This window comes from Cenococcum geophilum (genome assembly GCF_001692895.1).
Source record: "Cenococcum geophilum 1.58 unplaced genomic scaffold K441scaffold_38, whole genome shotgun sequence".
NCBI lineage: Eukaryota > Fungi > Ascomycota > Dothideomycetes > Gloniales > Gloniaceae > Cenococcum > Cenococcum geophilum.
The window spans coordinates 961961-1031161 of NW_027137596.1; the positions used below are offsets into that span (position 1 = coordinate 961961).

At 40.7% G+C, this 69201-nt stretch overlaps 13 protein-coding genes across 13 annotated transcripts; 6 read left to right on the forward strand and 7 right to left on the reverse strand.

The window, feature by feature from the left end:
* Positions 1-16936: 16936 nt before the first annotated feature.
* On the reverse strand, positions 16937-21857 carry K441DRAFT_679558 (uncharacterized protein; the record flags this gene model as incomplete). The annotated part of the gene is made up of 13 exons (XM_067651276.1): positions 16937-17397; positions 17458-17566; positions 17630-17665; positions 17729-17824; positions 17877-18218; positions 18278-18683; positions 18732-18938; positions 19009-19247; positions 19287-19355; positions 19420-19494; positions 19549-19563; positions 19624-20200; positions 20293-21857. The coding sequence occupies 13 exons, from the start codon at positions 21855-21857 to the stop codon at positions 16937-16939; spliced, it is 4197 nt and encodes a 1398-aa protein (XP_067501078.1).
* Positions 21858-23091: 1234 nt separating this feature from the next.
* Positions 23092-23982, reverse strand: K441DRAFT_707151 (uncharacterized protein; the record flags this gene model as incomplete). The annotated part of the gene is made up of 4 exons (XM_067653711.1): positions 23915-23982; positions 23755-23865; positions 23413-23697; positions 23092-23360 (listed from the first exon to the last, which is right to left on the reverse strand). The coding sequence occupies exons 1-4, from the start codon at positions 23973-23975 to the stop codon at positions 23092-23094; spliced, it is 726 nt and encodes a 241-aa protein (XP_067501079.1). The 5' UTR covers positions 23976-23982.
* Positions 23983-24397: 415 nt separating this feature from the next.
* K441DRAFT_616059 (NAD(P)-binding protein) lies at positions 24398-25671 on the forward strand (the record flags this gene model as incomplete). The annotated part of the gene is made up of 3 exons (XM_067645733.1): positions 24398-24829; positions 24964-25308; positions 25358-25671. The coding sequence occupies 3 exons, from the start codon at positions 24398-24400 to the stop codon at positions 25364-25366; spliced, it is 786 nt and encodes a 261-aa protein (XP_067501080.1). The 3' UTR covers positions 25367-25671.
* A 228-nt stretch (positions 25672-25899) lies between these two features.
* On the reverse strand, positions 25900-27661 carry K441DRAFT_664539 (uncharacterized protein). Its single transcript, XM_067649366.1, has 5 exons — positions 27210-27661; positions 27148-27161; positions 27038-27090; positions 26883-26969; positions 25900-26820 (listed from the first exon to the last, which is right to left on the reverse strand). The coding sequence occupies exons 1-5, from the start codon at positions 27460-27462 to the stop codon at positions 26163-26165; spliced, it is 1065 nt and encodes a 354-aa protein (XP_067501081.1). The 5' UTR covers positions 27463-27661; the 3' UTR covers positions 25900-26162.
* Positions 27662-31620: 3959 nt separating this feature from the next.
* Positions 31621-32514, forward strand: K441DRAFT_679562 (uncharacterized protein; the record flags this gene model as incomplete). Its single annotated transcript, XM_067651277.1, has 2 exons — positions 31621-31881; positions 31933-32514. 2 exons carry the CDS (start codon positions 31621-31623, stop codon positions 32512-32514), a joined length of 843 nt encoding a protein of 280 aa, XP_067501082.1.
* A 425-nt stretch (positions 32515-32939) lies between these two features.
* On the forward strand, positions 32940-34295 carry K441DRAFT_664541 (NAD(P)-binding protein). Its single transcript, XM_067649367.1, has 3 exons — positions 32940-33133; positions 33199-33781; positions 33859-34295. Exons 1-3 carry the CDS (start codon positions 33092-33094, stop codon positions 34041-34043), a joined length of 810 nt encoding a protein of 269 aa, XP_067501083.1. The 5' UTR covers positions 32940-33091; the 3' UTR covers positions 34044-34295.
* K441DRAFT_204458 (NAD(P)-binding protein) lies at positions 34025-35464 on the reverse strand. Its single transcript, XM_067640502.1, has one exon. The coding sequence runs from the start codon at positions 35241-35243 to the stop codon at positions 34248-34250; it is 996 nt and encodes a 331-aa protein (XP_067501084.1). The 5' UTR covers positions 35244-35464; the 3' UTR covers positions 34025-34247.
* Positions 35465-35712: 248 nt separating this feature from the next.
* On the reverse strand, positions 35713-37070 carry K441DRAFT_641406 (uncharacterized protein). Its single transcript, XM_067646649.1, has 3 exons — positions 36659-37070; positions 36514-36603; positions 35713-36459 (listed from the first exon to the last, which is right to left on the reverse strand). Exons 1-3 carry the CDS (start codon positions 36703-36705, stop codon positions 36198-36200), a joined length of 399 nt encoding a protein of 132 aa, XP_067501085.1. The 5' UTR covers positions 36706-37070; the 3' UTR covers positions 35713-36197.
* Positions 37071-37217: 147 nt separating this feature from the next.
* K441DRAFT_664543 (uncharacterized protein) lies at positions 37218-40629 on the forward strand. Its single transcript, XM_067649368.1, has one exon. The coding sequence runs from the start codon at positions 37522-37524 to the stop codon at positions 40192-40194; it is 2673 nt and encodes an 890-aa protein (XP_067501086.1). The 5' UTR covers positions 37218-37521; the 3' UTR covers positions 40195-40629.
* Positions 40630-41700: 1071 nt separating this feature from the next.
* On the reverse strand, positions 41701-42950 carry K441DRAFT_204493 (uncharacterized protein). The gene is made up of 2 exons (XM_067640503.1): positions 42783-42950; positions 41701-42707 (listed from the first exon to the last, which is right to left on the reverse strand). The coding sequence occupies exons 1-2, from the start codon at positions 42844-42846 to the stop codon at positions 41713-41715; spliced, it is 1059 nt and encodes a 352-aa protein (XP_067501087.1). The 5' UTR covers positions 42847-42950; the 3' UTR covers positions 41701-41712.
* A 3425-nt stretch (positions 42951-46375) lies between these two features.
* On the forward strand, positions 46376-47901 carry K441DRAFT_664545 (FMN-linked oxidoreductase). Its single transcript, XM_067649369.1, has one exon. The coding sequence runs from the start codon at positions 46698-46700 to the stop codon at positions 47808-47810; it is 1113 nt and encodes a 370-aa protein (XP_067501088.1). The 5' UTR covers positions 46376-46697; the 3' UTR covers positions 47811-47901.
* Positions 47902-54480: 6579 nt separating this feature from the next.
* K441DRAFT_728909 (uncharacterized protein) lies at positions 54481-55004 on the forward strand. The gene has a single exon (XM_067654182.1). The coding sequence runs from the start codon at positions 54573-54575 to the stop codon at positions 54855-54857; it is 285 nt and encodes a 94-aa protein (XP_067501089.1). The 5' UTR covers positions 54481-54572; the 3' UTR covers positions 54858-55004.
* Positions 55005-58037: 3033 nt separating this feature from the next.
* Positions 58038-58310, reverse strand: K441DRAFT_641416 (ankyrin; the record flags this gene model as incomplete). Its single annotated transcript, XM_067646650.1, has 1 exon — positions 58038-58310. A coding segment is annotated over exon 1 (261 nt), but the record flags the coding sequence as incomplete, so codon positions are not given.
* Positions 58311-69201: the final 10891 nt, after the last annotated feature.

Here is a 69201-nt window from a genome sequence, read left to right on the forward strand (position 1 = left end):
ATTTAGTACGCGTTTATCGTTTAGTACGCGTTTATAACGTGTATTTGCAGTTATAGGGCTTAAAACCAGTTCTAGCCTTAAATCGCGAAGACTTATAAAGCGTATTATTCTGCGTAATAGACGTAAGAATCTATAATCTTAGAAAGGCTTAGGACTAGTTCTAGCCTTTAGATCCTTAGATTTGTAGAAGAGTTTTATTTAAGATTTAGGACTAGTTCTAACCTTAAAAGACAGCTTCCTTTAGCACAAGTAGCACTAGTATAGTAGCTTATCTCTTCTTAGTAATACCTAGCTATTCTATAATATAACAGTAAAGTTAACCACTAATTAGTGTTGGTTACATAAGGGGATATTACGTAGCTACGGTTCGTAGATAGTATAATAATTATTCTTATTTTCTTTTTAAAGAAAGGGGTAGGGAACTTAAGGTTCCTTACTATGCTAGTGCCGCGGCGGTATATAATGGCAACTTACTACACATGACGGCAATATGCCTTATATGGTGACTATTTGCCTTTATTCCTAATAGTAACTAAGGTTAGATAACATTATATATAGTATATGCAGTATATAAAGGGAATATATATATAATATATATAACACGTACCTTATATATAAAGGGGATTTCTTAAAAGTATAGTTGTATATTTAAAGGACTATAGTCTTTACCTAAATAGTTCTCTCCTTTATAGTAAATCTTAAAATATAATTAGAGTTAATCTATTAGGTAACTACTCTACTAATTATATTTATATTGTTGACTATTCTATACCTATATACCTAGCCCATTAACAAGTCTACCGTAGTACTTCCTATAAGGCTTTATTACACATTTTACCCTCTTTATTTATGCTTCTCCTTATATAAAATACTATAAAATAAAATAAAAGTAGTAAAAAAGAGAGAAGATTAAATTTAGTAACTTTTATTTATTTCTTATTATCCTCTAGTACTCCCACTACTACTATAATAGGCTAAAAATTCTTATTATATACTAAATATTAAACCCTATTATTTTACTACTTATAATTTCTATAGTATTTACTATAGAACCCTAGGAGACTTTAATACTTAGTAAAGGAATAAGGGCCTATTAAATAATATAGAGTTACTATATAGGCCTTATAGAGCTAGTATTAATTAGCTTTTTACCTTAAATAAGTAATATAGGTTATTTATAATTATATTTAGAAATCTATAGCTTTAAATTAGAATTATATTTATATATAAGGACCTCCCTATTTATATCTACCTCTCTAATACCTCCCCTACTTAAGCCTCTATATTAATTACTAGTAAAGCTTCTACCCTCTTCTATTTATATTAAGAGTAGTTAGTTATATAGGTATATTATATAGAGAGGAAAGTTTACCTATAGTATAGTAATATTACTAAAGAATCTCTTATTGTTAGGAATATAGGTAAGTTGCCGTCATGTGTCACCGCGGCACTAGTATAGCGAGGAGCCTTAAGCTCCTCGCCCCCCCTAATTAACAATATAGAATAATAATTATTATACTATCTACGAACCGTAGCTATGTAATATCCCCTTATATAACCAACACTAATTAGTGGTTAACTTTACTATTATACTATAAAGCAGCTAGGTATTCCACTAAGAAGAGATAAGCTACTATACTAGTGCTACTCGTGCTAAAGAAAGCTGTCTTTTAAGGTTAGAACTAGTTTTAAACCTTAAATAAAACTCTTCTATAAATCTAAGGATTTAAAGGCTAAAACTGGTCCTAAGCCTTTTTAAGATTATAGATTCTTGCGTCTATTACGCAGAATAATACGCTTTATAAGTCTTTGCGATTTAAGGCTAGAACTAGTCCTAAGCCCTATAATTGTAAATATATGTTATAAATGCGTACTAAATAACAAATAAATATTATAAACGCGTACTAAACAATAATCCCTACGCTAATAATACTTCCCTCCCTCTAAAAATATAGCTACGCCTACTTTAAATAACTAAGAAGACTCCTTACTACTAGGGGTAGCTTTATACGCGAAACTTATTAATAAAAATTAGGACAAATTTACCTTTAATATAATAACTTATACTATAAAATAAGTTAATAGCTTTCTCCTATACTATATTATATTCTACTAAAGTAAATACTATACCGATTTATAGCTATAGGAATATTTTAGGGAGGATTTTATAGGATGGACCGCTAATACCTAGGCACTTAGTAATATTAATATTATTTAGAATTTTTAAGACTTCCTCTATAGGAATAGGGTATATATTACTAAGAATAGTAACCTAATTACTAGTAATATTTAGGCCGTTATTACTAGTATAGAAAAACTAATATAGACGGAAGCTAAGATTATATATTAACTATAAAAACCTAAAACTAACCTATATTTTTTAAAAGGCAACTTTAATTTAAAATAAAACCTCTAGAACGCTACTCTCTTACCTAAAGGTACTTTCCCACCTAGAGGTACTCTTCCTCTACCTTCGCTATTTCTAACTCCTCTACTCTAGCTAACTAGTAAGCCTTTACTATAAAAAGTTACGAATCTAATAAAGGTATATTTAGATAAAGAGAAGAAGTTTAAAGGAGAATTATATAATATACTTAAAGTAAAACTATAGGTCTTCTATAACTGTTATAATAAGGTTAAAATTTAATGCTACTAGTACTACTACGCCTTCTCTATTATGTTAAAGGGATAGGCAGTAATATTCTATTACAACTATATTATAGGTAAAAACTATAACTTTAATATAATGCTTTAGCTTACTAGAGCCCACTTTAAGACTAATAANAATNNNTANCTTTATATATCNNAATAGCGNGAGACTANNTTNTANAGAGTTATNNCTTNTAACNNAATAAAGACTTATTTAGAGTGCCTTTAACTACTCTTTAATAAACTCTAGAAAATCTAATATAGCCTTACTAAAACTTATTAAAATAAGAACAGCTTAAGGGACTAGGTTATCTTAGTATACTATAGCGTTCCTAAATATAACTTAGCGTTATATAAACCTATAAATATATTTAAAGGAGTATATACTAAGCTGCGCTTTACTATAGATACTATAATATAAATATAAGAATCTTAATAGTTCTATACCAAAAACTTTACCTAACTAAGTATTCTTAACTAATACGATTATAACTAGACTAATTAAATATATAGTGGCCGTAGTAGGGAATATAAAAGAGGGTATAATTAATGTTAACTATAAGGTAATTATAGAGGTCCTTATAAAGGTTTATTTTAAAGTAATTACTAGAAGAAGTGCTATATTTATAAGAAGCTAAATTACTAGTTAACTAGACACTCCCTTAATAAGCAAAAAGAGGTATATAATAAGTTCCGTTAAAGTATAAGAAATATTAGAAATTATAAGATTACTATAGTCTACTTTTAAAGCTTTTTAGTTTAATATAAAGGCGTAAAAGATCTTAAGGGTAAGGTTAATAAGACTAAATAGCTCCTTATAGATATGGAAATTAAGAACTACTTACCTAACCAATACTTTACTAAGTATAGTGAGGTAAATAGTATATAAACTATCGCTATTCTTAATAACTAATCTACGCTCTACTCTATTATAAAGTTAGATATCTTTAATAAGCTAAAGAAGAGCTCTGTATTCTTCTTTAATAATAAATACTTAGTAAATATCTTTTATAGTATTATACCAAATACTAGAGCTATCCCTTAACCCGTTGAAATTGGTCCTCATGTTATCGATAAGAGTCCACCAATCAGATTGGCTGAATTTAATAGCCGTACTGAGAAATACAAAGCTTTTGATTTTATAGTAAATAAATATATAAGCTTAATCTTTGGAGTTAAGTCGCTCAATATAAGGTCTCCAGCAATTATTGTTCCTGCAGAATGGTATTTTGCAGATACTGCAGCCAAAATGAGTCCTTGGAGCACGCCTACGCCTCTCCCATTCCTTACTATCACGAGGCTTTATTGTAGTATTTGGTAATAGCTCCGATAGAGCTTTCCGACGGCCTATACACTACACCTAAGTATGTTTGCCAGCCTCTACGCAAGCTAAGTAGTTAACCTCCCTATTAAACAGCTTGATTAGCTCGTGCTGCGCCGTAGGAACCTATATTATATCGTCTATAGCGCGTTAAGGAGGGTGTTCTTGCGTGTATACCTTTCGCTTTTAAATTAAGCGTTTAAATAAGGCGTTGCGGAGGTCGATTTGGAACTGCTTATGGCTGTCTCTACGGAGCGCTTAACGATTGGTGGGAGTGTAGGAAGATAGAAGGAAATAATTGCTAATTATAGTATCCAATAGGAAATGCTATAGAGGCTTCCAGGTCTTCCTATGGATTCTCTGCGTCGTAAAATACGAGCGCAGTTGATCCGCAATATCCACACCGTATATATAGTAATTGTAGTAGAAAATGAAGGTAGGAATAGGCAATTCCTTCTTGTCTTTATCGCTAAAGACCTTCCGAGTCTGTCTGGCACCGCCAGCAGTAAGGGGAGGACGTTTCCGTATGGTAACTTTTACCTAACGACCTGGCGATGTATAACGTCATTAGATTTTAAGCCTATGGTTAAGGTGTTTAACTTACCGTCGTCAACAGTGCTTATAAAAAGCACCATATTGGCGTCCTTCTAAGCAAACTCTATCACCTGGCTATTTTCGGAAAGCTCGCCATACAATTCTCCCCATGGAATTTAAGCCGCGTAGGTTAATTTAAGCTCTGCAAGCTTTTGGTTAATTTGCTCAGAAGGCACCTTTTTCTTCTTTCCTTTTATAATTGTAACTGCTTTAATATCGTATTTAAGGTCCCCCTGCTCCTTACGCTTTGTTTTGGTTGTTTGAACGGTTCCTACGCCTCTAATACTAAGGCCTCGTAGTCTTGTAAGAAGCTTAACGCTTGTAAATAGGTTATTAAGCCATACAATATGCTTTCCAGGTGGGTAGAGGCGTTTGTTTGTTTTGGCGTCTTTTTAGAGAAGTAAATTAAGAACTACTGCCTGTGTCTTTGAAAAGCCTTTATTAATAAAAGACTCATCTAAATCAACTGGGCCCTTCTTATTACCTTTAGTATGCCACATAAAGTCTAATATATAGCCCTTATTTGCTAGAACCCATATTTTAAAGCCTTCTGGTATAGGCTTAGATGGAATATTAATAATTTCGGGTGCACGGCCTATAAAGCGTTAAATTGTCTCGTTAACGGCGAGGTGGGTTTTAGGCGTGTAGAGCTTCCTATAAGTAAGCCGAATATACTTAGCAAGCTCCTTAACCTTATCGAATGTAGGTTTAGGTGTTTTATTAGCTTTTAGACATGGTGGTGAGGCCCAAAAGTGGCGATTAAGCTGCTAAAATCGGACGACCGAAATGTACTTTTTGATAATATACTCCGTGCCATGCGTATTTAAATCCTTCTAGTAGTCCTTAATGCACGATTTTATGGTAATACCTATATAAATAAGCACTCCAAAGTACGCGTAAAGTTCCTCCTTGCATATTGGCTGCCATGGGCGTGGGTGTTCCTTTTCTTTATCTGACGGGTAAAGCTCTGCGTGCTTATTTGTCCACTCTACAAGCTTATTTATAACCTCCTCCGTAAAGAATAGACTGAATAACTTAAAAGGATTGTGTGGATTAATGTCGGATGGGAGGTTTAGTAAGCTATGGTCGTCCCAATCGTTAATATGAAGAGGCTTGAATTGAGGCAACGGCCAAGGCTTGGGGGGAGGGTTTTTGGCCGTCTTATTTGGGGGAACGTTATATTGAGTCTTCTGAACAAGGTCTGCATTAATTCTAGCACAATTGCGAGGCATGGTGGTGGTGTAATTAATGATTGAATTCTATGTAGAGCACGCGTAGTTTTGATTCCGGTGTTCGCGCACAGACCACTTCCTCTGAGGACCTCGACGGGTTAAGGGATAGGAGTATTTATAGTAGGAGAACCTTAAGTTTAAGCTCTTTAATAACTTAATACTTCTATCTAGATTAACTAATTAACGGCAGGCTAATATATAATACGTTTTAGTAAGGGTACTATAATCTCTCTTGGTATAATTAGGGTTTAAACCCCCTTAAGATATATTACGTTCTATATTATTCCCATAAATACTCTATTTCTATTCTATATTAGGGATATAGATAAATTAGGCGTTAAGCTTAATAACTTTAAGAATATACTTATATAGGGAAATAATTGGGTGCCTATTATATATAAGTAGGGTTACCCTTAGCTGCTCCTTTAATAACTAAAAAAGAGTGTTACTTAAAGCTATTTAACTAAGTTAGAGTTACGCTAACTATACCGTTATTTTAGCCACCTATCCGTTTATTAATTACTTAGGGTTCTTTAGTAAGTAGGCTATAAAGTTAAGGTTAAGGTAATTAAGCATCTTATAAAGTATTGCTATTACTACTAAATAAACTAAAAGTCCCCTAGCTAATTTAAGTTCACCCTTAAGAATAACTATAACTTTAACTTCTATATTATTATTAATATTATATATCTTAGCGGCAAACTAGTACTCTAAGTTATTAACTTCTTAACCTCCTTTTAAGCCGCGCGTTTCTTAAAAGATATATTAGCCAAAAACGTATAAAATACCCTTTAGTTATACTAGATTAATGTCTATTTAGGACCCCCTAATTAAATTATCTATAATATAGGAAAGAACTTCTTATCTATAAAGTTCTAATAATAGATAAAGGTAATAGTAATTAAGGTTAAGGAAGTCCCTATTAAGGCATATAATAGTATTAAAAAAGTAGAGTAATATTATGCGCTATTACGCCGTATATATAAGATTATCTCTTTAGAACTAAAGGACGCTAGTAAAAAACTTACCTTATAAATAGCTGTTAAAGCTATTAATAATTCCGCTAGCCTAAATAAACTTATATCTATATTACTAGTCTTTAGCGCTTACCCTTAAATAACTAATAATTCTTTACTATTTCCCTCTATTATATAATAAGCTAAGGCTATTTATAAGGCAATAAAGGAGGTGTAATATCTCTATGCTATATACCAGGTTAATAACGTACTATAAATAAGAAATAGCCTAAATACCTTAACTACGCTTAATCTGCTACTCTAGTTTAAAGTACGCGTATAGCGTAAAAAGGGAGGATAGTTAAGCCTATACTAACTTATTATAATTAATAGTTAAACTTATACTATTTAGATACCTTATAGACCTATTTAATTCCATTTAACTATTATTAAATTTTACTATAAAGATAATAATTCTAAGCCTTTATAGGATACCCTAGAAGATGCCTTAAAGGAGAACTATAATTAATATACTCTAAAAGGCAACTATAATCCTAATATAATTATAGTAAATACGCTATAACTATAATACGGTAAAGGTTACCTAAAGGAATTATAAAATCGCTAATATCTTATTAATTTTAAAGAATAATTTATTGCCGCTATTAAGAATAGAGTTAAGTTATTAATAGCCTTTATAATAGCCAAGGAGAAGGCTGACTTTAAGCTTACAAAATAGCTTTAAAAGGAAGGTTGTATTATAACTTTAGGAGCTCCTTTCTAAGCATCTAATAAATAGGAAATTAACAGTCTTATTATAAAAGGAGTCTTTAAATTTAAGAAGTATAACCCTACTAAGTTTAATAAAGTTCGTATCTTTAAGTTAAGGATAGTTAATAAGATTAAGGGTAAAGCTATTAATGCCCTATTTAAGAAATTAAGGCTTATTATCTAAGGTTATAATAATAATAGTAAAGAGATAATTCTTATATAATCTTCTATAATTTAACGAGCTAGTTAGTAAGTTATTGTTATATTAGCTCCCTCCTTAATAAAGAATAAAATAGCGGTTTATTTACGAGATATTACTTAAGCCTATACCTAATTAGAGATATATCTTTAGCGCTTAATATTAGCATACCTTCTAGAGTAAATTCGCTATTAGTATTCTAAAGATATAATTATAGTTATACTTAAGCCATTATATAGAATTACAGAGGTAGGAACTTACTAATGGGTTACCTATAGTAAGCACTATAAAGAGAAGCTTTTAATAACTACTTCTATATTTAATCCCTGTGTTAGAAATGAGGTAAGTTGCCGTCGCATGAAGCATATTGCCGTCACGTGTCGACGTGGCCCTAGCGTAGTGAGGAACCTTAAGTTCCTCACCCCTTTCCTTATTCCTATCAATAAGAATTAACTAATATCACTGTAACCCTACTTAAGTAGTCGTTATTGGTGAGTCACCCTATATTTCTAATACTGATTAGTGGTTAAATACACAGTTAACTACAGAGCAGCTAGGTTTTTGAATAGAAGAGATAGTTTTATATAGGGGTGCCATATGCACTTATATGGAATGGATCCCGGCAATACTGTGCTACCTTAAACTTGCGGAAAACTAGTAATAGAAGTATTACTAAGTACTAGGAGATACTAAGTTGCGTCTATTATGTAGAATAACTACGTTTATAAAGATTTGGTTAAGTACTTTAGGTTAGAAGTGTTACTAAACCTACGGTTCTAAAATTAACGTTTAAAACGTGTCAAACAACTACGCATATAAAGATTTGGTCGAGTACTTTAGGTCAGAAGTATTACTAAACCTATGGTCCTAAAGTCAACGTCTGAAACGCGTTAACAACATCTTAATTGCCTACCTTTTGACAGTAAACCTACGAGATTCTATAAAGCCAAAAACCCTACCTACCTTTGATATACGACACCCCGTTGATTTTATACCTACTATGGCGTTAACCTACCTAAAGAAGTACGAGAAAAGTATTAACCTGGAGACGTGGGACATAGATATTGACCTTATAAACGCCGAGGAACAGGACCTAAATGGATTCTTAGTATACCGTATGGTATACTATATAGACAGCAAATATAATAATACCGAGCTATAGTGTTATATAAAGGAGGACTTTGTTAGATAGATAAAGGAAATATAGGCTCTTGCGAAGAAGGACGTTATATAAGACTTCCGTAACTTCCTTTGGGAGAATGGAGTATTTGTCCCTATAAATAGGGGTGCTATTGGAGATAATATTTAGGAGCAAGTTATTAACGTAAAAGAAGAGCATGAATGGACTCTATAAGAGGTTAAGCACTAACTACGCATTAAGAGGAAGCTTAACTCACGATGGAATCCAAATGATACGCCAATAGAGACGCGCTCTAATTCCATTGCTCTAGGTATAAGTTCTTACATTCCGTATCTATTGCTTTTACCTTTATCTCTAGCTTCCTAGGATCTACTAATTTAACCAGTAATATTAACTATTACCCCTTAAGAGCAAGCGCAAGATCCCCTTGCTTCGCGATTTAACAACCTTCGAACTCTACTATAGAAAGATTAGGTACCACGCCGTGTTCTATTAAGCCCTATATCTCTACTGCAGCCTATAAAGTAATCCCCACCTTAATCTTTAATGCAATTTTAACGTAGTCTAATACTACTTAGAGGTATCTTAAAAATGCTTATAGAGCTTATAAAGCTCTATATAGACTAGGAGAAGAAGTTTAGCAGGGAACTATATAACATCCTTAATTTAAAGCTGCGTATCTTTTATAACTATTGCTAAAAGGTTAGACTAGAACCTGACTAATATTATAACGCCTATTCCGTTATACTTAAGGGCCGCGCTAGTACCTTCTATTATAATTATTTGGTAGGAAAAGGATATAATTTTAACCGAATAATATATAAGATAAGATGCTACTTTAAAATAGAAGAGAATAAGCAGCAATATATGTTGGAGTGGAGAGAGACTATCTTCCTAAGAATTATTGTTACAAACCTAGGTGTCTCTTGGCTTAATTGTCTTTAAAAGCTCTTTAATTAACTTTAGATAATTTAGTGTAGTTTATCCGAATTATATTAAGAGGACCTTAGCCTACGCGATTAAGTTATTAGCGCATGCCGAGGTATTAAAGAATATAATTTTGCTCTTTTTAACCCTGTAAGTACTTATAAAGGAGTATATGCTTAATTAAGATCCTCTATTGGCACCGCTCTACGCTCTTAAGAAGTATAGTAATTTAACGCCTAACTTTAACCTACCTTAATTGACCCGGCTAACTAATATGATTATAACTAGACTAATTGAATATATAGTGGACGTGGTAGGGGATATAGTAAAGGGTATGATTAATATTAACCACAAGGCAATTATGGAGGTCCTTATAGAGGTTCACTTTAGAGCAATTGTTAGAAGAAGTGCTACGTTTATAAGAAGCCAAATTGCTAGTTAACTAGACACCCTCTTAATAGATGAAAGGAGGCATATAATAGGTTTTGCTAGAGTGTATAAAATGTTGGAAACTAAGAGGTTACTATGGCCTACTTCTAAAACTTCCTGGTTTAATATGAAGGCGAAGAAGATCTTAAGGGTAAGGTTGATGAGGCTGAATAGCTCCTTATGGATATAGAAATTGAGGACTACTTTCCCAACCAATACTTTACTAAGTATAGTAAGGTAAATAGTATATAAACCGTTGCTATCCTTAATAACTAATTTATGCTCTATTCTATTATAAAGTTAGATATCTTTAATGAGCTAAAGGAAAGTTCCGCGTTCTCCTTTAACGATAGATACTCGGCAAACGTCTTCTATAGCATTATACCAGATACTAGAGCCGCAGGAGTATCTATAGTAGGAGAGCCTTAAGTTTAAGCTCTTTAGCAGCTTAATAGCTCTGTTTAAATTAACTAATTAATAGCAGGCTAATATACAATTCGCTTTAGCAAGGGTACTGCGATCTCTTTTAGTATAATTAAGGTCCAAACCCTATTAGGATATATTACTTTCCATATTATCCCCATAAATACCCTATTCCTATTCTATATCTAAGATATAGATAAATTAGGTGTTAAGCTTAACAACCTTAAGAATATGCTTATCTAGGGAGATAATTGGGTGCCTGTTGTACGCAAGTAGGGTTACCCTTAGTTGCTTCTTTAATAGCTAGAAAGGAGCGTTGCTTAAAGCTACCTAACTAAGTTAGAATTATGTTAACTATACCGTCATTTTAGCCACCTATCTATTCACTAATTGCTTAGGGTCCTTTAGTAAGTAGGTTATAAAGTTAAGGTTAAGGTAATTAAATATCTTATAAAATACTGCTACTACTGCTAAATAAACTAGAAGTCCCCTAGCCGATTTAAGTTTACTTTTAAAGACGACTACAACTTTAACTTCTGCATTATTATAGATGTTATATATCTTAGCGGCAAGTTAGTACTCCAAGTTATTAACTTCTTAACCTCCTTCTAAGCCGCACGCTTTTTAAAAGATATATTAGCTAGGAATGCATAGGATACTCTTTAATTATACTAGATTAATGTCTACCTAGGACCCCCTAATTAAATCGTTTATAATATAGGAAAGAACTTCTTATTTACGGAGTTTCGATAATAGGTAAAGGCAATGACAATTAAGGTTAAGGAAGTCCCTGTTAAGGCATATAATAGTATTAAAAAAGTAGAATAATATTATACGCTATTACGCCGCGTATATAAGATTATTTCTTCGGAACTAGAGGGTACTAGCAAAGAGCTTATCCTATAGATGGCTGTTAAGGCTATTAATAATACCGCTGGCCTAGATGGGCTTATACCTACGTTACTAGTCTTTAGCGCCTACCCTTAAATAACTAATAATTCTCTACTATCTCCCTCTATTATATAATAAGCTAAGGCTATTCGCAAGGCAATAAAGGAGGTACGACGTCTCTACGCCACGCGCTAGGTTAACGATATACTAGGAATAAGAAATGGCCTAAATACCTTAACTACGCTTAATCTGCCACTCTAATCGGAGGTACGCGTATGGCGTAAAAAGGGAGGATAGTTAGGCCTATATAAACTTATTGCAATTAATGGTTAAACTTACACTCTTTAGATGCCCTATAGACCTACTTAATTCCGCTTAACTATTATTAAGCCCTACTATAGGGATAATAGCTCTAAGCCTTTATAGGATGCCCTAGAGGATACCCTAGAGGAGAACCACGATTAATATACTCTAGAAGGCGAAGGCGATTTTAATATAATTATAGTAGACGTACCGCAACTATAACGCGGTAGAGGTCGCCTAAAGGGATCACAAAATTGCTAATATCTTATTGATTTTAAAGAGCAATTTGTTACCGCTATTAAGAATAGAGATAAACTATTAATGGCCTTTATAACAGCTAAAGAGAAGGCTAACTTTAAACTCGCAAAATAGCTCTAAAAGGAAGGCCGTATTATAACTTTAGGAGCTCCTTTCTAAGCATCTAATAAGCAGGAGATCGACGGTCTTATTATAAGAGGAGTCTTTAAATTTAAGAAATACAACCCTACTAAGTTTGATGGAGTCCGCATATTTAAGTTAAGAATAGTTAATAAGATTAAAGGCAAAGCTACCAATACCCCATTTAAGAAGTTAAGGCTAGTTATTTAAGGTTATAATAATAACGGTAAGGAAGTAATTCTTACGCAATCCCCTATGATTTAATAAGCTAGTTAACAAGTCATTATTACGCTAGCTCCCTCCTTAATAAAGAATGGGATGGCGGTTTACCTATAAGATATTACTTAGGCCTATACCTAATTAGAGACGCGCCTTTAGCGCTTAATACTAGTATACCTTCTAGAGCAAATTCGCCACTAATATCCCGAGGATATAATTATAGTCGTACTTAAGCCATTATATAGAATCGCAGAGGTAGGAACTTATTGGTGGGCTACCTACAGCAAGCACCATAAGGAGAAGCTTTTGATGACTACTTTTATATTTAATCCCTGCTTCCTTATTACAACTATAGGAACTTTATTTAGAATTGTCGGTATATAAACGGATAATATAATTATCTTAGGAGACGACTAATTCTTAGCTTTTAAAGAAGATAAGCTAGTAAAGGCAAACCTTATAGCAAAGCTAAAGGAAAGACTTAACTTAGTAACACCATTACTCTTTAATGGATGTATCCTCTCCCTAAATAAGGGCTCTATTACTCTACGCCAGAAGGGTTAAGGTAAGAAGATTAATATTGTTAACGTTAATTCTCTAAAGCAAGGATACGTGGAGTAACGCGCTTGTGGAGCTTATATGGCTTCTATCTATTAACCTAAGGCTTCCTTTAATCTCTCTATTGCCACTTAATACTAGAAACTAACTAAGGATGATGTTCTTGCCCTAAATAAGCGTCTTTTTTGGCAAATGAACTATCTTAATAGGGGACTACTTTACGTGCCTATTAACCTTCCTACCGCTAAGCTCTTTGTATTCGTTAATAGATCGTTTATAAATAATAAAGATTTTAGCTCCTAGCTAGGATATAAGATTATTATTATAAACAAATCTACTAGAGAGAATGACTTTATAATCTATGGTAACCTTATCTATTAGAGCTTAACTAAGAGTAAGCGCGTTACTTAAAGTGTTCTAGCGTTAGAGATATATAGAATGGTTAGCGGAGTTAATATGGCAATTGCAATTGGAACTACCCTTAAGATAATTATAGACCGGCTTAAACTTCCCACTATTTCTACGATCGTATACACCGACTTATATTCCCTCTACGAGTATTTAGTTAAGCTTGGTACTATAAAGGAGAAGCGTCTTATAATCGATATTATGGCACTTCGGCAGTCCTATAAGCGTTAAGAACTCTTTAAGATCCGATAGATTAATGGCTAATATAACCTAGTAGATGCGATAATAAAGGTAAACCTAAATAAGGCACTAGAGACGTTTATTAATATAAATACTCTACGTGTATAAGTTAAAGGTTAGGTTAAGAGGGAAATTTAGAGAAGTTAAGATCTTATAGAACTTTAACCGCCGGTTNAAGTTGTNTAATTNGTTAGATCCTTGCTAAGAGCGCCGCGCCTAATTAATTTAGGTGGCGGTGTAGACTTCTGCTAACTAATTAGGATTTTTTATGCCCGGCATGGAAAATCGCCATTAGCTCGCTTACTACTAGCGTCTTAGTGGCCCACCTGTCTTTATATTATCTACTAAATTCTACTAACTGCCGCATTGTCGTATATCGTCTGGTTTTGTTATATATTGTCTGGTTTTATTATATATTATCTAGTATTGTTATATACTATCTGTTTGTATATATATATATAGCAACCACAAAAAGAAGAGTTGCCAGTATTGGGAATGAGGTAAGTTGCCGTTATATGAAGCATATTGCCGTCACGTGTTGACGTGGCCCTAGTGTGGTGAGGAACCTTAAGTTCCTTACCCCTTTCCTTATTCCTATTAATAAGAATTAACTAACATTACTATAACCCTACTCGAGTAGTCGTTATTGGTAAGTCACCCTATGTTTCCAATACCCTGCTTCCTTATTATAACTATAGGAACCCTATTTAGAATTATTGGTATATAAACTAATAATATAATTATCTTAAAAGACAACTAATTTTTAGCTTTTAAAAAGGATAAGCTAGTAAAGGCAAATCTTATAGTAAAGCTAAAGGAAAAGCTTAATTTAATAATACTATTACTTTTTAATAAATATATCCTCTCCCTAAATAAGGATTCTATTACTTTATATTAGAAGGGTTAAGGTAAGAAGATTAACATTATTAACGTTAATTCCCTAAAGTAAGAATATATAGAGTAACGTGCTTATAAAGCTTATATTGCTTTTATCTATTAACCTAAGGCTTTATTTAATCTCTCTATTACCGCCTAATACTAGAAACTAACTAAGGATGACGTTTTTGCCCTAAATAAACATCTTTTCTAGTAAATAAACTATTTTAATTAGGGACTACTTTATATACCTATTAATCTTCCTACTACTAAGCTCTTTATATTTATTAATGGATTATTTATAAATAATAAAGATTTTAGCTCCTAATTAGGATATAAGATTATTATTATAAATAAATTTACTAGAGAGAATAACTTTATAATCTATAGCAACCTTATTTATTAGAGCTTAACTAAGAGTAAGTATATTACTTAAAGCGTTCTAGCGTTAGAGATATATAGAATAGTTAGCGGAGTTAATATAGTAATTATAATTAGAACTACCCTAAAGATAATTATAGATTAACTCAAACTTCCTATTATCCCTATAATTATATATACCAACTTATATTCCCTTTATAAGTATTTAGTTAAGCTTAGTACTATAAAAAAAAGCGCCTTATAATTAATATTATAGTATTTTAGTAATCCTATAAGCGTTAAGAACTCTTTAAGATTTAATAGATTAATAGCTAAGATAACCTAGTAGATATAATAATAAAGGCGAACCTAAATAAGGCACTAGAGATATTTATTAATATAAATACTCTATATATATAAATTAAAGGTTAGGTTAAAAGGGAGTCCCTAAAAATTTCTTAGTTATATAAGGTCTTAAGATATCTAGGAACTTTAACCAGCGGTTAAAGTTATTTAATTAGTTAGATTCTGCAGACCCTAACTTAACCTAGCTAATTAGGATTTTCTATCCCCGGGATAAAAAATTGCTATTAGCTCGCTTACTACTAGCGCCTTAGCGGCCCTCTAAATAAGATATCTACCTATAACTCCTAAGTAAGAAAGCACCACGTACTAAAAGGCAAACTTTTAGAACAGTAAGACTTATATTATAATAGCAATAGTAAGTAAGGAGGATTGATATTTGTTACGCTAGTCGAGTAGTATATATATATAGATGGCAACCGCAAAAAAAGAGTTGCTAGTGTTAGAAATATAGGTAAGTTGCTATTACGTGCGGCAAGTTGCCGTTATATATCGCCGCGGCACTAGTGTGGCGAGGAGCCTTAAGCTCTTTGCCCCCCCTGATTAACAATACAGAATAACAATTATCATACTATCTACGAACCGTAGTTACGTAATATCCCCTTGTATAACCAACACTTATATAGTAGGATAGGAAGTATACTAAATAATTATATTTCCTAATTTCTAATAAAAGATAATATTAGTAGGATTTAAACTTAGAATTTATTAAGTTTAAAGTTAGTATATATTTATATACGCTACCTATACGCCTTTAGTAGTTACCTCTTACCTAAAATTATTTTATTTACCCCTTCCCCTTAGCGTGCTTGCTAAAGTAAGGTCTGATTTATAAGATAACGCTTATGTAATAGAGCGGCTTGCTTTATATAGAAGCATTAAGGTCACGTGTACAGGTTGACAGCGGAGTGTTCATTATCAAACTTATACCTTTTTAACTCCACCCACTTAAATACCTGCGGCGGCGATTACTCCTAGTTGAATAAACTCACCAAGCAAACATTAAGTACCTCAAACCTTCCTTTCAATCCCTCAGGCCTCCCCATCATAATGCCACCCAAGTCAACCCCACCCCCAAGATCCCCTCATTCTACCGCATCTTCTTCACGACTTTCGACCCTCTCATCGCAACCTGAGGTGCCTATATGGATTTATTCACCCCTCTCACCATTCTCCGCACTTCCCCTTCCAAGCTTCCCAACTCACACCGGGTACGGAAATGATCCTGCAGCAGCATGGGCCTGCATGCTATATTCGCATTCACTGCCGCGGCCTTGCTACGCTATACGAACGATATCAAGATCTGGAAGATTCACCAAGCGGGCGTTCTGATTGTCGATTTGGCTTATTTGGGGAATGTGTAGTTGACGCTTCAGGGGCAGGGAAGGTTAGGAGTGGGGGGCTGGAAGGCGGAAGGATCGGGGAAGTGTGGGAATTACGGGGGTTGCTACCCTAGTGAGAGTGCCTTTTCTTGCGGGTTTAGGGTTCAAGAATGGAGGCAATAGTGGGAAGAAGGCCTGATCGCGGGGGGCAAAGACGTTTCAAGCCTTGTCCTAGCCGTTATGCATTATTGTGAAGTGGAGGATTCGGCTAAGATCAACATCTTTCTCGGAGAAAACCGACTTGTATTACCACAGTCCACACTTCAATCATCTTTCCTTCAGTTGCAAACTTAGGATTATCCGCATCATTGTAACATCATTTCCGCCTATCCTTAGGTTCCAACCCCGTCTCCTCATCACCATTCTCCTTTCGTCTCAAAATCCTTCTGCGTCGGAAGAGGCTCGGGCGAGGATCATCACCATTATCCCCCGAAGAGTTGGAGTTGCTTGAACTACCTGAAGATGAGCTATCGGATTCCACGGCCGTGGCGTTATCAGGTTCGTCTTCCGAACTAGATCCAGACTCTTCGATTTTCTTGTCGTACTGGTCTGCGGTATATTGGCATTGGCGACGTTCGAGTCTCTTTGCTAATTTCTTTCTCTTCGCATTGAGTCTCTTAGCCTTCAGTTTGCGTAGGAGTTGACGTAGGATTCGGAGGAGATATAGCACGGCCCTGATTAAGCCATCATTTACCATGCCCTTCCAGATGGAGGCCATGGGTTGGACGCTGAATGCGATTACTACGAATGGAATGGAGACAGCGAAGGATATGCCGACTGCACAATTATCAGTGTCTCTTCATGGGAAGATGCTATGGGATCAAGGCAAGCACGTACATAACAGGCCCGATAGGAGATGTAGAGGCCAATTTGTTTGACCCTTGTCATCTTGTGGAAAGGCAGATACATTGAGAGCCAAAAAAGATGCCATGAAAGACAGCGGTAGCTATAGTACGATACTCGTTAGCGATTAGTGAGACCTTCAAGTCCAGGACTCGAGATGACTTACAAAGATTATTGTAACGACGGTAAAAACAAGCATGGTCTATGCACGTAAGTCAGCAAACGTTACTCATATAGTATTGGAGATGGTGCATCATTGACTCACGTTCCCCTGTTTTGCTGTCGCGACAGCGCCTTCACGTGAAGATCGAGCTTCCCAAGCATTAGCAGCCTTTTGCTTAAGATCCATCAAAGCGTTCAACTGCACGACAACTTTAGCTCGGGCTATGATGAGCGGTTCTATTAGTACTTACGGAGCTCTGGACAGCCTCGGCCTGGATCTGCATCCTTTTGAAGTCTGCAGTGCTGGTCGCAATAATACGGCGAGCGTCTTCAGAATGGGACAGGACATCATACTCCGCTAGACCAGGGTCCGAAAGTACTGACGTCTGAGTTCGAAGGATATTTAGGATTATATTGATCTCATCGAGGATCTCTTTAATCTCAACTAGGAGTTCGATCTCGCTGCCGATGTCTAGTAGCTGCTCGAGTAGTTTATTCTTATTGTTTTCAAACTCTTTATGTTTCTTGTTGAGAGCGTGCAATTTCTCAGATCGTTTTTGGAACTTCTTGAATAGCCTCGTTTCCTTATTGCTCTACTAGCATAATCAGCCTCAGGGTTCCAACGACTTGCAATAACCAAGGTGTATCATACCACCCTACCAATGGAAATTTCGAATGCTTGAAGAAATTGGAGCAGTTCAATCTCTTGGCAACGGTCAAAAATGTTGGAACATGTGGCGATTATTCGAAAGATCAGGTCGATTGAGCTTCGGACTGGATTGCGCATGTTCCCAATGGGATCCAAGATAAGGTCTCGTAGCTTGTCCATTGATCTTGCACTCTTCGAACTTCGTGAATTCACCCCAGTACGGTCTGGAAAGCTCGAAATAATGATATCTGTGCCATCTTCGTCCTGAAATTGCCACAGCCACAGTTGGTCAACCATGATTATGTTGTGCGTCTCTTCGTGTTTGCTTTTTGCCCATCTTGTGACCACTTGGTCCCTATCTCTTCGCTTTGTATTGGGTAGCATATGGTAGTAATACTGATCTAGGGTACTGTTGAAGATGTTAGAATGTGAACTTCGGAGATGACTCGTAACATACCGTCGAACATGGAGAGATGGCGGATCGTTTAGATACTCACTGATCAAGGCTTCGTCTTCGTCATCTAAATCGTATTCATCAACGCTAGATGTGTCTGAATCTGATTGCGCGGCTTCGGAGTCTATATCGGATGCTGATTCGAGAAGCGGAGATTCATGGCCTTCAGGGGCAGTATGTCGCCGAGCCGAGAGACTTCTCTCGGCATTCCTGCGAACGAATTAGCTCAGGCGCTGGAAGAAAAGAGGTATCGGGGATACGATTAATCATAGACTCTAACCTCGTAGTTTCACCCTCGCTGCTCACACCGTCCCTGGCTACTGAAGTGGACGCATCATCGTTTTCCGCGGTAGCACGAGCGTTTCCGACTCTTGGGCGACCCCACAGGGAAAATATCTCAAATTCTCTCCAAAAAGCATCTCGCTCAAAATTGCTCTGTGTTATTCCTACAAACTCGCTCATCTTGGCCTGCCCCTTATTCACTTCGTAGCTTAGATATGGAACCTGCATTGGCTTAGCCTGTCGACATGGGTAGCGCGACTCGAAGGTAAGACTCACAAATATTGCGAAGAGTCCTTTCTCTTGGTCCTGGTTACGTGGACTGGAAACATGTGGTGTGATGGCACACTAGTGTAACTTAGCTTAACCACTTCCAAGGCATATTTGGAGACACCAAACGTAAGGGTCTTACACTGTGTGGGATTTGGCTTGTGTGGCCTCTTCCAGCCCATATTGATCCACGATAACCGAGCTTGGCGAAGAGGTCCTGTTCATATGTCAATCGACAGTAGTACGTCTAGGAAAAGATACCGAGTCGTACCTCCACCCATATCATCTGAGTCAGTGATCAGTCAGTATCAGGCAGGTAAGGAAAAGGCGCGATTGGGAAACCGACATTATTTTCGTGAATATGCAGCCATTTACATATTGGCTTCCCTTGTGCGACATCTTTTGGGGGGTTTGGTCGAACACGTTTTAGTATGCCCTCAAGACTCTCTGGGCCATATATCATCTCCTGAACAGAAATGGGCAAAGACCAGTGGTGGTCGGTACCACCATACGAGAATATTTCTGTGGCGGTTACTTGGAAGCTCTTACATGCAACCTGACCTTGCTGCGACTGGGGAGACTTCGGTTTCAGATCAGGTATTCGCTGAAACCCCCCGACAGGACCTTCTACCAGAGTGAGGCGTTGATGTCGGAGTTCTTTGGCAATCCGGCGAGTGGACTTATGTCGTGATGCGAGATCTATCGGGGTAAGAAAATTGTCGTTCTCGGCGTTGACATCGGCTTTTGCTTCTAACAGAACTCTAACAAGAGAGATATCCTTTCTTCTGACCGCGTAATGTAATGGCGTATTTAATTGCCTGTCCTTTGGTGAAGGGTTTGCGTTGCCCTTGAAAAGAAGTACTCGTACAATTTGAACGGGCGCGCTTGCTCTTTGCGTGGCGATATGCAGTGCTGTTTGGCCCCTAAGTCAACGTCAGCTTATATTGAGCGTGAGTCCGCACAATCTCCCTGTAATGGCCAGTATCGTCATTGCCCCTTCAAGTGCTTGACGTACCATCGGTCTCGAAGGTTAATGTTTACCCAAGGATTCTTCAATAAGGATTCTATATCTTCTTGACTTCCGGTCGCAGCATCGAGAAGCTGGCGTGTGTGGACAGCCCAAGAGATCAACTCGGTTAGACGCTGAAACTCCCGGTCTTCGAAGGCTGAGAATTTCACCATGCTTCCGAAGTCCCTCTTTAGAACCAATATCGAATCTGGATCGTCCAAACGATCAACTGGACGATCAAGTCTCGGGTTCTCTGCTGCGCGCTCAGCTTTTCGTTGGGATGGGTACTCTTCAGCGGATATGTATTGAATGATCGGAAACCCTGTTCGACGAGATGCGCGTCCACAGTGTGCTGTATCCTTGTGAGCATGAGATTCGGCCTCCGCTTGATCTGCAGGCTCGTTCCTCTTGTGAGCGTCTTCCTGCATGACCTTTTGGTTGAATTCATCGGTGAGCTTTCGAAGTTTGGCAGAAGAGGGAACTATACTCGTAAAGAGTGGGGCATCTACAGGTATTTCATATAACTTTGCAAGAAGCGTGCGTGTCTCATCAAATCCGAGGACGGGGCAAGAGAAGAAGAAGGCGCCAGAGGTGGTTTCAAGGATCGGCTTCGAGGTCTCATCTCCACAAGCTCCTTTGACCAAAGCTTGCTCGATGAAAATGCCCCCATAGCCGTGTCCAATGAAAAGGATGGGCCGCGCTGAGCAGTTCAATCTGACTTCAGCAAGCGTTTCGCTTAGCTGTGCAGCGGCGGCTTCAAGATCGATAGGCGCATCGAAAGCGTCCCGGATATCGAAGCCTACGCTGATTATTCTCGCCTCGGGAATGGCCTTGGGAAGCATAGTGGGGTCCCTTAACCAATTGACTGTGGGCATTGAGAGAGGCTTGCTCTTCAATAAAATGTCGGGAGAGGCGACTTTGCCCTTCGAGACCGGGTCTGCTTTGGGAGTAATTTTGCTCAATGTCGCTGAACCAATTCTTGCGGCATCCTTGGTCGTAAAATAATCTCTAGCAGATGTTGGGGTCAAGAAATTCCCATCCTTCTTCGTAGGAGATGCAGGTTGGCCGGGGTCGACAGCAGACTCGCTTTTCGGCTCTCGTTCAACCTCTACATGCTCTCGTTTGCTTGATGATTCCTTCTCCGCTTGTCCCACATGTTCGTGGACCTCGAACAGGGCCAAATCAGAGTCCTCTTTGGCACCATTGAACAAATACACAACCACAATGTCCACCGAATGCGATGGTTTCACCTCTGGGGGGTGCAAAATATGCCGACGAATGCTGAGCTTCGACGTCTTTGAGGATGATTTTACCACTGACGAAGGTTTTACTGTTTCTTTGACTGTTTTATCCTCAACAGTAGGGGTCCTTGTCTCCCGAGAGATCGTTCGGATCAGTCCTTGGAAACTATGCTGACGCTCACGCCGTGGTTGAGGCCTTGAGGGCGAGGTACTTCTATGACCTGTTGAATTTCGCTGCGAGTCAACTGGGATAGCTCCTTCGACGCGGATTACTGGTGCTTGTGGCCTAACGGGGGCCTCTGCACGTTCCGCTGGAAGAGTCTGAGCCATCGCATCGAAGGCAAGGTGTGGGACACTCTGCAAAGGAGCCCCGCGGCGGTTGTCTGATCGCAAGGGAAGCGTAAGAGCACATTGATGAACTTTGAACGATTAGAATGTCTTGTTCTTGAGCTGAGAGATGTTGTCTTGTTATTGAGCAGCTGAGAGACGTTCAGCCTCGCAAGTGATATCTGCCCCGCAATTGGAGAGCCTTATTGCTATCTCCAGCAAATCATCAATTTTGTGCGACCCGTATGTAGCTTGATGTGCATGATAATGTAGGGTAGCCATTTTGGTTTTGAGGTGGCGTTTGTGAGCTGGAAAAGTTCCCGTAGCATGGCTTGATGAGGTACGTCAGCTGGGAATTTGGGATGGGGGCCAAATGCGACAGCTGAAAACTGAAGTGACCTAGGCTTAATTAGCAGTCTAATCAGCAGTCCAAATACGCACCCATTGCCTGCTTAGGCGCGTCCTAGAAAGACCCTGGAAGATTTCATTTCTGTGTTTAGGATAAGCTAACAATTCTTACTATCTGTGCGTGTGGGCATGGTATTGAAAGTACAGTACTGATCAGTTAAGCTCACCTAGCTAAAAGCTTGGCTCACGTGTCCGATACCGTGCCAAGTAAAAGGGGTTGAGTTCACTACCGGGCTACCCCAGCAAGCTCAGACCATAGAATCAATTAGCGGACATACGTATATCCGCAAGCGGATATCGCTAACCTTTTTTATTAAAGATTTATTAAGCGATATAACTTATTTTATATACCTTCCTTAACGAAATTAATCTATACCTGTCGACCTGAATCGGACTTCCTTGCCACCATCGAACTATTGTCTGACGACCTAGATCGTCTTTACGTACTTTGTCTTAGTTGTCTCTCAACTTATGACTAAATGTTTCATCGAATGTCTCATTACCTATTTTCTATTACCTATTTGACTCAGTTGCCTGGACCTACCTAATCTATATAGAGAGCTTCTAGAGCCATATTCAATAGACAGAGTCCTCATCCTATTGTCCGTTCGACAATACCCCTATAATAGCTATTATCTTAGAAATACCGTTAAATTAATCCGTAGAAGAAGCCCTATAATTAATAAATATATCTACCTTATTAGCCCCTATAATATTAAGTAGAAAGCGCCGCCAAGCCGGAATAATTTACCTAGATATAGTACTACAGACTTTATATTCGAGAGCAGCTACGTTTTCTTTACTAAATATCCCACAGTAAATGGAATTGCTATGCTTGGGTCTCATATTCCAGTTCCGCCTTTGCCCATCCCTCCATTCTAGCCCCAGCTCGCAGGAACTTCGCAGTATCCTGGTCAATATTGCAACCCCCCAGCCAAAAACTCCAACCTAACAACGCATATATTGCCTGAAATATCAGAGCCAGAAAACTCCCAATTCCGTCTCTCCAGGGATTCGCTAAGTGTTCGCAGACGATGAGCCTCCCTCCCGGCTTCAAAAGCCGATATAAGCCCTGAATAGTCTCTTCCGGCCTCGGCACTCCGCAAAGCACCCTGATACACAATATCATCGAAGACGCCTCGCGATGCACCGTCTTTGAGAGCACCAGCCTTCGCCAAAGCTGGAATCAAAGACTCGGGTTCCCCACCGCATTGTAAAGCTCTGTATTTCCTGTCGAAGCCCACCTTCTCCGCGATCCTCAGCAGCCCTGGAAGAAGGTGGATGTTTGGTTCAGCGCCATGCATGACACCGATTTTTGCGGGGTCAAATCGTGACAATTGTTCGCCGCTGCCTGGCCCGACATCGAGGACAACACCATGAGCAGTTTTAAGGAGGACATTGATTGGGCCAGGCATTCCGACTGACATTGCCTCGTCTGCGTAGGAAGTTAGGTGAGGAAGCTAAGGGACTGCAGGCTCGTGGCTGCTAGTACCATTGTTGATCCAAAGTCGCCCGAAGGATTTCTCTCGTAACGCGGAGAGGTTGAAGAGAAGGGAGGGATTGGGGTGGACAAAGACTGCTTCGAGGATCGTCATAAAGAAGTCTTCTGAAGTTTAGCATACCACCAGGTCATAATGAATACAATTTAGAACGCACTGTTAGCAACAATAACGACGGCCTAAGAAGAACCGGTATCCAGTCGACGAGAGCCATTGCGAGGAATAGAAAATTCGAATTTAAAGCGTCTTTGGAGAGCGAAGTAGACTCGAGCAGGAGGGGAAACAGGGATGTCAGCAGAAAGGCTCGTTGCTTTTATACCTGTTCTAGTTAGCCTATTACCTGCATGCTTACCTGCATGCTTCTCTGCATGCAGGCCTCTTTTCGAATGCGCTCTCTTGATTCAAAGGTGGGGCTGTAGGGATGCTGCGAGGAAGCTGTGAGGGAACTCCGCCTGGCCTGTGCTTTTGCGGGAGAGTTACCTTAACCTGACAACTGTGATGACTTCCCATCCTTCTTGTCTATACAACATTACTAGCAGCCATTACGCACCCACAAGCACTAATCGGGATGACTGACTCAAAGGGGAAGGCTGTTGTCTCCTCTCCATCAAGCCAACTCTTCCGGTCGCCACCAACATGACCACTATCGCTGCCGGTCCCAGTGGCATTGGCCCTCGCCCGCGAGTTCTCCTCCAAAGGTCCTCTTCCATTCCCTCCTCCGCGCCCAGCCCTCGGCTGGCCCTGGTTAAACAAGGCCTCCGCGTCCTTGCAACCGCCCGGAGGGTCGAAACAATTTCAGGCCTCCTCCCGCTGGGCATTGAGACTCACTCCCCCGAAGCGGACAAGCCAGAATGTGTCAGCACTGTTAAGAAGCAGGTCGAAGAGCTGACAGGAGGACGATTGGACATCTTGGCCAACAATGCGGGAAGAAACTCTACTGTCCCGGCGCTGGACGTCGACTTCGGTGAAGTGCGTTCGACCTTCGAGGTTAACGTATTTGCCGTAATGCGAATGTGCCAAGAGTTTGCACCGCTCTTAATAGAGGTCAATAGTTTGTTACAAGGTTGCGTACTGTCAAGGACATAAGGCCTACGTTCACACGCTAGAGCTACCACCACATAATTTCAGTTCATGTCTTACATTATCCCTGCTAAACTACCAATCTGCACAATGGTACCCCTAGCCGCCAACTTACTATTTAGGTGCATATAATTGCATCTAAGGCCGCGCTTAATACCTACAGCAACACCCTCCGCGTCGAACTCGCCCCGTTCAGTGTCAAGGTTGTCACAATCGTGACAGGCAGCGTGAAATCCAATATTGCGCGTGTAGAACGCTCTCTACTTCCAAGATCAGCTTATATCCCTATAAATGAGGAATACCAGCGGCGGCTCAAATACAGCCAAGAGGTTGGTATATCAAACGAAGACTATGCCCGTTCTGTTGTGAGTAAAGTTCTGGTAAAGAGCCCGCCTGGGTGGGTGTGGGAAGGAAATATGTCCTGGGTGGTCTGGTTTGCATTAAACTTCTTGCCCGTGAGCATAATGGTAAAGTTACCCTAAAATGATTTTTGGATAACCACTGACGGTCTAGCAGGATTACTAGTTTACACGGATGTTTAATCTATGGAATCTCAACAGTCCCCGGTGAAAAAGTCAATTTAGGCCATGATGCAAGACTGAAGCAGAACAAGAGCACAATATAACTATGTAGACGCTCCATTGAGCCCCATAGAAAGAGATATTTTAGACATGCTCTAGGTGCGTTTGAAGGCCGCACTGTCCTTCTAGCAGGATTTTGAAAAGGATGTACCACTCTGCCATGGTGAGATTTCAATTACTACAGGCAAAACTCCTTAATACGATACCAGGTATATAACGATACCTTTGGTATTACGATCTACATGCCCTAATCAAGACTTTTTTGGTGTAATTAACGATTATCTGATTTTCGACGATATCGTTAAGCTCTACCACCAATATCGGTATAACTAGTTGTATGGGAAGGCGTATATCTGGCCCGTAAGGAGGATAATCTATACCCTTTAGGCTTTAAGATCCACTTTTTATTAAGTTTTTACTGCTTATTCACCCTACACGTGACTCTTGATATAACAATATCATTGGTATTACGATACATTTGGCGCCAAAACCCATACCGTACTAAGGAGTTTTGCCTGTAGCACTTAATCACCCGATTCACACCCGACGGTACATTCATAGTTTTCAGTACTCAATGCTACTAATACCATGTTACGCATGTCACAACCTCCTCGCTATCCAATAGCTTAATGGGGCACATTACCAATTTTTGCAATCCTACTCGAGATCACCTGGCCTGCGCAGGACCAATTGCTGTTTTAATGCAGAGCAGGTCTTTCTGCATCCACCCAATATCATAATTAATGTGCAGTCATATGATCCCAATCATCACCTTCCGCATAACTCCCTCTGTCCCGCTCCTCCCGCTCCCTCGTACTGGCCCTCTTCGTCGGCAATTCTGCCGCAGCGTCTGTCCCCAAATTCCCATCTCTTGGCGTCGTTCGTCTCCAGTATTCAATCTCCTCGCCTGACACAAGAGTCGCCTGATACTGGCTCGGGCTGAACCTGGTTGAACTTTGGGTGGGTGAGTAGGCTGCTGAGGGGTCTGGCGGTGCGCTGTGATAGAATACAGGAGTTACATTGGGAGGTAATTCCACAGGGGACCGCTGTGCGGGCGCGAGGGAGGGGGCAGTAGTGTTGGAACTACGCCCCTTCTTACGAACAATACAGCACCAGATTATACCCGCCACGCAGCCGATTAACACGACGCCTCCTCCGACCGAAATACCGATTATTGCGCCATTGCTGAGGACGGGGGCCGATGCTGAAGCGCTTGAAGACGAAGTTGTTCCGGTTGAAGCTGTGAAGGGTGTAGTTGGATAGGTGAGGTTTTCAGTAATTGTGGCTGCGTAGAATGTTGCATCTGCCGTTTTGCTTACGACGCATGAGAACCAGCTAAGGGTTGGGGAGTTATCGGCGATGTAAGTTTGCCAGAAGCAGTAGGGTCCATCTGCCGAGCTGTAACGGGGATTATTAGGCTGCACTGGCAAAGCCGCAGAGGGAGAAAGAAGCGGGCCTACCATGTATAGCAACGATCTGTAGGTTGACAAGTCGTGGTAGGAACATTATCAATACAAGACTGAGTGGTGCCTTGTGGGTTGTCAGGGCTATTGTGCGTTAATATTCATTATCTTATCTTCTGGCTTTCAGGACCACTTCATAGGCCAAGACTCACTCATAACAGTCTACAACGCCGGTCGAGCCCCGGACGCTTGTAATGCATGCCCCCTTTGCAAAGTTTTAGCATCTCTCATCGCCTATTTGACTAGATTCGTATTTACTAACATTGTCACAGACCCCTGTAGATCTGATTAGCTATTGGATATGGATGGCGAAAAGAGGCTGACAGTAAGGAGACGTCGCCAAAGTCCCAGCTGGTCCACAGCAAAAAGCGCCTTGAGACAGGCACTCGGTTCCGCAGAGGCCATATGAACAGCTATCCTGGCGTTCGAAGAGGTTGATATTTACCCAGCCAGTTGGTTTTGGGATCGGAGGAGGAGTTATAACGATCCCAGCTTTAGTACGTATGGCAAAAGCAGAGCTAAAATTAAGAGTAAGTGGAAGTAGATGGGCCGCAAAAATTCGGAGAAGGTTATGCATGATGTGATGTAGGAAGAGTTGACATTAAGATCTTATAGAACCCGGGTTTTCCTGGTATGCGCAAGGTAAAACGGTACAACAGGTATAAGAAGTGTCTGGGGCAAGCGGCAGTTTATTCACCAACCGAACTGAACTCATTCTGTCTCTCAAGAACAGGCCCCCAAAATCTGGGCAAGCTTGGCGTCTCGTCTTTCTCAGCTCATGCTCCAAGTGTCCAGCATGTGTTCTTAGCGAAAGCGTGGCGATAGTGAGGGGGCGAGCTGCGTATACAGTGATGTGCACCAGCTTCCACCCCCCCCTTTGGCGAGCGCTCCAAAATTTTAAATTCGGTACGCGCATCTACGGTGGTGCATGCACCACCGTAATCTCGCTTGGCTGCCACCAACTGTACAAGGGGGTAACATCAATGCCTCAGACGCCCCCCCTGCTAGTACGGTACACAAAATAACCTAGCTCTGCTATGTTACTTAGGGCTCGCTTATTTTCCTCTCCATAATAGCAGGGGGGGCCCCTCTCCACCGGAGAAAAAGGTGGCCGATTTTGACGCACGGGCCAAAAATACCAAAAGCCTTATTATACTCTCTAATACTTTATCATTTGCCCACTAAGCCTAATACATTCGTGCAGTCTCTTTGTATACCACGTAAACTGCTTATTAATCTTCTCCTAATCTATATTCTCTCCAAAAACCTTTTTAAACCGCGCTAAGGTAGTGTTTTAGTGTTTGTGGACCGTGCGTCAAAATCGGCCACCTTTTTCTCCGGTGGAGAGGGGGCGTCTGAGCCATTCATGTNACCCCCTTGTACATAGCAATTGTAGCGAACGGCTGTGGCTACGCGCAAGGGCTGTTTTGGTTGCCATGGAGAATTATTCTGGTTAGCCGGGAGAATTGAACTTGCTTGACGACGCTCCCCCGACGTACGCTCCCTCTTTTTCTTATGCCTCTGCTAAAACGCAAATACAACGTTGTCTCTGCAATTGCCGATAAAATTTGGCAATATTGTACGGGTGGGAACCTTACGATATTAACGAAGATCACGACAATGCAGAAGCAAAGTTCTTGCAGCCAAGCATACGGCTTCGCTACAATTACTATGTACAGTTGGTGGCAACCAGGCGAGATTGGATGCGGGGTCTAGAGCTGAAAGCTGGGAGGTTGCCCTGCAGGCGCCACCCAAAGTCTATTCAGCACATTATCTAGGGGTATCCAAAACTGTTCTGCAGGCCTGTCCAATGACTGATAGTAGGCCAACTTTTAACTCATGAGCATTCTCAACTTTTCAAAACATTTCAGGGAAGCTGCTTGCTATGTGTAGGCTTCACAAGTGGTTCCTTATGGGGTAGAGATGCCGCCTCGAATACTGGTACACAGCATTGACAGTTCTCTCATGAATCAGACCCTCCGTGGATCGTTTGTGGGCATACTGCTCCTTATCCAAACGAATTTTCCACCGAGGGTCTGAGGCTTATGGTCCTAGCTTTGGCGGTACCCAAGCCCAAAATACAAGGGGGTAACATGAACGGGTCAGACGGCCCTCCCTGCTAGTATGCTAGCAGAATAATACAGCCCAACCATTTTGCAAAGGTTCGCTTATTTTGATAACATACTAGCAGGGAGGGCCGTCTGACCCGTTCATGCTACCCCCTTGTATACCCAAAACTTACCTTTTTAACTGCCATATCTCGTCCCTTAGTTAACGTCTAATTATTAACATGCGGAACGTTAGGTACCCTACGTAAACTTTGACCCGAGTTTAAAAGCTTTAACTTAGAGCCTTATATATCCCTTAACACGTCAACTTGGGCACCCGTGTTATCGATAAGAGCCTACCAATCAGATCAATAGAATTCAATGCCTGTGCTTAGGAATACAAAGCTTCTGATTTCATAGCGAAATAATATATAAGCTTATCTTTGGAGTTGAGTCGCCTGATATAAAGTCTCTAGCGGCCGTACTTCTTGCAGAACGGTATTTTATAGATACTGCTGCTAAAATAAGTCCTTGAATGACGCTGCCGCCTAGATAAACGCGTTGTTCAAGTTTTGGTGTTCGCGCACGGGCCTTCTCCTCTGGGTGCCCTAACGTGTTAAGGGATAGAGTTTAATTAATATATTAATATAGATATAGATATAAGGTTTTCCAGGGGGAGACCCCCTGGACCCCCCCTCTATAGAGCTTTTGCTTAATTTAAAAGTAGTAGTAAGGCTAATGCGCCTTAGTTACTACTAAGTAATATTATCTTACTAAGAGGATCTATTACAGAGACTGAGGCGCCCTACTTAAGTTAGGCTTGATTTAGAAGTAATATAGTCTAATTAATATCTATATATATATATAAGGCTTTCTAAGAGGAGACCCCCTAGATCCCCTTATAGAGCTTTTAGAAGTAGTAGTAAAGCTAAGGCGCCTTAGTTACTGCTAGGTAGTATTATCTTATTAAAAGGATCTACTATAGTAACCGAGGCGCCCTATTATAAACACACAGGCTACTCGTGCAAATCGCCGCAAATTGCTAAACCCTAATTTTTTCTGCAACAAAAATACTATAAAACTACACGAAGCTCTGCACGAAGCTCTACACGAAGCCCTGCACGAGGCTCTACACAGTAGTACGGAAATAGAATCTATAAGTTTTAAAGACACTAATTTAATTAAGAAGTGCGTTTTACTGCCCCAGTGTATATAATAATTCTTATTTAGTTAATGCAGTTGATTGCATACGAATTTGAGTTATGTGGGTGATATGGCACGTAATTGATTATAATATTGCCAGTACTAATTAGGTAGCTAACTAACTCAATCATCGTTTGGCACCTACACCCAAAACATCTTCGGAATTTTCTCTATAGTGTATAATGTGTCCTCAGAGCTCCTGTTCGTATACCTGGACACGCCCAGAGCACGATGTGGCCCCAAACATGCTTTCACCCCCCGTCTCGTAAGTATCAGACATTCATCCTATGTATTTTAGGCAAAAAGTGTATGCGAATTTGGCTCTACCTTGCTGCGGAAATATAGTAAGCGACTAGAAAAATAGTTTCCAGCTGAAAGGATGGTCTTTGCAGAATTCGTGGCTCTTCCTGCGCGTACATCTACGCACGAATGCGTATCCATAATCCTAGCTGTGCTGACGTCAGCGCCCCTACCCATTGAGCTTGTTCTTTGTCGTTCATATTCTTCCCGTTTCTTTGTGCATTTATTACGGATATATTATGCTTTGAATTAATTCGCTAGGATCCTAAACCAGAAACATATGGTTAATTCTAAGATTTCAGGAGGATGCTGGACTTGCCGAGGTACTCCACTAGGAGCCCTCCTATCCATTGCTCTAGAGTTAACGTCTCCAGAACGCAAAATCTGATGTGACAGGCAGATTCCCTTTTGCCAGAACTGCTTTCGGTCAAGAAGGCAATGTCAGGGGTATGGCATCCGCCTCTCATGGCCACGACCAGGCGATCAACGACGCGCAGTTTGTGCGAAGAATCCTCTTACCCTAGGGAACAGTGTTGGATTGTTATCCGGCAACAAAGTTCAATTTTTGAATGTCTTTGCTTCCGACTTGAGGTTATATAATGACATATGTGGGGATGATACCCTATGTAAGATAGCTAACAAGTTTTGCTCAACATATCTAAAGTTTACTCATGACTGCCAAATAGCGGTAGCTTCATTAGGAAATCCTTATTTCTCTCTGGAGTATCCGAGGATTCAGAAGGGACCCTCTTGGATTCCTTCCTCACCGGAAGAGCGCAGAGCAACCTTAATATCTTATTGTACATCGTACGCCAAATCGGGATATATCTATAGAGCCGCTGACAAGTTGCAGATGAGATGGTCATCTCAAAAATGATAGCATCTGTTAGCAATCAACAATTTTGTAGCCTTATATTACGAATGTCGTTTGCGGATAGCTCTTCGTCATCCTGTGCAGTTCTTCAAGCAAATTTTGCTCTGGCATCACTGCATCTTTATGGTCAATCGCAAGCGATTGTTTTCAAAGAGAAGGCTTTGTTGGCGATAGAAGCTTCCTCAAATGAGGGGAGTGGAATGAGGGAGGTCCTCCAACGCATTGCTGCAGCAATGATTCTAGGTCTCTACGAGGTTAGTAATTGACACCAGAATCTTTGGTCTGTCTTTGTTTTAACCCGTTGTCTCAAATGAAGATTTTTGACCAACCGGATTCACCGTACGCCTGGGCACAGCATATCTGCAAAGCGAAGATGGCTGTCAAAGATATTTATACTCTCGATACCCCATATCAAGGTGACCTTGCATTGATATTGGATTGGGTGTATTATCACGACGTTCTCTCTAAATTCAGCGTCCGTCATTATAAGCAAAGAACGATCGGTCAAGAGACATGTGCGAGGGACAAGTATATTATGTACAAGCAATTTGCTTCTCCTAAGAAAACGACGGTATGATATGTTTAGGCGTCTCTTAATACGTCCTCGCTAACATAAAATTAGATTCTAGGGACTTTTGGATGCTCTCTTGAGACTTTGGTAACGATATCTCAAATCTTTGACGTTACTCTTGAAATTGACAGCTCTTCCACTGTATCTATGGATACGATTGATAAGTTAGAACGGAGACTCAAATTTGCCCGGCAGGAATTGGATGTCGAGATTTTAGATGATATTGAACACCCTACTCAAGAGCGAAATCTACGAGGTATAGCCGAGCTGTACCGCCTTGCAGGATTGATCTACCTGCACCGAGCAGCGAAAAAGACGCCCATTTCACATTCTAGCGTAATGAAATTTGTCAGAGACGCCTTCGAGATTCTTGAACGTCTCGAAACATGTGAGCGTGGTTTTCCACTTTTCATCGTTGCCTGTGAGGCGCGGACGGACACTCAAAGGAGTGAAATTCTCCGTATACTAGCAAATACACAGAAAGTATTAAAAGTTGGGAATATCATCCGCATCCAACGGCTTGTAGAGCGTTTGTGGACTCAGGATGATTTGGATAGCGAGAACCAGCTTGACTATTCACTGAAAGTCACTGCAATTCTGAGTACCAGCGGCGCCTTGCCAGCTTTTAGCTGAAATATTGGAATTAGAAGGGTTTGTTCGCTATTTCTCAGCAACTTTCAATGTTAATAGCTAGAAACTTCTAGTATAGCACGGGCAGAGTATTATGATAACCTCTGCAGCCATTTTCTTGTTATTAAGCCGGAAATGACTAATAAGGACATGAAGGAAATGCACTAATTGTAAATGCCAGGGTTACATCAGAAATTACTCCACAACGCAAATTGAAGCAAGAAATTGCGAAATTCAGAAGGCGGGAATTCCCTACTAAAGACATGCTTTGAATGCTAGCGTCAGCGTCCGTTATTGATGATTGGTGTTATGTTTCAAAGCATATAGAAGATGTGCAAGTATCTGCGAGGCGCTATTCCGAGATTGGACAAAGCCCCATTTTCTTCGAAATTTGCAGCATCGTTACCTATGGGACTTTGCTTCTAAAAGGTTCCAAACTCTCTTGATTTCCAACCAAATTCAGTGCCGGAGTATATATTCTACTTGCTCGCAACAATGGCCCCAACGATTCTATCTAAACGCATCTTCCTTTATTCTTCTCGAAATAACTTGTCAAAGGCATCTCACTTATCAAAATCCAATGACTTCTTATGTTATCGCAGGTGCCTCTCGAGGGCTCGGGGTAAGCTTATTTGTCGTCTAGCTGAATACTACAAGGTGTTTACGTTCCAGCTAACCCCATGATAGTACGAGTTCCTAAGGCAACTCAGCTCCGATACCTCAAATAAGGTCATCGGTATTGTCCGGAACAAAGAAGCCGTGCAGTCGCAACTCTCTGCAGATACGATTACAGATGTACGCCTCGTTACGGCCGACCTAACTGATCCAGAAGCTTTAGTTGCCGCCGCAAAAGCCACAGCAGAGCTCACTGGCGGTGCTGTCGATTATTTGATCGTAAACGGAGCCTTTGTTTCTGAAGACACCCGGGCCCTATCGCCTACGGATTTTATCGGAAAAGAGAAGCTCTTCAAAGATGACCTCACGAAATCATTCATGACTAATGTGGCCGGACCTCTGTACGCAATCAACGCCTTTCTACCCTTGGTCCGTGCCGGAACCGCTAAGAAGGTTGTTATCATATCATCCGGAATGGCCGATACCGAGCTCATGGAGATTGCGGGTGTTTCGCAAGCTGTCACCTATTCTGCTTCAAAATCTGCAGCCAACGTGCTGGCTACAAAATATGCTATCGAACTGAAGTCCGAAGGTATTGCATTCTTGGCTTTGAGCCCAGGCCTGGTTAATACCAGAGCGAATTCATCTGAAGATTGTAAGTATTTTGAAACGTAGCTCTGAGCTCGATAACGGCCCCCTTTTCGATTCTGTAAATCTGATACCTTCTCCCAGTAAACCCGGAAAAGCTCGCCGAATTCCAAATCATGTCCCAGCAGTTTCGAGCTTATGAGCCGAACTTCAAGGGCCCGATTAGTCCAGAACAGAGTGTGAAGATGCAACTCAAGGTGATCCGTGGTTTAACACTCGCTGATTCAGGGAAGTTCCTGTCTCACCATGGCGATAAACGTTGGTTGTGACTAGGCAGGCAGACACAGTGGGTGGATATACGGTAGCGGTTTTTGGATTTAAATTGTACTTCGTCTAGATATCTCAGGAGTACAGGAAAGCTTGCTCTTGGTGCTTTTAAGAAATGCTTGTAAAGCATGTCTGAAAATGATGCTAACTCCATTCGCTGAGTGGAGTAGAGACACTTTGTCTTACATAAAGTTCCAGTAGAGTCTTCACTCATCATCTTCCAAACCGATCATCTGCAAAGAAAGCGTCCACAATTTCTTCTCACTCTCCGGATCATATGCATACTTTTCATACCCAGGAGACAAAACCGTATACCCTTCCTCCACTGGCAGGCTTACCTGACAGTCTTCAAGATACTTGCCACCCTTGCCTTCCCATTCCCTTGCAATTGCTGCCCACACCGTTGTCGCCGCGCCCTGGGCCGGGCTTTTCATATAGACATGGACTTGAGGAGTATTCCATACCTTCAACTCATCGTCTGGCATATGTCTCTGTAGTTCAGACCAGATTCCACCGGGATGCAAGCTGAAGGCATGCAAGCCTTTAGAACCGTAGCGGCGGTCGAGCTCGTTGGCCATATATATGTTTGCGAGTTTGCTTTGGCCGTATGCTATGAAAGGTTCGTATTCGCCCGCCAGGCTGAGGTTGTCAAAATGAATCTGAGTGTAGCGGTGTCCGGTTGATGAGACATTTACAACCCGCGAGTTAAACGAGGGTGTGGACGACGCTAAAAGTGTTGGCTTGAGGAGGTTGAAGAGCAGAAAGTGCCCGAGATGGTTTGTGCCGAATTGCATCTCGAATCCATCAGCTGTACGGCTCTCGGGGCAGGCCATGATGCCTGCATTGTTGGCAAGAATGTTCAGAGTACTGCTCTTGGTAAGGAACTCCTTTACACATTCACGGACGCTAGAGAGAGAGCTGAGGTCGAGCTTGAGCAGTTCGACACGGCCAGGTGAGAGGATGTCGCCGAGGGCGACCTTGCCCTTCTCGAGATCTCTCACTGCCGCATATACAGTTGCACCTGTCGCGGAGAGGGCTCGAGCAGTCTCAATCCCAATACCGGAAGAGCAGCCAGTGATGAAGGCGACTTTGCCTTGGAGTTTCCCCTCGAAGCCTTCGTCTTGGACGATTTGGAGAGCTGTGGGACGAGCGTCGCCAGGTCCTTTGGTGGAAGCATGNGCAGCAGCGTACTTGGAAGTCATGGCGAGCTTTTGAGTAGTTTCTGGCTGGGGGTAGAAGACTGGAAGAGAAAGAAGGCTGGATGATTTTGATTTTGGTAGACTTCTTAGAAAGAAACATTCCCTTCCTTTTATACATACTTAGAATTGCATTTATGTTAATCGCTATCGCTGTTGCGTTCCAGTTACTCTGTTAAGTCCGAATTCTGATACATAAACGGACGCCCTAATAATCACGCCAAGGCCGATTTTTCGTCCGCACTCAGCCTCAACGATTGCAGCCAACGAACAGCGAATCACAATTGCTGACGCGGCTTTGAAAAGCATTTCGTAGTTAAAAGACCACCCGTGGGCTGATGAGATTAAGCGATATAGCACGGGTGAATAGCGGACCGCTTGGGGGTAAATGCGTAAACAGGTGGTTAACGCCGAGCGGTTTTGCGTAGGTGCTGGAAAACCAGATCAACTCAGACAGTGATTCTAGTAGACCAACCGTTGTAGTAATTCAGATCTTCCATGTACGACAAATATTGCATTCGGCATTCGGTACATGTAAAAATTGTCTTCTTCCTTAGGTGCCTGGTATAAGTTCTACGTTCACGCATTCTATTTCCTGTCGTCTGGCTTTTCATAAACGGATATAGCTATATGAATTCGATAACGTTGATTCTGTCTGCCAATAGCTCACCTAGCCAATAGAATCAAATTAGTATAAAAGCTTCGTCATGAAGTAATAAAAACTCAACCCATCTAAAGCCGAAAGTTGCCGAGTTGACCATCCTTCCCTGGCCCCACTAACATCACTAGTATCATAATCTCATATCAAGTTACCCAATGCTCTATTCACTCTCACAGCCGGGTCTTCTCGCCGTCTCCGTTGTTCTGACCATCCTGCGGTCTATCCGCCATCACATAGTCTCGGCTGGTGTGAGACCGTGGTGTTTCCGGCAATGTGGCCGGCATCGGTGCTAGGAATGTCTAATCATTGAGGTTTTGTGATCCGGTTTGGACCGTGTGACGCCGTGATGCTGCGGTAACTTGAGCCAAGGAACTTGTGGGATCGGATGCACCCGCTTTGTCTGCTTCAGCGAAGGTCCCACGAATCGGAGTTCGGTGCTGGCTATTTTTGCGATTGAAGGATGGAGGGGACGATTTTGCCTGCTTCAACCGCTCCTCAGTCTCTCGGAGGCGGGCTTCGAGGGCTTCAAGCTCTTGGGTGTGGGTCGAAACTGCTTGCTTTCTAGCAAGGTCAGCCCCTATGTTGGTTTCAGGAGAAGATCTGGGTAGGCAGTACTTCTGGTGGACTTTCTTGTCCAAAGTATCCAACCCTTCATCAATCTTGAATAGGTCATCAAGAGCTGCCGAAAAATTACGTGCAACAGTGCTATGCCGCACGGTAAGATCTGGGTGTCCTAGAAGTCAGAAGTTTGAGAACGTACGATTGAGGACGTCCGCTGGGCTTCCAATCTCTATCAGGATCCGCCATAGTTCTCTCGTCTGACTGTATGGCCTCGTAGAGACCCCAGGGAGGTGTGCGGGGATGTCTTTGGAGATAGTCTTTGTTGAGGGGCGGAATGAGGTTGGTTGGGTTGCGAGCGCTCTGAATGAAAGCGGAATGTCTCTTCGGGCTTTAAAGAAGTTCCAACAGATGCACTCGATAAGACATGCGGAGGAGAAGCATCATCTAATAGTAATCCTTCGCCACATACTCTGGGGTGTTGGGGCTGGAGTCCGAAAAGGAGGCCATCGTTCATTTCCCGCGCGCCCAAGTACGTAGCGAGGATCGGCAGCTTTGTCTTGTGAGAGGGAAGCTGGGTAGCAGGCGTGCGTGTCTTTGCCTAGGAGCCCGTAGCACTGGGGGGAAGCAAGTCTCGCGCAGCATTCCTGCAAAAGCACCATAACATCATCCTGCAGAAGCCGGCGATATTTCAGGCACTGTCCACACGCACACCGGGACGCCATATGGGAGTCGAGGCACGTGCCCCCTCTCGTCGTGTAGCTCCATTGGCTCCCCGTTCATTGGCTCGTCCGCGCCTGCACACCCCCCAAACAGAGAGCCCGCAGTCCAGAGCCCGCAGCCCGGTCGCAAAAACACCAAAACCACAGAGCACCAGCTATTTCCATTTCATCGAGGCGCAACCGCCACGCGCAAATTCCCATCTCGCAGTTAGCAACGGCTGACCCGTTCTATCCCACATGAACTGATGCTTATCACAATCCTAGTCCTCCCGCCGTGCTGGCTCCCCTACCACCCTCCTACCTTCGCCATCGTCCCCCAGAAGCCTTCCATCGGTATCGGGGGATGAATACTAGCCTCACAACCTACACACCGCTCGAGACACTCCTATTGTTTCAATCCCTCGCTTCTTATGGCGTAGAACCCGCCATCTTCAGCAGAATCTCCGATCTGCTGAAGAAGAATCCTCACATCAACGGTGCAGAGCATTTCGACAACGGCCGACTAAGCCCTGATGCGTTAAGGGAGCTCTATCTGCGACTTTTAAAAGAGGAGGCCAAGTCTGAGGTACAGGATGCCACGCGTGGTGATAGTGACGGCCAGAATGGAGAGGTCAAAAATCCAAGGAAGCGAAAAGTACCCAGTCCAAGCTTGCCAACTGTCCAAGAGGCCTCGCAACACACCTACCTCATCCCGAAACTGGTTGCAAAGCTATATTCAAGATATAGATCTTACGTGACGGAGCAAATTCGGGAAGAAGAGCGCAGGTACGACGGCCTCACGCGAGAGCTCCAAGAAATTGAACGAGGGGAATGGGACGACAAATTACGCCGTTTGGATCTGCTCAATGGGAAGACCCCAGCATTACCTGACCAAACTCCCTCCAATGATGCATCACAACCGACTACAAAAGACGCGGAAATGAGCACCAGTTCCACTACTCTCGCTCCAGATACTCAGAAGATTACTGCTCCGCAGCAAGTTAGTACGGACAGCGGTGATAAGTCCCTAGAATCTCGCCATGGCCAAGCAAAGATCGAGTCTGTCATCAATCACGACTCCGACACAGCGCCAAATGGGAAGCCTTTAATCTTGAATCCACCAACACCACACTCCACATCTCAGCCGGCTCCAGGTCCAGGTCATCAGTCTCCAACTCACAGCCGCACACCTTCCCAACCCTTTGCTCCTCCAAAGTTACCTCCACCTCAGTTCTCGGGACCTGGATACAAAGCTTCTCCACCTACCATACATCGGTCTCCGTATGCTCAACAACCCCAGCCAAGTCCTGGTCCTGGCCCTGGCCCTGCACTATCAGCAAGCCCGAAGTCCCAGAATGCTGCAGTACAGGCCCACCCTCCCTCGCCAGTTCTGTTGCCTCCTCCTCCGGGGATGCAGTTCCCTCCTACTCTGCCTACCCCAGGCTTTCCAGGAAATGGTGTGCCGCAATATCCGGGATCGCCGACCGGCCCACCTATGCAGTACTCTCCCACTCCGCAGCGTTATCCCGGAGTCCCCCCTGGACAACAATCACCCAGCGTGCAACATGCACCTCAACTTCCGCAACAGCAACGGAGTTACTATCCGCCATATTCAGGTCACCAACCTCTCTACCCTCCTCAGCCACAGCAACCGCAGCCAATTGTTCATCCTCCGCATCAAGGCGGCTATATGCTTCCGCCATTCCAGGTTACACCTCAGGACCCAACGCGAGCGCATCAGCAGCAGCAAAAGGCAGCTCAGCAGGCTCCAGCGGTTACCCCAATCAGCGACCGAGCAGCTCCTATCTCTTCCAAACCCGGCGGTGCAGTTCCGTCTCGACCTGGACACCGAGCGCTTCCATCTGTGCAACCTCCCGGCCAAGCTAGAACCTCCATATCGACGCCTTCAAGTATCCGAACGCCAAGACCTCCTTTATCGCTGGTGACTCCTAGCAGCGAGACGCGGTGGAAACCTTCTGCTCTTGGCATCCCAAATTCTCCAAGGCGTTCGCCAACTGTGAGTCCAATTGATGATGTTGCTCCATTTGAACTACCGAAGGCACCCGTGGCTTCCTCACCGACTGGCGAGCCTCGACAAAAAGGCAAGATTCAAGAACCTGCACGCAAGGAGGATATTGCTGGGGATGTTGATGTACGGCAAATGCGGAGTGGTCGAAGGCCGACAAAACGACGCAGAGGCGGCAGCACGGCATCCTCAGTAGTTGGTAGCTCAACTCGCGGCCGTACCAGGAGCCAGTCGGTTGCCTCTCATGCGGAAACAGTATCAGCCGACAACGAATCCGCTACTGGATATCGAGTCAAGACTGAACCTGACACTTCTGCCGATATCATAGAGGGAGATGCTACTCCCGCTGATACTACTCTGATCCCAGCAACAGCCGCGCGCCGACGTGGTGGCACGATGCAGTCCCTTCAATCTAACAAACGTAAACGCAACGCCCGAGAAGTTTCTATCACCGAATCAGAAGATATGCCTGGTACGCCTGGAACTCAGACAGTCGTGGCGCCCCGACACTTCTCCAGGATGAGTGTCCCAATCATGAACGATATCTGGTCGCACAAGCACGCGTCAATCTTCAGTAACCCAGTCAAGGAGAAAAACGCGGAAGGGTACCACAGCATCATCAAGCGTCCGCAGGATCTGAAGTCAATTCGTACGGCCATCAGTGCAGGCGCGAAAGCCGTCCAAGCTGCTGCGGCTTCGGATACTCCGGCTGGCAGTCCGGGCGGAGGAGGTGCAAACGTCATCCTACCGCTTAGTGCCGAGGTGGTGCCGCCGAAAGCTATTGTCAATTCGGCGCAGCTGGAGAAGGAGCTCATGCGGATGTTTGTCAATGCGGTGATGTTCAACTCGGGCGAGGACGGCGTGGTTCAAGATGCGAAGGAGATGTACGAAACCGTGCAAGGGAGTGTGAGCAACTGGCGGAGTGCGGAGCGATCGACAGGGCGGATGGAAAGTGAAGATTTAGGCGGAGAGGATGACACTCCAACTGCAGGGAAAAGGAGGAAGGTGTAAGATGGGATAGTGGTGGGATTTTGGCCATATGTGGGAAGCTGTCGAGTAGCAAAGTTAGAAATTTACTTCATGTATGTTAATTGACGGAGATGTCTCTGTGCTTCCTTCTGTCTCTTTCCCTGAAATCTAAAAGACAGGGGCTACCATCATAAAGGCTTCTCTAGGTTGAGCAAACAGTCTTTTTCCATCTATCTACTTCCAATGTCTTGAGTGTTTCATTGAAGTCATGCACGCTGACAATTGTCTAGTGTGGCTCGGTTTGGAACGACTTTTCTCACACTGACTCTATTGTTTGCAGATTCTATGCTTCTATCCGTTTGCCCGCAACCTACTATCTAGTAGGTTAAAGGGTATCACAGAGGCTTCAGGCACTATACAGTATATATTAACGATTCCATCCTTAAGACAGTGAAAATTTTCCCTCGAGATACCAGCACAGATGCGATTGCATCGCGCACGGATGTCTCACCTGATATCGCCAAGCCTTGCGCTCCACGGCTCGGACCTAGATCTCGTCCCATTGCCGCACTTAATCGACCGAGATCCCATGGGGAATGGAACGACTAGCAGATCTCGGTGTCCGATACTCTGGTTAGTGTTCCGCTCGCGTCGGGTCTGCGGATCAGGTCCGTGGGTGGCGTTTGCTAAGTGAGGCAGGGGTTACGTGCATGTGGGATAGGTGCTCGTGAGTGGGTCTGTGGCTTCACCCCATGGCTTTAGGCAATTGGGCTATTCATGGTTTTCCCTGATCAGTTATTTCATCCATCGTTAGAGCGAGCAATGTTTATTGTCCCGTTATGGCTTTCGAACTCTATATTATCTTGCTGTGGACAATGAAAGGAAATTCTTTTCTAGATTACGCGTTTCCTACCGACATCACGAATAAGGACGCGCATGCCTGTTAAGGTTGCGTTTGAGACGCAGTATTGTTGCGGCGAGAAAAAGGGTATAAGACGTGCTCGTGCCCAGATAGTCTGCCTGCGTAATACTAACTACTGTTATACGCGAACTGGACCCACAACCATCTACGCTGCACGCTGCACGTGGAGCTCTTTTTGTATCGACACAAAGAGCACTTGGATTATTTGCTAACTAGTAGCTGGATAGGATATTAAATAATAAGCGAGCCATCTCTTGCTAGAGACGTGAGAATTACTCCATTCACACCATCCTTGAACCTCTCCTAATCCATCGAACCATCTGTAAGAGAAAATCCGTCATCGAGCCTGGTACCCGCCCAGGGCCTCAGGAATGAGCCATAAAACTCATGATGGGGGGTATCATTAACACTCCACAGTCAGCATGGTCCGGAAATCCACAAGCCGCACACCATCACAGAGGAACTTGTTCCAATCCGTCCTTGCGTGTCGCGCTCGAGATTCGCTTCCGGGGAGGGTTGGACGGGTCCAGGGAGGGGAGGGGAAGCGTGAGAGGAGCTCTCCAGCGCCCGAAAACGGGACCCCGCATCGCCTCGAGCGGAAACAAAAGGAACTGACACACACGCGCGCAAACTCCCAATCACCCGCCCAGCGCAAACGACCCGGACGAGTTCGAGCGACCCTTGCTCCACCCGTACCCGCGCAACTTCGCACTCGACCGGGGGCCGCCCGCCGCGTTGCTACCGCGCCCGCCGCGCCCCTCCCTCAGCCGCTTGTTCTCCTCCGTCAACCGCTCGCGCTCCGCCTCGATGAACTTGATGTAGTCGATCGCGCTTGCGAGCACGGTCGCCTTGCTCGGCTTCGGCGGGCTGTTCAGGTCGCCGCCTTCGCGCTGCGGTAGCGTGGGGACGGCACGGCGGAGGCGCTCGAGCTCCGAGTTTAGGCCCTCGCGGTACTTGCGCTCGACTTGGTTGTGGGGTAGGCGGCGGGTTGTGCGAGACTTGGTGGTTGCGGTCGAGTCGGCGGAATTATTAGTGTTGTTGATGTTGTTGATGTTAGTGTTGGTGGTGATGGTAGTGGTGGGGCAGTCGTCGGTCCCGCTCCGGTTGAGTCTCGGGCGGCCGCGTTTCCGCTGGACGCGCTTCGGAGCGGGCGAGTCCTGGTCCGTGCTGTCGGTCGGCGAATGGCGCTTCAGCGATGCGTCCGAGCTGGCCGGCGAAGCGGGGCGTGGTTCTAGACCGAGCTGCGAGCCGTCCCCGCAGAGCGAGGGTGTTGGGGAAGAATCGCGCGGAGATGCACAGCTGGAGTCGAGGGATCCATGGTTCATGGTGCTGAATGGCATGCCGCTTACGAACATGTTCTCGTTCAGATTGGGGAGAGTGTTGCCGAAGGGTGCGGAGTTGGTCCGTCGCCATGTGTTCAGGTTTGGGACAGCCATTGAGGGGTTTGAGTTGAAAATGCCCGGGTTCTTTGCTGAAAAACCTGTTGCTTCCACGCTTGACAGCGGGCGATCGAAGATATCATGACTCATCCAATCGTCAAGCAGGTAGTCAGGCTGGCCGGTACAAGAATCCATAGGGTTTGCCTTGCTAAAGGCGTCAGGATATGAAAACAACTCTGTTGAGGGGCTGTAGTCTGAGGATGCTAACGGAAGGTGAGTCTTTAATCTTCATGTTTCGACAGAGCCTGGGCTCTGAGAAGGAAGCTCACTACAAGAGGGCTGTTCGCCTGCAAGTGCGTCGGCAGGCCTGAAGACGGCCCAGTCGAGGGCCATGGCGATGTTGGTATTGGTATTGGAGATAGAATTGCTTCTGATAATGGAAGAGACAGTCTTTGCTATTTAGATGGTGTGTATTGTGGATGGGGGCGCTTCGTTGTGCAGTTCCGATGCGACAGTTACGCAATCATAAGAGGTCAAAGAAGTGTCGAAGGATGCTGCTAGTTGTTAAGTTGGGGCTGGAAATGAAGTACTTGTCCCTTTCATGAGGTCACTGGGCTCCCCTTATATGAAGGTAGCTCAGGGCTCTCTACGGCAGCTGGCAGCTGCATGCTCCTCATGGCTGGGCATGTCTTACGACAAACATGCCACTTCTTCATCGGCCTGGCGCTATCGGCACATCCCGGTCAACAGGGCGACAGGGACCGGGAGGCGTGGGAAGTCTAGATCGCCCCAGCAAATATCGATGCGATGGAGTTCGGCCTCGACTCCGGGGTCCCTAAAAAAGCGCCCAGCATGCGGGTGCCATCCCCCCTGAGATGCTGCAGAGCCATGTCGAATCGTATTCCAGACACGGCCCAGAAGTTTTTCACCACCCACAATTGGCAAGTTCCGGCTCTGCGCAGGGCTGTGGCGTCCGCCTCGCTATCGATATTAAGATGGACGTTTTTGGTTATGCCGGGCATCCCTATCGACGATGCCCATCGACGATTGTTCGGCAGGCCGTGTTCGGCATCACGAAGCAACAGTTCCTGCTTCAGACACAAATGTAGGTGCATTTTCTCTTAAGGTCACAATGCAGCGTATTTATGACGTATTATCTAGCTTAAAGTAGGCATTCCTTCGTTTACTGCAGATCTTGAAGACTTTGACCCGAGTGCTGGGTAGCTCTAAGCCTCTTGGACTTGGTGGCGTTCGGCGGCATTACCGTTTTGAGGAATCCCAAGCTAGCTTTGCGGTAGCGTGTTTTGCTGGCGTTTTGAGCCAAGAGCTGCGCCTATCAGCCAACCCACAATTCTGATTATCTCTCGCTCGTCAGAAGACCCCCTTCACATCTTACGAGCCGCAGGAGGAAGCCTAAATGTAGTTGCAACCATCGTTGCGTAAAAACAACGTAGCTCCACGACAAAAATCAGCAACAAGCGGCCTAGTGGTAAGGCGTCTTCCAAATAAAAGCTAGAGAATGAAGTCTTTATTTCCTAGAATAGACGGATGTAATTTTATTCGGGTATGAGCTAAGCCAACGAGTGAAACCTACCGTCTAGCGTCTTAGCGAAGTGCCGTACCTTTGGCTCGTTTGACCACAGAGGCTGCGTAGGCTTCGCACGTGGTTGCAAACACTCTGAGAGCCGGACGCACACCTGATTATCGGTGTGATGAATTATTGTACGCTTTGGTAGAATTGCGTGGAAATATCTAGTCACCATCCATGAACTGGGGGTGGCGATTATCTCGGCCCAGGATATACTGAACACCATGAATTTATCACCACTTTCCCTAGCTAATTCCATAGGTTTTGTCTGTCAAGTGACAGGACTCGTCTTAGCAAGCGTACCTAGAATGATCGACCATGAGAATCATTTTCGGAAACCAATTGCAATATGTAGTAGGGAATGGAAAGCGGAATAATATCAGTGGAATAAAGATGATTGGCCGCACAGCCAGATTTGATCTAACGATAGTAGCGTGATATTTGGCAGCTTGCCACGCTACCAGCACGTTGTGGGCTGCAGGGGAGGGCTTTTTTTGTGCAGCTGCATCGTAAGGCTGATAACTCGTGCGGCCAAATCTGGGGGGTTTGCGTCAGGTGGTTCAGCACAGGGAATATAGCTAGCTTAGAACGGGGTAATCTCGGATTCGGGGAAGAAGATAGGTTTCGAAATTTTTATCGCGAGAAGAGACTTTTGAATATAGACTCCAGGACAACTGCTGAGTCTCGCAGCAGGAAATGTAGTCGAAGAGACGTCCGAAGGGCTGCCGAAGGCTGGGTGTCTGCTTCGCTTTGCTTTGCGGTGTGACAATGGCGCTACCTAGACGACTTGGCGGAAGGCTTGAAAGAGAAAACAAATTTTTGCTATAGGTAGGATCAGCTCTCTAGCAGATCAAGACCACAAACTAACACGCCTTTCGTCCACGCAGATGAGCGCCTACTAATTACCTTCAATTATCGCCGCCCTTAGCAGATTTACCACCTTTAGTGGGAACTTCACTCTATGAAGTCGCAACCAGCTGGAGAGGAAATGAACAACAACTCCGGAGAGATCCGCCCCTCGAAATGCCCCTGCAGATGGCTGAGACTGGCTGAGACTGGCTGAGACTGACGAGGCAGCACGGAGGCCAATAGTTAAGCCCTTGTCGCCTAGGCTCGTCTTTTGGTCTAGAAGCAACAGGCCGCTCCAGATGGATGTCGAGTTTTGCCCAAGAAAACGCCGTGGACACCAGGGTTAATGGTGGCACCCATGTGGGATTTGATGCATGCCGACGTTTCTAGGAAATCACCGGGGTTCCCACAAGCCACGGAAACATAAAAGCCGATCCTGGAACATCGAAGATGCCACATGGCAATTTAGCAAGAGAGATTCCGAATGCCAAGTTAACTGCCGCATTGAACAGAGTGCGTTTCCGCACAAAATAGCTTATCCCATGGAACACCTGCGTCCATCTAGAAGTGATCCGTGCGGAACGCCGAGCTCAAAAATACGCGTATATTGCATATAGATTCAAGCAATAGATTTTCATCGACCATGCCTTCTAAATGTACTTCTAATAATACAGACCATGTTGAACAGACCCAATATCGAGTTGATCCAAATCGCAAGGCAAAAGAACCTCCCCCACAGCCCTGGCCTCTGTCCGCTTTTAACCCCCTTTACATTTACGAATGGCTAAAGTAAAGGAACTCTGCCTGCGTTGAGGTCTGTAGAACTTCACAAGAGCAATATAAAGGGCTTAGGAAGGCCCTACCGGAGCTCTCACCAAATACTACACGCAAGCCACGTAGTAGTAAGGAGTGGAAGAGGCATTAGAGAGCTCCAGGGACCTTATTTAGGTGTACTATTTGTAGCATTCCTTTCTGCAGAAAGGATAAATATTTGCTACCTTATATAGAGCAATTGAACCCCAAAGATTGAGTGTATATATAACTTTTGTATAGCAATCGACAGATATTCCAAACCTCGTATTTCTGATCACGGAGCCTTGATCCTATTGATATAATTGGCTAGTTCTTATCGATAACAGATGGACGCAAACTGGCCTTCCAAGGGATAGATGAAGGAATAATGGCTCATTACTTCCTACACCAGAGCCGAGAAGCCGGATCTGTCAAACCAGAAAACAGTCCTCTTAAATTCACATTATTAATCGAAAAGCCGATAATTCCGAAATAATAAGAGCACCAGAAAGATGATGACACAGCCGGTTGCGTGCTTGATTTTTTTACCTCAAGCAGCGAACAGCCTAAAGACACGATAAGCAGAGTTGCACAGTCGGAAATGGTCTTTTATTAAGCCAATTTAAACCCTCTCCGAAGTAGGGAATTAGTAAGAAAGCGGAGATTACTCTTAGAAATCCCTCCGTCGTACAAGCCGGGCTTTGTAATTCGTACTATCTATAAGAGCAAAATGACGACTTAGCATTTCAAATTATCCATAACTAAGCACCAAGCACAAACCAAACACCACGTCCTAATCAATGCTTCCCCTACTTAAACATCATATCTCCCACTGGAGATAATCCAATTGCAGCTTCACTCTCCATTCACACAATCTCATCTGCAATTGACCTCCAACTGACTTTAAGAAACTCGACGCAATCCACTTTAAATCAACCCGAAAAGACACCAATCCGCCGAGATCCTACCGCGAGCCCCTCAGAATCCTAACGGAATCATTTTCCAAACCAAAACCATGACGTCCAAACTCTTCACCCCCCTCCAAATCGGCCCCTTGACCCTCCAACACCGCCTCGTCCTGGCCCCACTAACCCGCTTCCGCGCCTCCGACGCCCACATCCCCTTGCCCTTCGTGAAAGACTACTACGCGCAGCGCGCCGCCGTCCCCGGCACGCTGCTCATCACCGAAGCGACCTGCATCTCGCCCGCCGCCTCCGGCTACCCCAACGTGCCCGGCCTCTGGAACACCGAGCAGCTGCAAGCGTGGAAGGAAGTCACGGACGCGGTGCACGCAAAGGGCTCGCACATCTTCATGCAGCTATGGGCGCTGGGGCGGACGGCGAATCCAAAGGTCAAGGCAGCCGAGGGGACGGGGGATCTGGTCAGTTCGAGCGCGACACCGCTGTCCGACGACGCACCGGCGCCGCGCGAGCTGACGGAGGAGGAGATCTGGCAGTATGTGGCGGACTATGCGACGGCGGCGAAGCGCGCGGTGGAGGCTGGGTTCGATGGCGTGGAGATCCACGGCGCGAATGGGTATCTCGTTGACCAGTTCATCCAGGATAACGTGAACAAGCGGACGGATAGATGGGGCGGGAGCATCGAGAACAGGGCCCGGTTCGCGCTGGAGGTTACGAAGGCGGTGGTCAAGGCTGTCGGCAGTGATAAGGCGGCCATCCGGCTGAGTCCGTGGAGCACGTTCCAGGGCATGCGGATGGCGGACCCAGTGCCGCAGTTCACGTACCTAGTTAAAGGGCTGAAGGAGATCGGGCTGGCATACCTACATGTCGTCACTAGTCGCATATCGGGCCTTTTGGATATCGAGAGCTCCGATCAGGTTGACTTCGCGGTCGAGGCGTGGGGCGGGCGTTCGCCTGTCCTGCTGGCTGGAGGCTTCAAGCCGGATTCGGCGAGGAAGACGGTGGATGAAGACTTTAAGGATAAGGACGTCGCGGTTGTGTTTGGGAGACTATATATCTCGAATCCGGATCTACCGTTCAAGATCATGAAGGGTATTCCGCTGACGCCGTATAACCGGGATACTTTCTACAATGCTAAGGCGAAGGACGGGTACATTGATCAGCCATTCAGCAAGGAGTTTTTGGAAGGTGAGGGAGCGAGGTTGTAGGTACTTCTTTAGTTTTAGCAAAGTGTTGGGGAGTACTGTATTTTAGACCAGGGATGCACATAATACTTTTATTAGTTACATAAGTTATGATTACTACATAATCTAATTAATTATAATCAAAATCAATCTTTTGATTATGGTCACATGTTTATAATTAATATAATCACCAGTGGCAAGAACAGGTAGGAATAGAATGTGGTGATAAAACTTTGGTATTGAGAAAGTTGTTTATTAGTTTTCCTACTATACAGTCAGCATTAACCAAAAAGCGCCGAGCTTGCTGTTTTACGTCCGTGCAGGCTCTTAGGGAGGGTTGTTGTATCGCGTCGACGCGTATCTCATCTGGAGCTTCTTTTTAATTACCACCTACCAACCATGTCTTCCTCACGATGCACGCCTGCGTAAGCCTCCTGAGCTTCTCTTAGGCCGAGATCTGTTGAAGTGGGTTCCAGTTAGCGTGTATTGCTTCTTGTCGGGTGGAACCTCTAACACTCTTCTATATAATTGTCGCTTCCCCACCCTCTTAGAAATATATGCTCAATAAAAATAATCATCAAACTATACCTATTTTAACAGGTTATAAGCCCAGAGACGCTTCTATCGCGCAGCGACCTATATACTACGTCTCAAGATACACCTTAGACATACGCACTCTAGACATTTTAGACATGCGCACTCCAGACACTTTATACTCTAGACACTTCGGATATACACACTCTAGACTTTTTAGACATGCGTACTTTAGATACTTTACACTTTAGACACTTTAGATATACGCACTTTAGACATTTTAGACATACGCACTCCAGACACTTTACACTCTAGATATTTCGGATATATGTACTCTAGACATCTTAAACATACGCACTCTAGATATTTCGGACATTTAGATATACGCACTCTAACTTAAATATACGCACTTTAGAAATTTTAGATATCCTATTAATTAAAATTGGCTTTTCTTACTATGTCTTAGTTGCCTGTTACTATCTATTAACCTTAAATTAGGTTTTCTATTAATGTCTTAGTTACCTATCACTATTACTATTCCTAGTGCCATTATTATTATTATTATTATTATCATTAGTCATTAAATCCTTAGCACTATACTAAATACTAAAAAGGTAATAGTATATAAGCCAAAGAATATTATTTCCCACCTTTTTACTAAAATACTTGCTTCTCTCTTATAAGTTATTATAGCGATTAAATACTCTAAGTCCAATATCAATCTCTCTAACATTTAGATACTTAAAAGCCCTACAGACTATAAGAAGTAAAAGAAAGGTACCGGGCAGTAGCTAATCAAAAATAACTTTAATTTAGACGCTTTAGTTAACCTAGGAGCCGGACCAGCTATAAACCAACCTTAGGTTAAGAGAGACGCTTATAATAAACTTATTAAAACTTATTAGGCGGATCTCAAAGCTTAAAAGAAAAAGTAACTTAAGGGAATAAACTGCATCTCTATAACCTATAGCACTCATAAACAGAACCTTATCGAAAACTATATTGAAATTAAGGATGTAATAGAAATCTTACACGCGGAATTTAAGCTAAAAGGAAATACAACACACGCTAAAATATGCGCCAAATGGCGAAACCTTACTCTCGCAAACTATAAGAACGTTAAAGAATACGTTATTAAATTTAAGGAGATATACTTAGACCTTAAAACCTAAAACCACACTATAGACCAAATAGACCTACTCTCTAAGTTTATTAATGGTCTCGGTCCTACTTTTAATAGCTAGCAAGAATCGTTCTACCTTATATACTCCCTTACTAACAAGACCCTTACTCTCTTAAAAGTTTAGGGCCTTGCCTATATATAAGAGCAACTTATACTCTAAAGTTAACTAATAGCTTTCCAAGCATACACAAATTAAGCCTCTTACCGCCAGCAGCACTATAATTAGCAAGGCCAACAACAATATAATAGACTATATTACAGGCCATACAAATACACTAGCCACTAGAAAGACAAATACTAAATCCTTTAACCCCACTTAAAGGAGATCTGGCGAAAGGAAAACCCTAAAAAAGCCATAGAAATAGATACGCGCTCTGCTTATAGAAGGGACTTTAGAAAACAACAAAGAGCCTATTAGAGCAACTCCTTATTAGGATCTACATTATTACCTACAGCACTATTAGCGACAATAATAAATAGCAAGCCTCTTACTAAGTTAAGGCAATATGCAGGAATGGCTATTTAATTAACTATAGTCTAGTAATAAATAAGGTAGCTATAAAAGCTTTAACTCTATAGTAAGCTGACTAGGCTATAATTACACCTTAATAATCGTGGCCAAAACTCCCGTATTTCCAATTATATTAGATATTCTTTACTATAGATCTATCCACTCTTATATTATCTTTTATTTATTCCCTTTGGACTCTTTATAACCAGCATACTATTCTTCTTTTATAGTCTTTTACTGCTTATATAGATTACCCTTTAACCTTTACTATTAATATAGAAACTATTAGCCTATATATACAACCTATAAAAGAACTTACGCTACTTTATATATAACCTACTTCGCTAACTATACCTTATTACCTATTAGTGGCGGGTTCCCTATATTATTTGCATTCCTTTTTACTCCTACGCCTCTAAGCTTACTAGACAACTTTATTTTATAGCTAAACTAAATATTAACCTCTTCTCTGCAATTATTATTAATACTAGGTATACTTAGTATATATTTTAGTTAAAAGAGCTATTTATTACCTATTAAGATCTTTAAGCTAATAAGAAGATTATTATCTCTAGAATTAGAGAAACATATCTCTAGTTAATAGGAAAGGGAGATATATACCTAAGACTTATAGTTCTAGGAGTTAAGAGAGAGCTTATTCTCACTAATATCCTTTATATCCCTAATTTATAAGCCAACCTAGTATCTAGTTTACAGCTTATTAATAATTAAGTTTATCTTTATCTATTTAACCTTAGATGCGATTTTCTCTATAACTTAGAGCTTATAGCTTACGCGTTTCGTAAGTCTGGCCTCTTCTTTCTCTATACTTAGGCTAACTATTAAGAAGGGCTTATAGCCTTTACAGTTAGCTATTAAACCAGCTATATATTATACAGCAGCTTACAAAACCTAGCCGAGAGGTTATAGCACGAAAGGCTCGGTTACATTAGCCCCTAGAACTTACAAAAACTCTAAAGAATGTTAAAAGGGATAGACCTCACTCACTTACTAGACCTTTATAACTGTACCTATAAAGCCTACCTACGTGGCAGAATACACGATGTCATATATTGGGATTCTCTTATTAACCACAATACTAAGCCTTATGAAGTTATATTCTCTAATATTAAAGGACCTATAAAAGTAGCTGGCTATAATAGATTAAGATATTTTATTACTTTCTAAGATGGAGTTAATAAAATAAGTAAAGTCTACCTAATAAAGTATAAGGCTAAAGTCCCGTTCTATTTTCAATAATATTAAGCAAAGGTTAAATAACGAGGAAGTCTTATCTTACGGCTATATAGTAATGGCGGAGGAGAATATCTTAAATATGCTTTTTAGCTAGAACTTGCAAATAAGGGAATTTAGTTCTTATACTTAACCCTAGAGAGTTAACAACAAAATAGAGCCTTAAAACGACTTAATCACACGATATATAACCGAGCCTTTACCTTTATAAATAATTGCTTACTTCCTAAGAACTTCTAGCCAGAAGCAGTTAAGTACGCTAACTTTATATAAAATATTCTCCCTATTAAATTATTAGAAATATAGACCCCCTACAAAATAGAGCAAGGCGAAGTCTTTAATTACTCCTAGATTTATACCTTTAGGTGCGATATTTGGTACAGGGCCAGTAATTAAAAGAAGTTCAGCTCTTATATAGATAAGAAGGCAAGATTAGGGAACCTTGTTAGCTTTAAGGGTAAATATATTATTTAAATTCGAGATAAAGAGATAGGACGGCTTATACGTGCCTTAGCTATCCACTTTTAAGAGACTGTTTTAATAGTTCCCAGTAGCAATAAGTGTTAAATTTAAGAATAATATATTAAATATAACTCCGATACTCTAGATATTAATACTTAGTTTAAGGAAAAAGAAGCTCTACCTAATTACGCTACCTAATATAAACAGCATTAAGAAGAGAAACAGCTCCTTAAGAAAGCTTAAAAATTAAAGCGCCTTACTACTAATAAGACACCCCTACGGAAGTTAAAACGTCTAGTAGCTACTAATAGGCCTTAACTACCTCTTAAGTATCGCAATTCTGTTAATATTAGAGAAAACCCGCCTATTACAGCATTCTTAGCGCTTGCCTACTTCTCGACCCCTTCCTTTAAACACCTTTACGCTATACTTAGTAACTCCCCTATAGCTAAACCTTATGAGCCAAGGTTATAGAAATAATCTACCCTTAACGTTAATAATAATAAATAGTACTCCGCTAGTAAAGACGAAATTAGCTCTTATAAAGCAAATAATACCTAGATACTTGTTAACTAACCTCTTAATTATAAAGTTCTTAATACCTAATAGGTTTTTAAGCATAAGCGGGATAGTAAAGGAAGGATTATATAATATAAGGTAAGGTAGGTAGTAAAGGGTTATAAATAATAAGCTAGGGTTAACTTTAATAAGACCTTCGCGTTTATTATAAAACCTATAAGCTATAAAGCGCTCTTTACCATTATAGCTGTATAAGACCTTAAGATTAAACAAATAGATATTAAGACCGCTTTCCTTTACGGAAGCGTTAAGGAGGAGATCTACATTAATTAACCTAAAGGTTTTAATGATAAAACTAGACGGGTTTGTCGTCTAAATAAAGCACTTTACGGTCTTAAACAGTCGCCTTAAGTTTAGCATTAAACGCTCTTAGAGTTCCTTATAAATATTAATTTTAAACCCCTTAACTCTAACTCTTTAGTCTTCACTAAAGGTTCTATATATATCGCAGTCTATATTAACAACCTCCTATTTATTAGACTAGATATTATTAATATTAAGATTATTAAAGCTTAACTTAGCGGACGCTTTAGTATAACTGATCTAGGCCCTATTACTTATTACCTTAGTATAAAAGTAACTTAAGATCGATAACTCCGTAAACTACGGCTTAGCCAATTCTCTTACCTTAAAGAGGCTATTTATAGCACTAGTCTTTAGAACTGTTCCCCTTACCTTACGCTAATAGAAACCTCTTATCTTTAACTAATAGCGGCAGATTATTAGGCTAACTCTACGTTTAAGACTTAATACTAATCGCTAGTTAGCACCCTAATATATGCTATACTTAGTACTTAACCTAATATTGCCTTCGCTATCTCCCTTATTAGTCGCTTTGCTTCTAATTCTAATAAGTCTTATATATAAGCTATTCTTTAAATACTTTCCTACTTACGCGGTATACTTGACCTCTAACTTATCCTCTAAGGAGAAATATAAGCGCTTTAGGGGTTTATAGACTTTAGCTAGGCAGATAACTTAGAAACTTAAAGATTAATATTAGGATTTATGTTTAATATTAGAAGCAGTGCAATTAGCTAGTCCTTAAAGCGCTAACTTATGGTGGCACTCTTAACCTATAAAGCAGAGTATATAGTATAGACAGTTGCAGTAAAAGAAGCTATTTAGTTATAATAACTCCTTTAAGAACTATCTCTAACTAACGAATCCCCTTACGTAATAATTATTTACGCCGATAATTAAGGTACTATTACTCTTACAAAAGACCCTAAGTTTCACGCTTAAACTAAGCATATTACTCTCTAATATTACTTCATTTGGGAGAAGGTTGTAGACGGAGATATTAAGCTAAAATATATATAAATAAGTTGATAAATAGCTAATGGTTTTACTAAGGCGCTGCTAAAAGATGTATTCTATGCATTTAGAGATGCTTTAGGTTTAGAGAAATATTAACGTCTCTTATGACCTTTATATTGTTACCTATATTCAGCTTAAAAGGGGCTGTTAAAGTGGGTTCTAGTTAACGTATATTGCTTCTTGTCAGGTGGAACCTCTGATACTCTTCTATATAATTATCGCTTCCCCACCCTCTTAGAAATGTATGCTCAATAAAAATAATTATTAAACTATACCTATTTTAACAAGATCAATCTAATCCTAATTAGGAAATTAGTGTATAATTAATATAATCAATATAATTGATCAGAATTAGGTGCGGTGGTTTTATAAGAATTAAAATCTTTGGCCTGATTATAATTGCACTGATTATGCGCATCCCTGTTTTAGGCCGGTGGTAGAATAGGGTTATTGGAACTCCTTGGGTTAGATATATGGTGTTAAGCGTTGATTGGAATTGAATCTGGCTTATATTAAAATAGTTGTTGCGTTAAGAATGGTTGGTTTGCTGCGAACCACTTTTGGGCAAATAAGGTGTCGATTGGAAGTCCGTGCGCAGACGTTAGGAAAGGAAAAACTCGTGTAAAGATTGATCTATGAAGGAAATGAGGCTATATATACATGAGGGTGACTGAGTCAAGGGGTCGGTGACCGAGTCAAGGCAGCAGGGGTCCGACTCAGGTCGACATAAGGCCATGTCAATGGAACCATGGTCTAAAGGTCGTCGAGTTTCTGCGAGCAGCATATTACTAAGAAAACTACTAAAACGGAACTAAAGCGATACAATCTGCAGCTTGCACTTGGGACAATCACATCTTGCCAATGGACAAGGAAGGCCAGTAGTTGTGGGCCTTAACACTAAAAGGATACTTCATTGAAATATCAGGGGCGTATTACACAAGTCATGCCCTTTGAATTCATGCATCCTCGCCATAGTAAACCACCTCCGCCTCAACATTTACCTCCTTTACCCTCAGTGAAACGGGATTCCCAACCGGGTGAGCATTCGCCCAAACAAGCTTCTGGGGGAAAATTGTCTTCTCCGACGTCTGAGTCCACGCCCCTGGGATTGAAATCGGAATCCGAGTCTGAAACTACCATCTACGAAAAGATTATTCCATGCACATTAGGGGAGCTATTCAATGGCAGGACAAAGAAATTAAAAATTAAAATAAGAGCTTACGATTAAGCGGTTGAAAATACATTCCCCGTGGAGAAGATATTGAACGTCTTTGTAAGGCGAGGGCTTGGAGCTGGAGCTAAGATTAAATTCCGAAGTGTAGGTGATCATGTTCCTGGGGAGGGGAAGCAGGACATTCATTTTGTCATCCAGGAGGTGAGTCAGATCCCCGAAATGTATAGCCATTGTGCTAGCATTAATTCGCCAACTTCCTAGAAATCACACTCGCCAAGGCGATGATATCCATGCAACTGTCGTCATTACTAACGGTCAAGACCGAGGAATCCAAACAATCGATGGAAGTTGGGTGTTGGTGCTCGCTGCACTAGGTAAGAATGTTCTTAGGCTGTCGGACAAAAGCTGGTACTAAAGCTTTCCAGGTCTTGGTATTCCGCAGTGTAAAGACCTATCGCAATGAGGCGAATTTATTGTTACAGTGACTATAGAATGATCACACGGCCTGCCGAGAGAGCGGGAATGAGGCTCAGCAGTGGCTGGAACCCAGTCTTTCATAGTTTTCTTCTACTTGTATCCTGATTTCCGTAGCTGTCTAAGTCAAAGTATCGTACAATATAGCTAGGGTTTTGCTATAGGACTGACCTTTGTAGCGTAATTAAAATCAGCGTTGGGCTGAGTATACTCTAGAAGTGCTCCGCATAGATTTATAGCTTCTTCACACTCAGAATATAACTACAATCACATATCAAGATATCATTTGCGCTATTAGCACGAATTCGGGTCCTTGCATCAAGCTGAACCTCCGGGGACCAGTCCGGACCGGAATGCCATATGCCTATACAGGCCTAAAGGGCGTGGCGATTCTACCAATGGTCTTCGAACATTAGAGATTCCCGGTGATATGCTGGAAGGACTTTCTAATTTCATGGCTAACACGTGTCGCAGACGTGTTCTAAAATTGACCGAGATTCTTGTGGGCAAGCGTGGCTTGATGAGACCGCCTTAGGCATCGTCAATGTCACACTTATGATGGATGGAGGATATGCACTATTGGGTAAGGTCGAGGGGACGGGGCCTAGATCGTAACTTTGAGGGCGCTCCAGGTGGTCGTTGGGTTGTTAGTGGTTTGGGAAAATGGTTAACTGAAATTCTTCTCGTTTCTGGTGATCTGGATAACGTCAGAAAGACTGAAGGCATTTGAATGGAGGTCAGTTAAGGTACTGGGGAAAAGCCGCTGTCATTCTGCAGATTTGTCTGGGAGAAAAACTAGATTTTGAGGATACGTTTATCCCGTGGAAACATAACGCAGAGGGAGTTTATAGGATTTTACGTGTAATTTTTTAGGCAGTTGCGGGATCTTCTCCTGACATGCTCATAGCTGCTGCGGATTCTAGACATCAAGATACTGCTCGACTTACATACATTGCCCTGAGGGTGGGTGGATGGAGGGTAATTCTAAGTATGTGAGGTAGGAAATTAAATGGAGAATAGATCAAGGGCCAAAAAAAAAGGGAATAAACATACAACAGCGAGGATTCGCTAGTGGTCACCCACCTAACTACTGATTCGCCGGTTACTGGTTTAAATATAGGGGAGCGGACGGGACCCTTTGTTCTCCAGTACCTATGAGTCGTATGTGTAAGGGAAGTTGACTTGGTCATATTATAAATGCAAAGATGGAAGAGAAAATATATTTAGGCGAGCCCTTAAAGAACTCCACAACGGAATATAGATTTGTTAGGAGGTAATATGACTCTATTGTAACTTTTTATGGGCTCTGCTGAATGGCCTGAAGCACTTCATACGGCCATAATAGAGAGGGGAGGAAAGTTGACTGGCAATATTTAAATGATGTGGGCTTTGGAGATAGCCTTGAACAAAGGTTGAAGCTGCCGACCCGAAACAAAATAGATGAAAGACGGCAGAAATACAGAAGACAGCTATGCTTAAATGTCATTCGAAATAAGTAGCGCTAGACCAATTCCTATACAATGATGTGACGCGCTGGAGATGGCGTGAATTTAATAGGAATACTTGGTAAGAGAAAGCGTGGAGCAAGGGGTGTTTTACAGAAGCTTATCGGCGAGAGATTACGGGCCCAATGGAAGTTCCAGGGAAATCTGCCGCTGAATTTGGACGTCTTTGACGCCCTTTTCCCAGAATTCTAAGGACAACCTCTCTTGTATACCGGGACTCAGCCCTTACTATGTGAGCAAGTTAATTTTCGCCTAAGAACCCATCAACTCCACCCTTGGAGATGTTGGATAGAAATGCCTTTGAACTATGGAGCCTAACACCTTAGAGTAAACTCCAAAAATAACACTCTATAACCACGGACACCACACGCGCCGCTACCAACATTCTTCCTCAAGTCGCCGCCGACAGCCTGCCGTTATCATGACGACCGCCCGAAACCATAGTCACGGCCGCAGAACCTACTTATCTCCGAATAGAGAAGTCACGAATTCCTTAGCAGACGAACCTACAGGTTGAGAGTTCTACACGAGCTTGCGGGTGTTTCCGAAATTCTAGTAGGCACTATCTTTACTCATGGCCCATCCGGAGACCCATATGTCGAACGTTGAGGTCACTGTCAAGTACCACCTTATGACTCACACCCTGTTTCTTGCCATCGTATGTCTTACTATCTATTTTCTATTACCTATTCATTACCTATCACCGACTAAGTGGCAATGTCGACCTGGTGGCGATTGAGTAATAGTTCCAAATCGTCGTCGTCAGTCTTTTGCCCCAACGCCATGTAGAGCCAGCTTCAATCGACAGAGTTCTTCTCAGTGACTTGTCCGTCCGACACCATACGATACATGGATGGAGGCAAATTTCTTTCTTTGACCACTCCAGTTGTACTGCTCAGATACGACAACAAATGTTCAAGATAACAATTAACGTCCCTACGCCTTACTGACAACTCGTAGACATCATTACAAGGTATGCGCCTCCCAATTCGTAGCCGGACAGTTTCAATCAACTCGTTAAAATCAAATCTTTCGATATTCGCTCCATCCTTCCAGTAACTTAACTGTCGCTTTATGCCCTCCTTCTCTTGCTCTCTCCAGTGCTGTCTGTCCATACTCACCCTTCGCATAAAGTTCCGTACCGCTCTCCAATAGCTGTAGCGCTGTAGATTCATGATCCCACGCGGCCGCCAGCGACAATGGGGTTCCTCCCCCCCACCTCCACCTCCTTTGATCTCAAAACTTGCATTTTTTTAAGCAGCGGCCTCACTACTGCATTATGTCCGCTATTAGCTGCCCATGATAGGGCAGTCCCGTGGCGGCTGGTTGCATCAAGAATAGCTCCCGTCTTAAGCAGCTCTCCCACTATGTCCTCGTACCCATACCGTGCTGCCCAATGTAGCGCCGTTTGGCCGTCATCATCCGTCACCCGAACTTCGGCCCTCTTCCCGAGCAGCAGCTGTAATACTGCCTTATGCCCCTGGGCTGCGTACATCAGTGCCGTCTTTCCGTACATGTCCTTTGCCTCGATTTCCGCTCCATTCTCCATCAGCAGCTCTACCGTCATCTTATGGCCTCCCGAGGCTGCAATAGTCAGCGCCGTCCGTATTCATCTCTCGCCTCGAGATTTGCCCCCTCCTCGACTAGCTGCCACACTTTTACTTGTCCTAGTCTCGTTGCCTCAATCAATGCTGTTCGTCCTACTGTCTCTGTTATATCAAGCTCTAGCACGTCTCCGCTTTACTCTTTTAGGATTCGAGAAACATTTGTATGCCTGTTCTGTTCCGCATAGGCCTGTGGAGTCCGCCCCTTTTTGTCTTGTAAAAGTAAGTTGGGCCTGTTTCTTAATGGCACTTCAACCACTAGCCCATGCCCATTCCCTGCTGCGTAATGCAATGCCGTTTCCACGAACGCATCTTGTGCATCTAGAAATCCTCCATGCAGTAACAAAAGCTCAGAGATACCCTCATGGCCTCGTTCAGCAGCCCAGTGTAGTGCCATTTCTCCACATTTGTTATCAAGCGCTGATGGCTTTGCCCCTCTTCCCAGCAAGGATCAGCGTGGTTGTCAATAATTTTATTATCAATCTTACTAATCAATATCGTTATCGATAAGTATCGATAAGATCAATATTGATTGACGCTATTACCAATAACCCGCAAAAATTTTCTATTGTCTATAAATTCGTATAACAAATGGCTTCTGAGGCAGATTCATCTTTTCTTGCGCCTTTATTAACCTAGGAATTAATTAAAACGAAGTTGAAAACGACTAGAAAGCGCTTAGCTGTTAAAATATCGGAGCACGCTTGTCTACCCTAGGCTAGCTTAGAGCTAGAATTCTGGGGTAAAAACCGCATTTTTTACTATAAATACTGTACGGATCCACCGTATAGTGCTCTAGCTAGTAATAATTTCTAATCTTATCTTAAGAGTAAGTATAGAATTAAGGTTAAGTTAACTCTAGGCTAAGTTTAGTTGGTAGCGCTTAATTAACTAAAACAGCTCTATACTAAAGTAATTATTAGTGTTATAGGGTAACTCACTAATGCTACTTGAGTAGACATAGTGAATGTTAGTTGCAAAGCTTATTGTTTAGAATTAGGGGGTGGGTGAGGAACCTAAGGTTCCTTACTACGCTAGTGCCGCGGCAACACGTGACGACACGTGACGACCGCTTGCCTTATTCCCAACACTGGCAACTCTTCTTTTATAGTTGCTATCTATATACACTTATAGATTACTACTATATAAAGATATAAAGCTAAGAAAAAGAAGAAGAAGAAATAAAGGGGAAAAGGTAGCGTAGGTAGATATATAGGTTCGTGCGAAGATATCAGTTCCGCTTACCGCTCTTAGCCAAGCCAATAGTAATTTTCTATCCCGGGGATAGAAAATCCTAATTGGCCAGCTTAATAAATAGTATTAGTAGAACTCCATACCGCCACCTAAATTAATTAGGTATAGTGCTCTTAGCAAGAATCTAACTAATTAGATAACTTTAACCGGCGGTTAAAGTTCTATAAAATCTTAACTTCTCTAAATTTCCCTTTTAACCTAACCTTTAACTTATATATATAGAGTATTTATATTAATAAACGTCTCTAGTGCCTTATTTAGGTTTACCTTCGTTATTATATCTGTTGGGTTATCTTAACTATTAATCCATTAGATCTTAAAGAGTTTTTAACGCTTATAGGACTACTAAAGTGCTATAATATTAATTATAAGGCGCTTCTCCTTTGTGGTACTAAGCTTAACTAAATACTTATAGAGGGAATATAAGTTGGTATATATAATTATAGGGATAATAGGAAGTTTAAGTTAATTTATAATTATCTTAAGGGTAGTTCTAATTGTAATTGCTATATTAACTCCACTAACTATTCTATATATCTCTAACGCTAAAATACTTTAAGTAACGCGTTTGCTCTTAGTTAAGCTCTAATAAATAAGATTACCGTAGATTATAAAGTTATTTTCTCTAGTAGATTTATTTACTATAATAATTTTATATCCTAGCTAAAAGCTAAAATCTTTATTATTTATAAACGATTTATTAATAAATATAAATAACTTAGCGGTAGGAAGATTAATAGGCATATAGAGTAGTCCCCAATTAAGATGGTTTATTTACTAGGAAAGACGCTTATTTAGGTTAAAAATATTATCCTTAGTTAGTTCCTAGTATTAGGCGGTAATAAAGAGATTAAAGAAAGCTTTAGGTTAATAGATAGAAGCTATATAAGCTCTATAAGCGCGTTACTCTACGTATCCTTACTTTAGAGAATTAACGTTAATAACGTTAATCTTCTTACCTTAACCTTTCTGGCGTAGGGTAATGGAATCCTTATTTAGGGAAATAATGCATCTATTAAAGAGTAATGGTGTTATTAAATTAAGTCTTTCCTTTGGCTTTGCTATAAGGTTTACTTTTACTAGCTTATCTTCTTTAAGAGCTAAGAATTGGTTATCTCCTAAGATAATTATATTATCTATTTATATGCCGACGATTCTAAATAGAGTTCCTATAGCTATAATGAGGAAGTAGAAATTAAATATAGAAGTAGTTATTAAAAGCTTTTCTTTATAGTGCTTGCTATAAGTAGCCCACTAATAAGTTCCTACCTCTGCGATTCTATATAGTGGCTTAAGTATAACTATAATTATATCTTCGGGATATTAGTGGCGAATTTGCTCTAGAAGGTATACTAGTATTAAGCGCTAAAGGCGTATCTCTAATTAGGTATAGGCTTAAGTAATATCTTATAAATAAACCGCCATTCTATTCTTTATTAAGGAAGAAGCTAGCGCAATAATAACTCGCTAACTAGCTTATTAAATTATAGGGGATTATATAAGAATTACTTCCTTACTATTATTGTTATAACCTTAAATAACTAGCCTTAACTTCTTAAATGGGGTATTAGTAGCTTTGCCTTTAATCTTATTAACTATTTTTAACTTAAATATACGAACCCTATTAAACTTAGTAGGGTTATACTTCTTAAACTTAAAGACTCCTCTTATAATAAGACCGTTAATCTCCTGCTTATTAGATGCTTAGAAAGGAGCTCCTAAAGTTATAATATAGCCTTCCTTTTAGAGCTGTTTTGCAAGCTTAAAGTTAGCCTTCTCTTTAGCTATTATAAAGGCCATTAATAGCTTAACTCTATTCTTAATGGCGGTAACAAGTTACTCTTTGAAATTAATAAGATATTAGCGGTTTTGTAATCCCTTTAGGCGACCTCTACCGCGTTATAGTTGCGGCGTATCTACTACAGTTATATTAGGGTCGTAGTCACCTTCTAGGGTATATTAATTGTAGTTCTCCTCTAGGGCATCTTCTAGGGTATCTTCTAGGGTATCCTATAAAGGCTTAAAACTATTATCTTTATAGTAAGGCTTAATAACAGTTAAATAAAATTAAGTAGGTCTATAGGGTATCTAAAGAGTATAAGTCTAACTATTAATTGTAATAAGTTTATATAGGCCTAACCATTCTCCCTTTTTACGCTATATGCATATCTTAGATTAGAGTGGCAGATTAAGCGTAGTTAAGGTATTTAGGCTATTTCTTATTCCTAGTGCGTCGTTAACCTAGCGCGTGGCGTAGAGACGTCATACCTCCTTTATTGCCTTATAAATTGCCTTAGCTCGTTATATAATAGAGGGAGATAGTAAAGAATTGTTAGTTATTTAAAGGTAGGCGCTAAAGACTAGTAACGTAGGTACGAGCCTATCTAGGCTAGTGGTATCGTTAATAGCTTTAATAGCTATCTATAAGATAAGCTCTTCGCTAGCACCCTCTAGTTCTAAAGAAATAATCTTATATGCGCGGCGTAATGGCGTATAGTATCGTTCTACCTTTTTAATACTATTATATACCTTAACGGGGACTTCCTTAACCTTAATTGTTATTGCCTTTACCTATTATTAAAACTCTATAGATAAGAAGTTCTTTTTTATATTATAAACGATTTAATTAGGGGGTTCTAGGTAGACATTAATCTAGTATAATTAAAGAGTATCCTATGCGTTCTTAGCTAATATATCTTTTAAAAAGCGTGCGGCTTAGAAGGAGGTTAAGAAGTTAATAACTTAGAGTACTAGCTTGCCGCTAAGATATATAACATCTATAATAATATAGAAGTTAAAGTTGTAGTCGTCTTTAAGGGTAAACTTGAATCGGCTGGGGGACTTCTAGTTTATTTAGCAGTAATAGTAGTACTTTATAAGATGTTTAATTGCCTTAACCTTAACTTTATAACCTGCTTATTAAAGAACCCTAAGCAGTTAGTAAATGGATAGGTAGCTAAAATGACGATATAGTTAACGTAGCTCTGACTTGGTTAAGTGACTCTAAGTAACGCTCCTTTTTGGCTGTTAAAGGAGCAATTAAGGGTGACCCTACTTGCGTATAACGGGCACCCAATTATCTCCCTAAACAAGTATATTCTTAAGGTTATTAAGCTTAACGCCTAATTTATCTATATTTTGGATGCAGAATAGGAATAGGGTATTTGTGGGAATAATATGGAAAGTAATATATCCTAACGGGGTTTAGACCTTAATTATGCTAAGAGAGATTATAGTACCCTTATTAAAGCGAATTATATATTAGCCTGCCGTTAATTAGTTAATTTAGACAGAACTATTAAGCTGCTAAAGAGCTTAGACTTAAGGTTCTTCTACTATAGATACTCCTACAGCTCTAATATCTAGTATAATACTATAAAAGACGTTCGCTGAGTATCTGTTATTAAAGGAGAACGCGGAACTTTTCTTTAGCTTATTAAAGATATCTAACCTTATAATAGAATAGAGCGTAGATTAATTATTAAGGATAGTAACAGTTTGTGCGCTATTTACCTTACTATACTTAGTAAAGTATTAGTTAAGAAAGTAGTCCTTAATTTCCATATCTATAAGGAGCTGTTTAGCCTCGTTAATCTTACCCTTAAGATCTTCTTCGCCTTTATATTAAATTAGGAAGCTTTAAAAGTAGGCTATAATAACTTCTTAGTTTCTAACATTTTATACGCTCTAGCGAAACTTATTATATGCCTCCTTTTATTTATTAAGGGGGTATCTAATTAACTAGTAATTTGGCTTCTTATAAATATAGCATTTCTTCTGCTAATTATTGCGAAATGAACCTCCACAAGGACCTCTATAATTGCTTTATAGTTGACGTTAATTATACCCTCTATTATATCCCCTACTATAACCACTATATGTTTAATTAGTCTAGTTATAATTATATTAGTTAGCCGGGTTAATTAAAGTAGGTTAGAGTTAGGCGTTAAATTGCTATACTTTTTAAGAGTATAGGGCGGTGCTGATAGAGGATCTTAATTAAGTATATACTTCTTTATAAGTACTTATAGGGTTAAAGAGAGTAAGGTTATATTTTTTAACACCTTAATATACGCTAATAACTTAATTGCGTAGGCTGAAGTCCTTTTAATATAATTTGGATAAACTACGCTAAATTATCTAGAGTTAATTAAAGAGCTTTTAAAGATAATTAAGTTAAAAGGCACCTAGGTTTATAGCAATAATTCTTAAGAAGGTAGTCTCTCTCTACTCCAACATATACTGCTGCTTATTCTCCTCTATTTTAAAGTGGCATCTTATTTTATATATTATTCGGTTAAAATTATATCCTTTTTCTGCCAAACGATTATAATAAAAGGTACTAGCTCGGCCCTTAAGTATAACTAAATAAGTAATATGGTATTAATTGGGTTCTAGTCTAACCTTTTAGTAATAGTTATAGAAGATACGTAACTTTGAATTAAGGATATTATATAGTTCTTTGCTAAACTTCTTCTCCTATTCTAAATAGAGCTTTATAAGCTCTATAAGCATTTTTAAGGTGCCTCTAATTAGTGTTTAGCTATATTGTATTATAGGCTATAATAGTAATATAGATCTAGTCGGCGGAGTTTAAAGGTTATTAGACCGTGAAATAAGGGGATCTTATGCTTATTAGGGGTTGTTAATTAAGGCTATGGGTTAAGCTGGTTAATATAGGGGAGTTAAAGATAAAGGTAGAGGCGATAGATATGGAATGTTAGAACTCATACCTAGAGTAATAGAGTTAGAACGCGTCTTTAGTAGTATATTACTTAGGTTCTATTATAATTTAAGCTTCTTTATAGTGCGTAGTTAGTGCTTAATCTCTTATAGAGTCCATTTATACTCTTCCTTTATATTAATAACGTGTTCCTAAATGTTGTCCCTAATACTACCCCCATCTATAGGGACAAATACTCTATACTCCTAAAGGAAGTTACGGAAGTCCTATATAATATCTTTATTTATAGAAACCTATGTTTCCTTTGTCTATTTAATAAAGTCCTCCTTTATATAATACTATAGCGCGGTATTATTATATTCGCTATTTTTATAGTGTTTTATATAGTATACTAAGAATCTATTTAGGTCCTATTGCTTAGCGGTTATAAAGTTAGTTATAGCTCTATCCTATATCTTTAGGTTAATATCTTTCTTATACTTCTTTAGATAGGTTAATACTATAGTAGGTAGAATCGACAAGGTATTATACGTTAAAGGTAGGCAGGATTTTCGGTTTTATAGGATCTCGTAGGTTTACTGTCCAAAGGTAGGCAATTTAAGATATTGTTCGACGCGTTTCGGACGTTAACTTAGGACCTTAGGTTTAGTAATACTTTTAACCTAAAGTACTTGACTAAATCTTTGTAAACGTAATTATTCTGCGTAATAAACGCAACTTAGTATCTCTTAGTACTTAGTAACACTTCTATTACTAGTTTTCTGTAAGTTTAAGGTAGTATAGTATTACCGGGATCCATTCTATATAAGCGCATATAGCACCCCTATATAAGACTATCTCTTCTATTAATAACCTAGCTACTCTATAGTTAACTGTGTATTTAACTACTAATTAGTATTAATGTTATAGGGTAACTCACTAATGCTACTTGAGTAGATATAGTGAATGTTAGTTATAAAGCTTATTGTTTAGAATTAGGGGGTAGGTAAGAAACCTAAGGTTCCTCACCACGCTAGTGCCGCGGCGACACGTGACAACACGTGACGACCGCTTGCCTCATTCCCGACAGTAATATCTATAGGTTAAACATAATAGCTTAATACCTAAGTTTTTTAAAAAGTTCTAAATCTAGAAGTAGAAGGCTAGATTATTATAGCACACTCTAAGGTTATAAAGAAGATTAAGAAATTATAGTAATTCTAAAAAGATATTGTATGAAAGAAGCATTAATTAGCATTATTAAGTATATATATTTTGCTTAATATTTAGACCTCTTTAAACTAGCTTCTTCTTCTTAGGATTTACGCGCACTTTATTAACCGATACTAGGAGAAGCTTATTAAAGCACTCCTTACCCTTTATACAGTAGTAAACTATAATAGAGAAGAGCAATTTACTACTCTTTTTTTAGTGCTTTAAGACTATAGAATTATATAAAAGCTTAGTTCTATTATTTGTAATAACGCTACTTTAAATAATATGCTTTGCCGTATAGTAGTAAATTATCTCTAAAAGAAAGAGAAAGTTAAGTAAAATTCTACGTTTTAATAGATCTTATAACGGAACCTTATAGCAAGTATTACAATAGGCTTGTTATTAGGCTAGGTGTATAGGTAATGTAAATTAAAGTTAACAACGTAATAATAACTAGTAGAGTGGTTGCCTAATAAATTAACTCTAATTATATTTTAAGAATTACTATAAGGAAGGAACTATTTAGGTAGGGACTAAGGGTCCTTAAATACACAACCGTACTTCTATAAAATTCTTCTTATACATAATATACGTATACTCTATCTGCTTTGTTACGGATTATATAGATCCTATATATTATATAGATTATATTACGTGACCTTAGTTACTATTCCTCGTTATATAGCTCTATTAGTTCTATCCTAGACTATACCTAAATTAACTAACTAGCTTCTTTTAACTCTTCTCTAAGTAGTCATAATATTGTACTTAAAGCGTCTATAACATTATCTCCCTCCTCTTTATCTTCGTCCTTAAAGATCCCTAATATCTCTAAGTTGTTTACTAGAGGTGTAATATCCGTCTAATTAATTTAGTTAATATCGTTACTTATTATACCTAAAATAATTCCTTTTTCTTTAACCGCTCGTCGTGTTTGCACTATTGCTGCGATATTGTCTCTTAGTGAGATTATACTATCTCTATATTCTTGCTATTTAAAAGAAGGGTTAGTTTATATTACGTTGGCGAACCCATCTTTATAATAACCGTCCTTTTATTTAAAGTGCATTAAAGTAAATATTTATTTATCCTATAATATTCGCTCTATTTCTAATGCTAAATATATATAACTTATTATTTTTAATAGTCGTCTAGTTCCCTAATTAATTTATCTTAGGGTTTTATATTTAATCTGCTGCTACACAGCTAGATAATAAACTATCTATTACTCTAGTAGAGTTACGCCGTTCTTATAACGTAAAATAGGAGGTTGCTAATACTTAGTAATAGGCTCTTAAGTCTTATCTTGCGGCGTCTACTTAACCAATCCGTCTTAAAAAGGTTTATAAAAAGGTTTATTTTAAGGAGTAGAAGCTTATAAAATAGGGTTTATAGAAACTTAGTAATAAAAAAACGGACTCTTTTTTAACTAAGAAGGAAATAGATCTAAGTAGTTTAGTAACCACTCTTCTTAAGTCCCCCTTAGGTGACTTATTTTTTTGCGATCCTTTTTTATTAATATTACCTAACCTAATCTCTTCTAATACTTCTATACCTTTCCTATAGCGTTTTTTAGGTTCTCTAGTAGTTTCTAGGTAGTCTTATTATAGCCTATTTACTTTATCTTATACTATATTTTATTATTAATATCCTTATAGCTAATAATCTTTAAAACTTACTATTTATCCTCTTTTTAACCTTTATACGTGTCTGCTTTATAAACCGGTGGCTTAATATTCCTATATACTAGTTTTAGTATCGCGATATACTATATAGGGTAGATTTTTATTTTAGCTAGTAGGTTTAATTTAAACGTAACTAGTAAAATCTTTTACTTAATTTTAAAAGGTCCTAGTCTAATATAGTTTAACTTCTTACTTAGTTGTTAACTCTTAAAATTTTTATATAGTAGCTATACTTTATCTCCCTCCTTAAGATCTAGTCCCTTAGATCTCTTAGCATTATAGTACTTTTTTATTCTTTCCTATACTTTCTTTATTAATTCTATAAGGTCTATATAAAGATTTATTAGTATCTTTATTCTTTCTTTAACTATACTACTTATTTTCTTTACTTGCCGTAGTAATAATGATATTCTTAGCTTATATCTATAATTTGCCTTAAATAGTAATATGTCTATTTTTTCTTGTGGTATTGCGTTATATATAAACTATATAACTAGTAATAATAATACCTAATTATTCTGTGCGTAATTAATATAGTATCTTAGATACTGCTCTAGTATTTAATTTAGTCTTTCTATTTAACCGTCTGTCTGCGGATAATATATAGTAGAAGTTACTACTCTAACTCCTTACTCCACTAAGAATACTTCCTAAAATACTACTATGAATCTTAGATCTCTATCCGATATAATTTTACTTAGTACTCTATATCTTATAAACACTTCCTTAATATAGATTCTAGCGATATCTTCTGCTGATATTTCTTCTATATATACTATAAAGTATCCCTACTTTATAAGCTTATTTACTATTACTAAGATCGCGTTATAATCTTATCTGGTAATAGGGTTTTTTAACTTTAGTAACTTAATAATAAAGTTCTATAATATAACCTCCTATAGTCTCTCTGGTATTTTAATAGGTTATAGCCCTCTATATGGCTTATGTCTTATTAGTTTATTTCTTTAGCAATCTAGATATTCCTTAGTAACTTTCCGCGTTAAGCTCTAGATTCCATTAATAATATACTCCTCTTAAAGTCTTAACACTAAGCCTATGGCTCCGTTATATCCTTAAATTAATCCCTTATAGAAATCTTCCATAAAGTGTTTTGCTATACTATTTAGGATATACTTTACCTCTCTATGTTTATATAGTATTTCTTCTCCTAGATATTCTAACTATTCTTCTAGCTATACCTTAAAGATCTTTTATACCTAAAAGCTTTCTAGTAACTTATAAACTCTGTTTAGTTCCTCTTAAGTTATTATAATTTTTGGATAATTATACCTAATTAATCCATCTGTGTCTTTTTACAGTAAAGCCCCTAATAGCTTTTCGTTATTTTATAGTTTAGCTTTTCGGCTTAGAGCATCTGCTTATATATTATCTGTACCCTTAGTGTACTAAATCTTAAAATAGTATTCTATAAGTATCTCTACCTATCTAACCTATCTTTGGTTAAGCTCCTTTATTATTAGGAATCCTATTAGGTTTTTATAATCCGTTTTAACTATAAATAGTTTTTCTGTACCTTATAAGAATACTCTTTATTCCTTTAACGCTATAACTATAACTAATAACTCCTTGTTATAGATGTTATAGTTTAACTTTAATAGTGTTATCTTTCGACTATAGTATACTATTAGGTGCTATCTATCTTAATGTTTCTATATAAAGTATGCCCCTAGCATAAAGTCTAATATATTTGTTTCTATAACCGTCTCTAGTTCTACGTCAGGAAAAAATTTACCAGCATCTGATTTTACTTTTCTGCCATTTTAGCATTTTCTAGCATTTAGCAGCTAAATGCGGCATTTATTACTAAGTACTAGCATTTAGCGCCAAATGCCGCATTTATAATTGAGTATTAGCATTTAGCTGCATTTATAATTAAGTATTAGCATTTAGCTGCTAAATGCTAGAAAATGCTAAAATGGCAGAAAAGTAAAATTAAATGCTGTACGAAGCTCTGCACGAAGTTCTGCACAAAGCTCT

What these genes read in the sequence shown, in the direction of transcription:
- K441DRAFT_664545 (XM_067649369.1), top strand. Translation starts at nt 46,698, where the DNA reads ATGACGTCCAAACTCTTCACCCCCCTCCAAATCGGCCCCTTGACCCTC.
- K441DRAFT_204493 (XM_067640503.1), bottom strand. Translation starts at nt 42,846, where the DNA reads ATGGCCCTCGACTGGGCCGTCTTCAGGCCTGCCGACGCACTTGCAGGC. An exon ending in AGGCGAACAGCCCTCTTGTA is followed by an intron (nt 42,708 to 42,782) that starts GTGAGCTTCCTT and finishes TAGCATCCTCAG; the next exon opens with ACTACAGCCCCTCAACAGAG.
- K441DRAFT_664543 (XM_067649368.1), top strand. Translation starts at nt 37,522, where the DNA reads ATGAATACTAGCCTCACAACCTACACACCGCTCGAGACACTCCTATTG.
- K441DRAFT_728909 (XM_067654182.1), top strand. Translation starts at nt 54,573, where the DNA reads ATGCCCTTTGAATTCATGCATCCTCGCCATAGTAAACCACCTCCGCCT.
- K441DRAFT_664539 (XM_067649366.1), bottom strand. Translation starts at nt 27,462, where the DNA reads ATGCATAACCTTCTCCGAATTTTTGCGGCCCATCTACTTCCACTTACT. An exon ending in GGCGTTGTAGACTGTTATGA is followed by an intron (nt 26,970 to 27,037) that starts GTGAGTCTTGGC and finishes AACGCACAATAG; the next exon opens with CCCTGACAACCCACAAGGCA. An exon ending in ACAGATCGTTGCTATACATG is followed by an intron (nt 26,821 to 26,882) that starts GTAGGCCCGCTT and finishes TCCCCGTTACAG; the next exon opens with CTCGGCAGATGGACCCTACT.
- K441DRAFT_641406 (XM_067646649.1), bottom strand. Translation starts at nt 36,705, where the DNA reads ATGGCGGATCCTGATAGAGATTGGAAGCCCAGCGGACGTCCTCAATC. An exon ending in CCCAGCGGACGTCCTCAATC is followed by an intron (nt 36,604 to 36,658) that starts GTACGTTCTCAA and finishes CGTGCGGCATAG; the next exon opens with CACTGTTGCACGTAATTTTT. An exon ending in GACAAGAAAGTCCACCAGAA is followed by an intron (nt 36,460 to 36,513) that starts GTACTGCCTACC and finishes TGACCTTGCTAG; the next exon opens with AAAGCAAGCAGTTTCGACCC.
- K441DRAFT_664541 (XM_067649367.1), top strand. Translation starts at nt 33,092, where the DNA reads ATGACTTCTTATGTTATCGCAGGTGCCTCTCGAGGGCTCGGG. An exon ending in GTGCCTCTCGAGGGCTCGGG is followed by an intron (nt 33,134 to 33,198) that starts GTAAGCTTATTT and finishes ACCCCATGATAG; the next exon opens with TACGAGTTCCTAAGGCAACT. An exon ending in AGCGAATTCATCTGAAGATT is followed by an intron (nt 33,782 to 33,858) that starts GTAAGTATTTTG and finishes ACCTTCTCCCAG; the next exon opens with TAAACCCGGAAAAGCTCGCC.